At 43.3% G+C, this 60,262-nt stretch overlaps 1 protein-coding gene across 1 annotated transcript; it reads left to right on the top strand.

Moving 5' to 3' along the window:
• The first annotated feature begins 7,519 nt into the window (after nt 1–7,519).
• Nucleotides 7,520–55,602, top strand: nfatc1 (nuclear factor of activated T cells 1). Its single transcript, XM_084379617.1, has 10 exons — nt 7,520–7,861; nt 9,158–10,205; nt 10,571–10,730; nt 17,546–17,748; nt 20,056–20,228; nt 23,259–23,399; nt 32,672–32,727; nt 36,548–36,680; nt 41,159–41,743; nt 53,998–55,602. Exons 1-10 carry the CDS (start codon nt 7,843–7,845, stop codon nt 54,051–54,053), a joined length of 2,574 nt encoding a protein of 857 aa, XP_084235743.1. The 5' UTR covers nt 7,520–7,842; the 3' UTR covers nt 54,054–55,602.
• The last annotated feature ends 4,660 nt before the right edge of the window (nt 55,603–60,262 follow it).

Below are 60,262 nucleotides of genomic sequence, written 5' to 3'. Positions count from 1 at the left end.
AAATTACACTTCAGTGGCTTTAAAGTAGTTTTGTGGGCAACATTTTAATCAGAAGTGAAAAATGTGTGCCTAAATAAACAAACTCTCTTTGTTTTCATGACTGAATAAACAATCTGACCTGAAAGGACAGTTTCACACTGTTTTACTTTGTTTATATGTGGCGGACCCTGCCACTTCTCTAGCTTCACACAGTGCTCTGGGACCTTATTTTCCTCTGAGAACAGCTTGTTTATTCAACTATGGAAATAATAAATATTTCTGAGCTTGAATTATTACCTCATTAATATTGTTAATATTAAAACTCTGAGTTTGAATTTCTTCTCCAAAACTACAAAGTGCCTCTTTAATGTGGTAACAAAAGAGTTACAGCATTTCAGAGTTCAGACAGATATAAGCTGCTTGTATCAGCTCACAGTTCATGTTTTCAGTACTTGTCTAAAAGCTTAAAGAGGGCTGCCAATAATTATCCAACACTTCCAAGTGATTTCAGCTGCTTCGGCCTCTTTTCTTCATCTCAGCTGCTTTAAGTGCTTCAGCTTGAACATCAACATCTCTCTTGCAAACATTTAACATTGAATCCTCCCACTGGATGATCGATTGCAGACACATGGACGCTAAATTCTGTCTTTTGTCTCGATCTAAACACTTTCTCTTCATCTGCATCTTTTTTTTACAATCACTAAAAAGTAGATCAAAGTTTGTTTCTTCAGACCAGAATCACATAAACTTCCTCCTGTCAGCAGAAGCTTCACAGGCCTAACTCAGTGTGCACCACAAGCAACACACTGGCCTGTAGTTACCACCCTCCCCTGCAGTTACACCAGCTCCATTCTTGATTTATGGAAACGTCCTTGAGCACGTGGAGCCTGTGCAGCCGTGACCGACAGCTGAGAGATAGTAAAATGCCGTGTGTGCCTCGGGGAGCTGCTGCTCGGTGTTGTGCTCGAGCTCCAGCTTTGAGACCGTCGGGGAGAGAAAATGAGCCTCCCGGCCTCCCTCGGCTGTAACCAGGCGACGGGCCTTCACAACAGGAAACAGAGCAGGGGACTCCGTCAGAGCGGCCGAGAAAAAAGGAGAACATTGATGGGAGACAGGAAGTCTGACTGTAAGAAAGAGCGGGGCGAGGCGAGGCGTGGTGAGGGGGGTCACTGCTCCCCTGACACCAAAATATCCAACTCAGGCCACTTTTAAAGCTGCAAAAAAAGAAACATTTCCACTCCTTTACACCTCAAACAGACCTTATGTAAAGACAGTGCTGATCGATACCTGTGACTCAATGATTGTGTCATCAGGTGGTGAGATTTCTGGCCTCCAAGCCTGAACATTTCATTCTAACACGCTCACAAAGAGGCATTATTCATTTTATGTGTTACGTCTTCACCGCGTTTTCGTTTGATCTCAGCTCAAACTACCTCTCTTTTCATCTCTCGTGTCTCTCCAGGCCACCGTACGCTCTGCCAAAAGGCCTCTGAAGCTTTTTTTTTTTTTGCAGAAGGAGGTTGCAGATTACTTAACGTCCCCTGAAACCCGTCTTCTGGTCACAGTCTGAACTCGACTTGCGGTCGCGGAGGCTATTTTTGTAATGTTTTATTATTCTACATCAAGAAACACTTTATAAAATAGCCGTTATGAGCGCACATATGGTGAGAGGGGTGTGTGAGCGGGCCGCAGAAACACAAAGAAGTACAGTAATAATTTCTTCACTTTCCTCCCAGTTCATTTTTCCAAAACAAACAGGTGATTCAGCAGCGGGAACGCCAGCAGTTTTGGGGCCGGTTGTTTCTTAGTTTATGAATAACTTACAAAACTGTCCAATGTTCCGTCGTGTTTTTGTTCAGACACAAATAAAGCCAGCCGCTGGATTTTGAGGGTTAGAAACTGTGGAAAGAAAAGCGAGTTGAGGTCTTTTCCACCTCGCCGTGGCCAAACCACGTCATACCGGGCAGAGTATTCTCAGAGTTTGGCAGCGGACACGCATGGGATGATGGCAGATGACAAAAAAATGTGTGGGCTTGTGACAGTGAGACCACCCCCAACCCTGATACTTCACCCCTCCCAGACAGTGATGATAAACCGGGCAGAAGTTTGGGAAAAACGCTCCCAGCAGTGATCAGCGAGACGTTCAGATGTTTAAATGCTGCAGATGTTCTACAGTCTGATTAAATCAACATTGTGATTGTGTCAACATTCAGGATTCAGCATGTTGTTTTCTTGTTTGTGCTCCTCACAGAGCCGCCCTGTTAGCTCACAGTGAAGGTCGCTCACTGGCACAGTGTGAAGGTCTCGCTGTCTGAACCTGCAGCAGTTGTAATGTGACATCTTCACAACACAAACCATCCTAAATCTGCAGTTACACAGAAGCAGTAAAGTGTGTCACAGAGTCTGTGCTCTTGTTTCCTGGTAACGAGATGTTCCCGGAGGATCACTCCGAGCCAAATTCATCCGAGTTGCTCAACAACTGCCCTGTGTGTCACTGCCTTAAACCCTCGTTACTGTATGTGAAAGACAGTCTTTGTGTTACAGAGCAAACTCACAGAGGCTGAGACTCTGATGTTCACTGTCCCCCAGTGGTTGACGTTCTCACTGTGCTTCAGTGATGTGGACCTGTCGATAAACTGTGACATCACAGTTGGGTGTGGCTATTTTAACATGTAGCTGATGAGCTAAAAGCGTTAGCGAGCACCCCGTCTAAAGTTTAAATAACGTCTTTTCAAACCAATGTGGGATTTCAGGACTTCAGTAGACTTGAAATGAGCCAGATGAGCTGTGTGGAGCCATGTTATGATATTTCAATTGTGTTTTTCTACCTTGTAAAACAAAACTCCAGCTACTTCAGTTGTTTAGGAGATTGCTGCATCACTGTTTTGCTGTGAAGCTCCAGAAATGTTTTGTGGACTACGAGACTTAACCCAACTTTCCATCATCGTGAGGGTCTGTATTTTCATTTTTGTGTGAACTGTTCCTTTAAGCCTAAAGGACCTAAACAAACAGAGGTTTAATTGTTAAGACGATAGATTAAAAGCTCTCAGACAGTCGTGTAAAAGCACTTTGAAAAGAAAATGTTTAAATGTGTCGTTTTTTGAAAGACCTCGTTGATTTGCAGTTTGCTTATGAAGTCTTGTGAGCCGTGACTTAACTCGGACTCACAAACAGCTGCAGTATTTCATAGATTGAGCGTCTGCAGCTTGTTGATATCAAAGTGAGTCTTCTGCTCACGCTGCCATGTCTGCATCATCACCGCAGGACGCTGATGTTGTTTCTCATTATCTAATGTTCTCTTCTTCCAGTTGTGGTTCCGGACCCATCCGGTCCGCGGAGGCCTGTTCCCAAGGTGTCCACTAACCAGCACCAGGCCTGGCTGGAACAACTGCGAGCCCCTGCTCCGCCCTGACGTAGAAAGGGTCCACGAGTCAATCAGCGGCGGAGCTATTTATTAACTGCAGACGGGTGGAAGTGTTTACTGCAGCACATGTTTCAGTTACACACAACTGTGGAGAGGCACCCCCACCTCCTCTTTTGCCCCAGTTAGACCCCCCCGACTCCCACCCCCTCAGCCCCGTGAGAGATTTCCATGAGGTCAAAGAAACGAGTGGAGTTCTTCAGATGACTGGGGAGCCACCGAGCCACGTCCCCATGATGAAACAGACGGCTTGGATTTCACAAGTGCCGTCACTCCCTCAGATTCTCTGCGGGAGGGAGAGAGCGCTGCCAGCGAGAGCCCAGTGGGTGAGGAGGGAGCGTTGCTGTGGATGTGGGGCACGTTGTTGCTCAATGGAGACAAATTAGGAGCTGAGGTCTGAAACGGGAGAAACGAGGGAAAGCTGGATACCTGGTTTATAGGAGGTAGTTTGCACCTTGATGCAGACGCAGTACGGGGTCGGAAACCTGCGCGCTGTAAAAGATTCACTGCAGTGCAGTTTGCAAGAAGCATCGACGTCTGACTTTACAAAACCTGCTCTATGTTTCTTGTTTTTTGCAGATTTTCTCTTTCTCATCACTTTCCACATTATAATCCAATGAGAGGCATCGAAGCTGCCTTTTATGTTGGACACTTAGAACAGAAAGCAATTTTTATCCAATGAAATGTGTAACCCATTACATTCAGACCGATTTGGAAGCCGCTGTGGGAACGTCTGCTGGTTGATCAGTCCACTGCACTTTGCTCCAGACTTTTTTTAAACAGATATCAGTGGTGCCAAGAGGATACAGTCTACTTTATCTGTTTGTTTGTTTGTTCACCCTCTGACTTTTCTTCTAGTGCCACCATGAGGTCGAAGAGGAACGCCAGCACAATCACCCTGGAGTTCAACCCGTCTCTGGCACACCTGCTGCAAATACAGCGAGATGATGAGCGACAGCTTGCAGACAACAAGCTGGTCCCAGAGCTTCCAGTCTGAACCGCTAGCTGCACAGCTAGAGATAATGTGGTCATATTTTGCAGATCCAATCAAGTCTCTGATGGGAGGGTAAAAGGGAAGTGAACATAAATAGCTTTGTGGAGAAGTTACGTCATTGAGAAAAACGTCTATATCCATGAAATTTTGTTCACATGTTCTCGTCCCCCGAAGCATGAATTGATTTGACTTTGGTGAATCTTACTTTTCATCTACCGCCGTCTAAAGGAATCTTCTTGTCGACAGCATTTGAGCTTCATAACAAACACTGGATGTTGTCTCTTTATGCTACAGAGGAGAAACCGGTTTTATGGTGGAGAGGAGTCTCACAGCCTGAGTTAAGAAGGTGGTGAAGCAGCGGATACTTCTGTATCTTTTGCCAGACGTCAGCAGGGTGAACAGACTGTGGCTGGGGTGGTTGTCGTCTTTTACTATCCTATGCAAGCCACTTTGCAAACTGACCCAGTTTTAATCCCTGACAGAAATTTTTAAAAGCACGCCACAAAAAATAACCTCACAAGAGTGAAAATACTCCACTGCAGATATGTTTCTTCGACACTCGAGTTGTAAAACAACGAGGAATCAAAACGAGGACACGTCTGATCGCTCCCTGGCTGCGGGTGGCAGAGGCCTAACACTCCAACACCACCCACGATCACACCAACTAGGGCCACCTGATAAGATGCTGCAGCGCAGTAATGTAGCTTTCCATCTCCAGGGATAGACAGACTCTTAGAGAGCCACCATGTGACTATTGTCATCACAGAAACCGCAGGTCTGCTGCCAGCTGCTGAAAGGTCCAGACCTGCCAAAGATAGCAACAACCCTGCCTGCATGGGACGAATAAGTATACACCGACCGCAGAGGGCGGCCTATGAAAAACTCTATGAAGACTCTCAGTTCAGCGTGTCAAATGACTGGGTAGAAGACTTGATTTTTATATAGTACTTCTATGCAAGTATGGATAATTATGTGTTTTGTGCCCCGCAGACGTGCAGTCTGTCAGGAGGAAGTGGAAAAGCAATTATTTGCCTTTGCAATAACTTCAAAACCTCCTAAGACGCCCCATGCGACATCTGAGGGGAAGTTTTATGTTTTATATGAAGCAGCGCTCGAGCTCTGTGTTCTGGCTTGTTTGCCTCACCTGTCCTCGTGTCTGCTGATCCAGCTGCAATCTGAAGCACCCGGCAGCCTCTGAGCGAACATCCGTCTGCTGTAACCGGGTGATGAATGGCTCTTTCAGGGTGAAAATGGCAGCAGTTTAATGTAAAATGCTCGCGAAGATTAGTGTGCACATAAATCTTGATTTAGGAGAGCCCATGTGCAGTGTCTTGCAGCAGCACAATGATGGCTCCTTTGTAGATGATGCCAAGGAGAACAGATACTGTAAAATGGGTGGAAACTGTAGATTAGTGCTGCTCATGTTCATTAAGTCGGTCGTGCATCACGGCGACATCGTTTGAGTTACGGTTTAATTCAACATCTGTCATCTAGCAAATGTTTTATGCTGTGCTGTGTCATTTTAACTCCAGTTATTCTGCTGTTCATACTCAGGATGATGTTCAGCCTGGCTCATGTGCTACAGCAACATATGGAGGCTCAGTGCTGCCGGATGAAGAGAAAAAATGAAGATGAAAACTAAACTTGATGAAAAACATATTCCCATTGTAAATTATACATTTGAGATTTAAAAGAAGTCGAAAGTGTGACATTAAAAGTCATGATTATGAGATATGAAAGTATAAATTATGAGATTATAAAACATTAAAATGATGAGATAAAATTGATAAAGAAATTAAGACATACATTTGCACTTTTTATCTAATAACTTTTTATCTTCATCTTAATCCTGGAAATTAAACCCAAAATACATTTTAAAAACTGATTAAAAAACTACATATTACTGGATTTGAAATCTCATTGGCTACGTGATGCATCAATCATCTGAAGGGTGGCATGTGAGTGGATCAGGAGAGCAGAGAAAGAAGACGGACTCCCATTGGCTGTTCTAGGCTCTAGGGCGGGCATAGAAGCACTTATCTGCTCAGATGAGCTGTCACTCAAACGGCTGCCATCCCAGGATGCTGAGCGTGGAGGGACGATGGCGTCTGCTGTGACGTGACATCCAAGATCGCTTTACTTTATTTTAGTTTTGCCATTTTGTCACCATTTTTTGTTTTGGTCTAAATATGCTACTATAATAACACTTTATTGGTGAGCTGGAAAAACTTTGCACATGATAGTTTGTGATGTGGTTTTATCTTTAAACGACTTGAATGAATGTAACGATGTTTGGCATGATTACTACAAATTGTGGAGTTTGCTGAGCTGTGTTCAAGTTTGGCACATCTTAACAGGTCATCCCATTTTTATGACTTTTTATCTCATAATTATAGCTTTTTATCTAATGTGTACTGCTTTATATCTCACAGTTTTGACTTTTTTTATCTAAACATTATGACTTTTGTCTCATTATGTTGGCTGTTTATCAAATTTTATGGCTTTATGTCTCATTTTTATGACTTTTTATCTCATAATTATGACGATATCTCATCATTTAGACTTTATTATGGCTTAATGTCTCATAATTATGACTTGTCATCCCATTTTTTCTACTTAACATCTCATAATTTAGACTTTTTGTCTCATAATATTTTACTTTTATCTAATAATTTTGACTATCTCATAATTATGACTTTTTATCTCATAACTATGACTTTCTTTTTTTTAACTTTTCTTTCATGTTTTGTTTGTTTGTTTGTTTGTTTTTCTGTTCATCTGGCAGAAGTGAGCTTCCATACCATCATGCGCTCCCTAAGATGTTTTCTCTTTGATCACTGGAGGTTTGCGTTCATCACTCCCATGCTGGCGCTTATTTTACTCATCTCGCAGCCTTCGGGCTTCACTGCCAGCTCTGTTAATTGGCCTCCTATGCCTCTGGAAACCCCAGTGAGAGAGAGAGAGGGAGAGAGAGAGAGAGAGGATCTCCACTGGACCCATCTGGTGGTCGGCCGTGTCAGATGCGTCACAGCGCGGAGGGGCGGTGCGTCGCCACCGAGGTGATCCCCGAGTTTAAAAGCGCAGAAGTCCTGTGTGCGCCGGAGCAGTGCGTCACAGCGAGCCAGCAGCGCCAGGATCCCCCGAGTCCGGTGTCTCAACACAGCGACGAGAATAGATTTTTCTGAGACAACATCAGTCATGATCCACGTGTTTTAATCTTTCTCTCTCAGATTTTTCCACTTTGGATTCTCTTTTTTTTTTGAAGTTTCTTTTCTCTTCCACTTCTGTCACTCCTCTCTTGTTGTTTGTTTGCGGCGACGCAGCGAGAGAGGATCCGGAGCAACAGCTGGGGACTATATAAACTCCGCTATATGGATACGGAATCGCTCCCATCCGCAGCTGTACTCAGAGTTTGATCTCAGACGTTTCTCTCTGCGCAAAGAAGAAAATGAAATCTGCTGAAGAGGGTGAGTTTGACTTTTTTTATTCATTACAGAAGTGCAGTGAAGCTCTGAATGTGACATTAATTCAACTTCTCATCGCTGTTTGACACTTCACGCCCTGATGTGATACAGTATACTGTGGTCTAATATTGAATTAGGGACTTGGCTGCACTCTCCTCCCAGTTGAATGCCTGTATTCAGCCTCAGTATTAAAGCAGCCATGGAGATATTCAGTGCGCCCCTCCCTGATGATTTGGTCCTGGTGTGGGCGTGGTTCTGAAAAAGTGTTCCCAAAATAGTCAGAATTGAACCTTTTTTTTGTTTGTTTTTCGCTAATGGCTGACATGGCATTGTGGGTAATATCGTGAGTGATTCAGATCCCAGGCTCATTTGATGGCGCAGCCCCGAGGATGTCAGCTAATTCAAAGTCTAATTATAGCAAACAAACATTTCAGCGCTACTGTGTCACACACCGCAAGCAGCGTTAAATGCGAGCATCATTTTCTTTTATTACGAGGACTCATATGGTGCAGCAGTGATGTCATAGTCTTTACGGTGGGGCCCCTAATTCTCTTTAATTTACAGCAGACAGGAGCTGCGGTGACTGCAGGCTGTCTGTCTGCCGCTGCAGCCGTATCAGTGCTCTCCTCTGCGCTGTGGTTACACTCGCCCGGCCTCATGCCACCATACAACCACAACTCCCATTACCATGCTGCCCCCTCCTCTGCCCCCTGGTTGTGACCTCGGCCGTCGCCACAGACGGGGCAGAGTTTCATGTGACCCAGCGGGAGCGCTGTTGGCACGAGACCCCTGGATACAGCGTGCACCTTTACAGCATGCAAATAAACCAATCGTGTCCCTCCTGTGTTTATTTTCGATTGGCCGCTGGAACATGAAGCCGGCCAACAAAAGCATCAGTGTGTGTTTTCATAGTGTTGCAGTTTACGGGCTGCAGCGTGTGCGTTAAGTGGCATAAGTCTGGCAATCGGTGTGAAGTGGAAAAGTCCCACCTGGTGTTGCCTTTGGTTTATTTTTAGACTTGGGGTATTTTTGGCGCCGTTATTAGTGTTTCTCACCTTCGCTTTGTATAAATTGAGCCATTCAGAGAAGTATTTTTGTGTTTGGGGATCCCCTTCCCCTTCTCGAGCTTCTGCATCAGGATGTCTCCACAGCCAAATCTGGTAGGCAAGCTGTTCTTTTGCCATTATAGGTAACAGCTCTCATAAGACTCATCTTGGCTGCTGCCTCCCTCTCAGTGAGGGAGCCAGTGAATGTGTGTTTGATTATCATGGTAACAAACTCACTCTGTTTGCTTTCCAGATGCATATGGCTACACGCCAAATGTCAGTCTCTCCCTCCCACTGGGCAACCCGTGTCTTCCCTCCCAGTACCACAGCCTCCAGTCCAGCCCCACTATATCCGTCTCCGTCACCGAGCCTCAAGCTTACGACGGCCAGGATGACATGAGAGTGACCGGCTACTACTCGTCCTCGAGCGTCCGCCCAAACGGAGCCCCGACCTTGGAGAGCCCTCGTATCGAGATCACGGCCTACGGCCAGTTTCCTGAGGATGAGGTGGAGGAGAGCAGCCTTCCTGTAGCCAAGAGAGTCAACTCCATCGTGACGCTGACCCTCCCCAGTGCAGATGGTTACCGCGACCCCAGCTGCCTGAGTCCAGCCAGCAGCATCTCATCTCGCAGCTGCCACTCCGACGCCTCCTCCTACGAGTCCAGCTTCTCCTACAACTACGACAACTCGCCCCAGAACTCCCCCTGGCAGTCACCCTCTGTGTCCCCCAAGGGCTCCACCCTCACCCTGCCAGGTGATGGCTGCATCTCTGGTGGCTCCCCTCGCCACTCCCCCTCCACCTCCCCTCGCACAAGTGTCACAGATGACAACTGGATGGGTCAGCGTGGCTCCAGGCCCAACTCCCCTTGTGGTGCGAAGAGGAAGTACAGCTTCAACGGCAGTGGAGCATCACACAAGCCCTTCCAGTACACCCCCAATCACTCCCCTGGACTGTCCCCGCAGACCTCCCCTCGCCTCAGCGTCACCGAGGAGAGCTGGCTGCCAAACACTAACCAGTACACCAACTCGGCCATCTTGGCAGCCATCAACGCTTTGACCACAGATGGAGTGACTGACCTCGGGGAGGGAATCCCCATGAAGGCCCGGAAAACGAGCCAGGAGCACAACCCCACAGTCAGCCTGAAGGTGGAGCCTGGAGGGGAGGAGCTGAATCCAGGGGAGCTGTGTCTGGACGAGCACCCCTCAAACCGCCTGCCCTTAAAGAAGGAGGGCTACTGCGGAGGGTTTCTGGATGTGCCGCAACACCCGTACTCCTGGTCCAAGCCAAAACAATATGTCAGGTAAGCGAGGGATGACAGCCTGAGTTACAGCTGGAACAAAAAGTGTTGAAGGGAAAAGTTTTTTTTTATCTGCTCGAGATTTATTAAAGCGTAAAACTGCAAATAAATTTAGAAATAAAATTCAGTGTTTTAAGAAACTTAGAAGTTGTCGGTTCATGCACTTAAATTGCATGTGCCTGCTGTGAATATTTACTGACAGCAGCGAGTTTAAACACCTTCGTAAATTCACAGCAGCTTCAGCACGCGGCCTGGCACGTCGCACTGTTCACATTCTGCACATTCTACCTTGATAAGTGTCTCTAAAATAAGCCCTCCTCCCTCCTTGTTAAGCCGACATGATGGACGTGTTTTTTTGCCCCCGACAGCCCGTCCCTGCCAGCTCTCGACTGGCAGCTGCCGTCCAGCTCGGGGCCGTACAGCCTGCAGATCGAGGTGCAGCCCAAGTCCCACCACCGAGCCCACTATGAGACGGAGGGCAGCAGGGGAGCCGTGAAGGCCCTGGCAGGAGGACACCCGGTCGTCCAGGTCTGCTCAACCAACACTTCTTAACTTTGCTTGTCTTGTGTCGTTTTCAAACTTGTGAGCACTTAAGGGAGCAGTTCACCAAATATGGTGCAGCTTATCACTAGAGAAAATGCTGCCTGCTGCTAACCTTGGCTCCTGTTAGCTGTGCAGTTAGCTATCCAGACTGGGAGCTTGAAGCACTGGGAAGTGTTGTTGTTTACACCCTTAGATCACGAGCTTTGGACAGGATGGGCCGGGGCTAACTGGTTAGCATGTTAACTTCAGTAGAAATCTCTGCAACACACTACATAGACGTCATAACATCATTTATTTGCATTCTGTCAAGGATTTTTAGTAAATTCTTAAATGTTTTAACTAAAATCTTGCATATTGCACCTTTAAAAATACATTATTTACACTCGACTTGCAGTCAAGCTCATGCGGTAGTCAGCTTAGCAGCTACAGTGAAGATTTCAATTTAAAATAGTTGTAAATAACATCTTTTAAAAATCTAATTTGGATCTTTTGAATTACTCCAAACTAGAGTGAATAGATAATGACTGAGTCTTCATTTTTGGGTGAACTCTTCCTTTAAGGCAAACACTGACTCTCCCTTATTCGGATTGTTTCATGTGAATATTTTTGGCGGTAAAATAATCCAGTAATTCACAGGAAAAAAAATCCTCCTCATCATCGTCATCGTGTAGCCCTTCAGTTTTATCTCATGACCTGCCCAAGAGGCCCAGACCAGATGTTGAGAACCACTGAGCTAGACTGTTTGGTTTCCTGTGATGATTAGACGACACACGGTGCAGCCATTAGACTCATTTTCACTCCTGCTCCTTACCTCGTCACTCCTCGCCTCCACACTTTCCCTCCCTGTGTTTTACCTCATGTGTTTAAATAGATGGGGACGACATGTGTTTCATGGTCCGGCTGTTATGTTATTCAAAGATGTCACATTTCTGAATGGAATACCAAAGGTATGCTATTAGACAGACCGGTCCACTCAGTCAGTTCCTGTCCAGACGAGGGTGACTCAGACTTTTCCATTACGTTCTCGAGTGCAGCACAGACAGTTACAAAGTGATGTAGCATGGCCAGTAAGAGCTTAGTCATGAGCTTTAACCACAGTAGCTCTGGTGGTCGAGTTTGAAGAAAAAAATGTGGACAACTGCAGATATGTTTTGGTTTCAAACCCATCTGGTCCCCCCGACCATTACTCAGCACCGCTGACCTCAGTCTCTGAATAAATAAAGGGTCTGCAGCGAGGAGTCGGGCAGAGTCAGTGGTTAGCTGTGCTGTCAGTTTAATTAATACCTTTTGACTTTTTATTAATACGTCACAAGAAAACGAGAAGGTTACCAGACATTCGTCACACGTTCTGTGTTTGCCTTTCAGTTTTGATAAAATGTGTTTTTAGACGTGAGAAACCACAGAGGAGCAGTTAGCTAGTCGTGCCCTTTAGTTTGAATGGGAAATGCTAACATTGCTAAGCAGCCATTTTGCTGCTTGTATGGTTACGACATGGGAAGTCGTGCACGTGAAATACTTCACGGACAAATGGTGAAAATATTATTTGCGAGGCAACAGCGTCTAGAAGCCACTGAGGCTAACAATGTAGCAAGCTAGCAAGAAGCTCACATAATGTAAGAAATGCAAAGGCATAAAAAACACGAGGCTGTTGAAACAAAAATTACAAAGAATAATACAAGTCAAGTCAAATTTATGTATAGATGTTGACTAAAGCGCCGTCTAGACAAGTTTAGCCTCAGTAGCTAAAAACACAAATACAGGAAACATAGTCATACACATCAGAGACACAGCTTATACACAAAAATACACAACACACCACAAAAATGCTCTACGTCAAGAGGACTCAAACCCTAGAGAATTAGAGAAAGCTTTGAGTCATTATTTAAAACTGTGACTCAAATTACAATACAAGTATACTCACCAGAGTATGCTATTACTCTGCACAAAACCTAATAGAAAAAGTTAGCAGTTAGTTAGTGAACAGTGTGAAGCATTTAGCAGCTAAAGTTGGTGGAGACCAAAAATAGAGCTAAAAGAGAGTGAATATTAGAGTAAAACACCAAATGTTTTAATGTTCCCTTGTATGCTCAAATGTATAGTAAACAACTACTACTGTAACTACATGTGCATTGGGCCAATAATGTACATAGCAGAGTTAATGGCTGAAAAATGTCACTAAGTTGAGTCTAAAATAGGTCCAATAAAGTATTTTATGATTTATTATTTTGTGACGTGGGAGGTTAGTGGCGAGTTCCCGCCGTTGTGTCCAGATCAGATGGTCAGAAACTATATATATGCTCTGTTGTTGTCTTTATCGCAAGATAGGTACCACTATCTTCTGGTACTGTAAACGTAACAGGCCACACAATAGTTGGACTGTTTGTCCTCACATTAATGTCAAACTCCACCTATGGGCCAATATCAACTTTATAAGGTGATAATATGTCAATTTGTTGGTTTGAGCGTGTTGCACCAACCGAAAAGTGGCTGAAAAACATGTTGATGCAGCTGTATGACATGAGAGTTAACCAATACTGATATTTGTATATAAATATTATTTATAATCATGTTATTGAGTAAATAAAAAAGTGATAAGGAATTCTTGCTGATGCTAACATAAACACATAACATAAACAAACAGTTTTGAAAAGAATCCCTTAAATTTATTAAAAACAAGAAACGTACTGAGCGGCTTTACTGGAGAAAAATGAACTTTTCGGTGCTTCTTGGTGGACAAACTATGTAATGACAGCACTGTTTACACATTACCTCTATAATACTAATACAATATAAAGTATCTGTGGTTGCTGTGAACAGCTCTAGTGAGGACTAGGAAGGATCTCGAGTTTCAGCCTGAGAAAACGATCACTGTGTCTATCTCGAGCCAAGTGCTTTAAAGTTAAATTTAACAGTGTTGTGATGTATTTTCTATTGTTAAAACAGGATTAGAATATGGAAACAGATTCATTGTGTTCGTCTGCAGCAGTGGAGCTGAATATTTGGAAAACAAAACACGTTGTACCATCCAGCTCGTCCCAGCCTCGGCCGCACATCTGTGCGAGACGCGCGTATTTGTCCATGAGAAGGTGCTAATGATTTAATGACATGGGTCTGGGTTCACCCCGGCTCAGAAAGAGAGTGTGTGTTCTCTTTAAACCTAAACCCAAACCTCCCCCTTACTTTTCCGCCAGCTACCACCCCAACCACACAGACTTCCCTTTGTTTAGGAAAGTTCCCGTGTGTACGGCTGACATCATTGCGCGCTGCGTCCTGCGGAGGCGGCAGCGGCTAAACCACACACGTTTCTGGCAGGCCCTGATGGAGATGTTGGAGGGAGCCTCAGAAAAAAAAAAAAAGAAAAAAAAAAAAAGGCATCTGTGTGACTTCCTGATTACACGTTACACATGGCGCTGCAGCCCTCTGCTGTGGACGCTGGCTGACGAATCCTCACCCCTGCGCCTCAAACCCTGCCCAGACTCCACTGAGTTTATTCTGGATGGTGCACTTTTTTTTCTCCAGCACAGCTAAGCCAGCTATTTTCTGTTCTTTTTCAATGCCATCGCCGCTGCCTGCCTCAACCACACCCGCTCTTACACCAGCAGCACACTGAAGTATGCCCCTCTGAAGTGCTGTGTGCAGTCCTCACCGCAGTTAATGCTCAGGGTTTCATGCTGTACTTTAGTGGAGAGGAAATACCCCCCATTTCACGTCTGTGAGGTCTTCTTTTTTTTTTCTCTGTCTTGAAGTCAGCTTTTATGATCTGCTTGTGGCTCAGAAAACACATCCAAAGAGCTGTTTTGAAGTGCACTTTTGTTATAATTCGGGAGTCATGTGAGTTTTCTTAGCCTTGTGATTAAATTTAGATTGATAAGCAAAAGTTTAATTAACAAATATCATGTGAAGCAAAAAGCGTGACAGGATGAATCGCCGGTCACACTGAGATGTTGCTTCCTCGAAAAAGTGTGCGTGTGTTGGGAGGGTCAGCGACGGGAATGGAGAGGGCACCCCGGTCGTCCTCACCCCTTTCTCTTCCTCGTTGGTGCCTTGAGCAGCGGGAGGCTCAGCATTCCTCTTGTGGGTGATAATATGAAGCAGGGAGGGGTGGCTGCGTTGCCAAATGGTGGAGGAGCGCAGGGGTTTACAGAAAGTGGTATCAGAGTGAATTAATTACATCAACAAATCATAACCGCTGTCTGCTGATGCTGCGTTATAAAACAGATGTTTCACATCACAGAGCGAGAAAAGAAAAAGTTTCTTGATACTGAAATTGCCCACTTAGATAATTTAACGTCTCAAAAGAAAAATCGATGATACAGTTTTCGAATCGATCCGAAACAGCCGAAATCATTCAGCCGTTATCAAGTTTGATCGTATTCGTTTGATGCCGAAGCAGATAATCAGTAATCTGTTAGTAATTACAGTGTGAAAGTGACCCCGTGCAGCCGGCTACCTCACTTCATCACACTCCTTCCTGCTGCCTAAATAAACAGCATTGCTAGGCAGCAACCCATTTCCTTACACAAATATACAGGGCCTTTGCAGGCTCTTACCCCTGACAGGGATCCTCCTCCAAATCACATGTTGTGCCTCCCCGGTCGGAGCCTTTCACTCTTGTTGTGGCCGCCGCTCGCCTCCACTGCTCTTCGTGTGTAAGTGAAAACTGCGGGCTGCGTTTCAACATTTCCCTGCTGGTTGTTTTCAGCTGATAGTCTCAACCACAGTGGAGGATCATTAGGCGGGGTCCAGTGTTTGCTTCTGTAACTCCCTGATGTGCATATATATCGTCCATTTTTCATGCCAGTTCATACACAGAAGGTCCCAGAATCTGTATATTTGTTAAGGTTAAATATAGGAATAGTTCTCCTTAAAGGTGCATTATGTAGTTTTTTAATCAGAAGAGAAAGATCTTCATTGACTGATTTTTTTTTTATGCATAAACAAACTCTCTTTGTTTTCATGACTGAATAAACAAACTGTCCTCAAGGGAAAACACAAATTTTTATTTTACTTACTTTTTTTATTCCAGTTACTTTGTTTATATTTGCAGGACGCTTCTCAGTCTCCAGCTTTCTAGCTTCCAACACTTTTTGGGGACCTTATCCCCCTCTGAGGACAGCTTTTTTATTCAGTTATAGACAAATATCAAATAGCTGTCTCTAAGTTTAACACTCTGATTTATTTATACTAAATAATGCACTTTTAAGTTTTACAACAAAGTAAAGTTTACTTAAAAGTTATTATTGCATGAATTTGAAATGTAACTCCTCATACACTGTATGTTTACAAAGTTGACTTTACTTTAAAAATGTCAGGAAATAGATTACTGCAGTATCAGTGTTATTAAAGTAAAAAGTAAAAGTTGCTTCGTCAGATTTTACAGTGTGGAGCAGTTTCCTTCCTTTACCCAAACTTGCTCTGCTAGTTAAGAGCTGATCACTGGTGCCATTTCAAGTGCAGCATAATTGCCCGATTTCATTGAAAAGGAAAAAGTGACTTTCTTTCAAAACTTTAAAATTTTTAGCTCATACAACTTAAATTTAATAGTCTACTTTACTTGGTAATTCTGAAGTACTCAGTTTCCTGATTTTTTTAAACTACATTTATCTGATACATTTAGTTACTACAGTAGTTACTTTGCAGATTTAGAGTATTCATTGTTTATAGGCTATTAATTGTGACGTGTTACCAATTAAATATTGTTATGGCGAGACATCGTGGATGCTGCATCGGAGCCAAAGTAGCACATTTTTAAATTTGTTTATTTTATTGGCCGATAACCGGAAAAATGCTGAATATCGGCCCCCGATAATCGTCCAGCCTTCCCCCAATTAACAGTGTTTTATTGTTTTCATCTCTTCAGTAAAAACACATATTTTTCTTCACATACCTGATTGATTTATGACATTTTGACTGCAGCCCAACAAGAATGACGCATGACTTGACTAACATATATATATATAATCTACACATGTAATGCACGATAGATAGAACTTTGCACATTTCTACATTGGAACGGCTGTAATCTGTAATTGTACACATTGTTTTTCTTTCAATTGTACTGACGTCAAAATGCCAAATATCCTGCTCTAATTCCTCCCGTCACACTGTATGGATAACATACATAACTCTCAGACGGTGTGTCAGTAGTAGCCGCTGCTCTCAGGTTTCAGCCTGCGGCTTTGGGCTGCATGCCTGCAGTTTGGGTGGCTGAGGTCATCCTGGCAGGAGGCCTCCTGTCAAGCAACACCTTTGGAGGTCTGGGAGTACTTTAGAGGCTCAGAGTCGGGCCCACCAGCTCCAGAGAGAAGCACTTCTGTGCTGTCTCCAGCTCCGTCCTGCTGGGATCATTTTACTGATAAAAATCAGAGCGAGTTCACCACTGAGAGTTTTTCTTGACCCTGATTGGCTGATGGTTGGTGGGTTTGACATGACCTTGGCTTTTCTGGAACACTAGCTTAGTCTTGTCACAAAGCGAGCGCTCGCAAATCACGACGCCGCTCGCTGTAGGTGGTTTTACTGGCTGCCCCTGAGGTTCAGCTACTGTGGGATCTACATGTTGGCAAGCCTGACATGAACTCATGGAGGCAGTGTCTACAGGCCATTGGTAGTAAATTATGAAAGATGAAAAGGGTGATCACAAGATCCTAAATGGGGACTTTGTTTGAAACCCAGCACACAGAGAGCCTGACCTCTGAAAGACCTTCATTTGTTTTAACCCTAGAGTAAGAACGGGGATTTTGTAAATAAGGACACGAGGGTTTAACCACGACTGCATCCTTTCTGTCTTTCTCCCCTCGTAGCTCCACGGCTACATGGAGAGCGAGCCTCTCACCCTGCAGCTGTTCATCGGCACAGCTGACGACAGGCTGCTGAGGCCACACGCGTTCTACCAGGTCCACCGCATCACCGGGAAGACGGTGTCCACCCCGAGCCACGAGGCCCTGCACAACAACACCAAGATCCTGGAGATCCCTCTGCTGCCGGAGAACAACATGAGGGCCATGTGAGTATCAGGCTGGATTTGGTGGTGTGCAGATGTGTTCAGGTGAAAATGAAACTTTTTAGCAACTGGAGTTATGTTTCTTGTGAAGAAATATTCAAGTAATTTAAGACTTGTCTAGGGTGTCAGGTCTTCATTAGATTAAAAGTCTTTGTGGACTCGTCTTACATTAGTTGAGACTTGGACCAGAAGTTCAAGATATGAAGGTTAAAAGTTACTAAATCGACTGAAAAGTAAAACGTTTTGTACATCTCGAGTTATATTCAAGAATTTCAGGCCAAATCCAAAACAAGTAGATGTCATTGTCCTTCAAGAGAAGTCAGAGTGTCGAGCTTCGACACATTTTGAAACAAGTCCAAGTCAAACATAGAGTCATCTGAAGTGAGTCCATGTCTCAAATTATTCAAAGCAAGTCGGAGTGAAGTCTCAAGTCATTTGAAACAGGACGATGTCAAGTCTCAAATTATTTAAGTCAAAGCAATCAAATAATTCAAAGTCCAAGTCAAGAATTCAGTCATTTGAAACACGTCAAGTCCGACTCAAGTCTCAAATTACAAAACAAGTCATCTGAGAGAAATCTGTTTGGACCTGATTCGAAACCATCATACGTCTCAAGTCATTTGAGACCTTCTGGGTCTCTATGAGTATTTGCAAGTCAGTCAACAAGATTTCCATGTGTGAATACAGATCTCTCATCTTCCTCTCATCGTGTGTTTTTAACATACATATGAGTCCTCAAGTCATAACTTGACAGGTCAACATAACCTTGCTGGTCTACGGAGACTTGACAGAAAGAGTCAAAAATAACTGCTGCCACGACATCGTGAACATCTGATGCTCTACAGTTTGTCCACCACACCCAGTAAACACCAGCTGCTCTGCAAAGATGACTATCGCTGTCGTTCCATGAAAACCTAGAAGACCGACTTTAAAGAGTTTACTTTTACTGAAGGATCTTCCAGCCTTCTGTAGGATGAACTTTTGTTCCTCTTGTGCAAATGAAATCCCGACAAAATATGTCAAATCTCCGCTTTTCTGCAGCTCTGGAGATGTGAAATGTGTTCCTGATGTACAGTTTTCTGTGCGTCTCGCAGCCGTGTGCTCCTCGTGTGTGTTTTGGTCGTTAAAGTGTTACCCTCTGTACACATTTTATAACCTCAGAGATCAGATTACCGGGGAAGCTCTGGGCTGCTAACAGGGACCTGGGGTTTGTGTCTGAGCTGCAGGCAGTAGCAGCCTGCAAGCGTCAGCACTTTCTCTGGGTTTTAATGGATGTAACACATAAGCTCAGGATATGGTTTCTCTTTTCTCGTGGAGGACACGCCTCACAGTACTCACAGCGTAGGCCGGGGGATTTGTGGGAGATTTATTCGTTTTGACACGCACTCCAGTGTGACATGTACAGTAGATGTTTTATTATGTGGTACAGAATACAGGCATTATTGTATTTCTGGCACGATGATTTAAGGGGGCATGTTTTAAATTAAATCGTTAATCAACATCTGCTCTGAGTGTTTTTAGCTAATGTGAAGCCGCAAACGGCCAACGTGGTATGCCTCCAATTAACTTTTAATAAATTAAATGATTGCATGAAAGAATTCACTTCTTGCCATCGTGCTTTCTTTCCTAAACTTTGTTCTCAGGCGCTGAGCGGACGCCTCAGTATGTGGGGTTTCATGCTCAGCTTGCCTGCGTAGGCGGAGGGAGCTGAACAGCTGGGGTCCTTAGCATCAACACCTGATTACTTCGCCAGCAGAGCAGACCCTGGTGTCTGGCGAGAAGAATGTTAGGGAGTGTTCAGATGTGTGTAAAAGTTGACATTAACTAGGCTTTGAGGAATGCGGCATCAAGTAGCACGGCGATGGACGCGCCAGAAACCGTTTGGAGAGACTCGAGGTATTCAAGTATGAAAAAGCTAGAAGAGTGCAGTGCAGACAGACGAGGAGGAGGAGGAGGGGGGTTTATAAAGTGTATGATGAAGACTGCAGCACTGTAAAGAAGTGAATTACTGGTTGTAAGATTTGTGGAGGGGGAACAGTATTTCAGGAGCGTAACAGAGATGTGATGAACTTTCCCAGCCATTTGAATTTCACCCAAGAGAAGGTGCACTGAGGTGTAGGAGCTCTGTTGGAGGCTGCTGGTGTTAATCGTGTGTTGACATGACTGCAGCCTCCTTCAGGAGTGGAAATCATTGTGACTTGGCTGCAGTGCTGCATAAATCGCAGCCTGATTAACTGTGAGAGTATGTATGTCACTGATGTGGACAGGCAGACCTTTGGCAGGACTAAAACTTTTCATCTCCGCAAACAGAATCGACTGCGCCGGGATCCTGAAGCTGCGCAATTCGGACATCGAGCTGAGGAAGGGGGAGACGGACATCGGGCGGAAGAACACCCGCGTGCGGATGGTTTTCAGAGTTCACATCAACCAGGCCACAGGGAGAACCGTGTCCCTGCAGGCGGCATCCAACCCCATCGAGTGCTGTGAGTACATCACCTCGTATTTGTTTTTTCAAGCCTGACCTCCTCAGTCCCCTCACGTCTCTGAAACAGTACTTAAAGGAATACTATGCAGGATTTCTACACACCGTTCAGGCCCTCAAATACCTTCGCAAAAGCCCAGAACAGTCCAGAACAGTCCAGTAAAATCAGAAGGAAATAAGAAGATACAGGTAGAGGGCGGGGTCTCTGCTGAATCACACACTGTCCCACACTTCTAGAGTCATAAGAGATGATGAGTCCATGTGTTTCAGTCATAGATTACCTTTAAATGCATGGTCTCATTAGTCGACTTATTGACGACCAACATGTTGGTCAGGACTAGGATCAGACTGATTATTGGGGCCAATATTCAGCATTTTTCCAATTATCCATATCTGTGATTGAACTAATTTAAAAATGTGTATGTTTGCAACATCACTCACACACCGTCGCACCCACAACACTATCTGACTGGTAACACGGCACAATTAACAGCCTATAAACACTGAATAATCTGAATCTGCAAAGTAACTAGTAACTAAATGTATCAAATAAATGTTGTGGAGAGGAAGTATGAAGTAGCAGACAATGGAAATACTCAAGAGAAGTACCTGAAAACTGTATTTAAGAACAGTACTTGAGTAAGAGTAAGAGTTTAATTTTTACTGCAAATGAATATCGGTCCCAAATATCGATTTTCAGTCTCCTTGATTTCTAATAATCAGAATCGGCCCTGAAAAAGCCAAATCAGTCAAACCCGAGTCATCACCCTTCTGAAGGCAATGCAGGGTGTTTGATTTGTATGGCACCTTATCATACACAGAGGTTATTCAAAGTGCTCTACAGGCAAAATAATAATACAAAAATAAAATATAAAATCAGTGTAATAAGATAAACAAATCAGTGTAGTAAAATAAATAAAGGCACCATAAAACTGGTTAGTGAAAGTCTTTAGTTTTAAAGTTTCAGATCAAACATTATATTCTGTGGGCACGAATATTAATGACGGTTAATGGGATGCAATAAACATGTCCTGCTGCACAAAACACTACTACTATTCATTTCTTCTGATGTTTCTCTCATAATCTTGATTTGGTACAGACGTTCATGTTCCCCTCTATGAATTTTATTCACTTTGGCAATTTCTTAAATTAGATTTAGCGTCATCATCAGGTCAGAATGTTAATTTGTGCAATAAGTGAAGCTGTAACCACGTTAGTGCTAATTAGCTCATGTTGCATGCTAACACACAAAACCTAACTGGAATCTATTGTCTATCTTCTGGTGACAGTTTAGCCTCCAGGGGGAACGGCCGGTGTTTCAGGGCTTCTGGTGTAGCCAGCAGATATCCGGATGGCAGATTTGAAGGCCTTTACTTCCTTTTCTGTGCGCCGGTCATTGTTTACAGTCAGATTATCAAATTTATTCGCAAGAATGAAACGACTCTTAATTTATCTGCATCTGACTGCAGATAACAGGTTACCAGAGTCACTCCACCTCTTCTGCTCTCCACGTGGACTTCTTACCTGCATGCAATCAAAGCCTGCTCAAGCAGGATTGGTCAATAGAGTTCGGACCACAAACAGACTGCAAATGGAAAACCAGGATCTATCTGTTTACAGGGATAATAATAACAATAATGATAATAAACTTTATTTCTAGAGCGCTAATCAAACCAAAGTACAAAGTGCTTCACATAGTTAAAATTAAACAGAATGCCATAAAGATAAAACCATACAAGGAGAGCAACATTTAAATCTATTTAAAACCAATAAAATAAGCGTGCGAGTCAGGAATCAGGATGTGCTTTTCAATAAAAAGTACATTTTTAGAAGAAGAAGACACTGACTCGGACTCGTGAGGGTTTCATATCTCTGTTCTTTTGTTATTGTAAATCAAAGATTGTTCGTATTTGGGGCTGTTATTTTGACTAAACAAACAATTTGAGGTCATCGCCTTCAACTGTGGGAAATGAGACTATTATCTGAAGTTTCTAAAAGTTTATAGACTAAACAATTAATCTATTAATCACAAGATAAAGACAGTTATCATTGGATGCAGCCTCTGAAACTAGAGCCACTGCAGATCTGGTGCGTGTGACCGTGAGCTACATTCGAACTCGACAGTATCCGTCTGTGTGAAGGTTATGTAGGCCAATGCTCGATAAACTCCATTGACTCTCTGCGCCGCACTGCAGTTGACCTTTCACTGGACCCGGATAAAGTCGAGCAGATCAACCACTTCATGTGGTTCTGGCACCGAGAGCTGCCATAGAGATTAAGTCTTATGAGGTAAATGAAAGACAGTAGTTAAACCATGATCTCAGCCCCTTGAAATAGACCATTGTTAGTTTCTGAACGACTGCCACAAAGCAATTGTTTTTGACCAAAATTCACTTTGTGTGCGAGTGAGGCAGAACGACACACAGATGGACGGAGATGTGGGAAAGATTGATGCTTCCCAAAGACAGAGAATTAGACTTTTATCAAAATCAGAAAGCAGCAGCATCGAATTACTAAAAGATGACTCTCAGATGAGAAAATAAAGGTATTACTGAATCTCTATTTATGTTTCCCGGTCAATCACAATTAAATTACGGATATCTTTCAGCAGAGGGACCTCGCCAAGACATCAGCAATGCATTTAGGCTGAAAAGGGTTTTGCAAATATTTCACGGAAAGTAGTTCATCATGGATGAAAAACTGAAAGCAAGAGAGGAATGAGACGAGGAAGCCAGAAGGTGAGAGAGAGGAGTAGAGAAGACGAGGAGAGGAAACTAAATATTCGAGACAAAACATCCGCCATAATTTGAGGAAAACACAAATAAACACAACGTGGAGCTGCTCCTTACTTGCTGGCAAAGAGGCAGCGTAAATCTAACATAAAGAGGTGGAGGTTTACAGCTTCTACCGGCTGCTCTGTGAGAGCTGTCCTAGGTAGTGATTCAGCCTCAGTCTGGATGCTCAGGTCTGCATGGGGAGTGGGTGTGTATTAGCTGAACGATGAGGACGGCTCCTCTTCTCCCTCCCACAGCCCAGAGATCGGCCCAGGAGCTGCCGCTGGTGGATAAGCAGAGCCTGGAGACGTGTCCCGCCCCCGGAGGGGAGAGGATGCGCCTCGACGGACACAACTTCCAGCACGACTCCAAGGTGGTTTTCGTGGAAAAGGCACAAGGTAAAAAAAAGGAGGAGTCCTGGAAGTGAGCGCTGTGTCGTCTCAGTAGAGATGTGTGTGTGTTTGTGCGCGTGCGTGTGTGTGTGTGTCTCCCTCGTCGTTGTTGGAGAAACCCCAGGACCGCCTCCCTCCTCTCCCCCCGCCGTCAAAATATCCTCCATCCTGCCAGAGTGCCACATGTGGTGCACATTAATGCGCTGTATTTTTAACCCAGCAGATTTACATTTGCAGAAGTTTCCATTGCCTGTTCAGCAGAGGAATGGATCACAAATGCAGCATGTGTTGTGTGTGTGTGTGTGTGTGTGTGTGTGCCATGCCTCAGTATTTGTTTCTCTTTATCTTACTTGAAGCCGTTTTGGTTTGGAGCGAGAGGGGACTGCTCCCAGATGTTGATACGAGGACGTTTACAAACAGCAATTTCCTTGATTAGCTTCAGTGAAGCAACGTGAGGCTCAGTCAGGGCCGAGGCTGGGCAGCGTAAACACGTGCGATCCTATCAGCCGGTGGCTCATTCAGAAAAGAGGGAAGCCTTTTCATTGTTCCACCTGTGAAAGGAAGAATTCAAGGCCGAGAGCCCCCCTCCGCCCTCCAGCACTGTACAATGGAGTAGTGAGATTGTTTATCAAAACGAGAGGTCTTGTTTCCGTCTCCTCAACCTCTCTGATTTACCTTGATCTCTTCCTGAGAGATCAGTGTTTGAGTCGGGTAACGTCCTCAAAGGCGGAGCGACAGTAATGTCACTGTTAACAAAGAAACTGACTATGAGTTAGTCAAAAATGACAGATGGAGCTCTGCTGAAAAAGCTTAATATATGTACAGTACACAGTATATGTATGTATGGAAGTGGTTTCTGTGTTTGTTAAAGGTGCCCTGTGGAGTTTTTGACCACTTGTAGTGCTGTTGAGCAATGTTCAGCATGTGAGTGACACAATACACAATCCTGCCACTGGTTTCACATTATTCCACTGACAGTTCAACGCAATGAAACACAGCGAGGCTGTGAGCTAGCATAGATGTAGGGGTTGGGCCGATATGATATGAGGTTTGATACCAGACAGTAATATCGAATTTCACTACTAGCCGCTGCCAAGAGGAACATAACGCGAGAGCCCATTAATAGCAGCAGCACTACAGTCCATCATGTTAACTGTTATTTCTCACAACAATTCATCTTGACTTTTTTTTATTCTAAGGTTTGAATGAATAAACTTCCACGTTTAACAGTTTTATCTTCTGGTACCAGTTGCTCCAAACCTGCTCGACTTAATCCCGATAACTGTCGTTCTTTGGCTCCGTCCCCTTTTATTCTGCCTCCATGAAAAACGTGACTAAAAACCGGTCTGAAGGACAACGAATTGGACAGTTTGTTTCGCAGATATCCAACTCCACAGTTGTTGTTTTTCTCTGGTCCTGTTTGCGCTCCGAACCCAACTGTCTTTAGGGCCCTGTGCAGCCTCTGGACTGGTGCTGATGGGTGTGCTCCCTTGTTTTTGATGAGGGTTTCCCCGCGTCTGGCACCAGCATCAGATTCCTGGGCAATCCTACCATGGAAACACCCTTAAGCCAGGCTTCCACAACACTGCCCTCCCTTCTGCTCTCCCTCCATCCTTCCACCTCTCTATCCAAGCTGCCTCTGTGCCACCGGCTCTCAGTTCATTAACTCTCCCAACGGATCGGACTTGGTCTTCGTTACAGCTGCTCTCTGTATAAATAGATGCATTAGACAAGTAGAGACATCTTTGCTCTCCGGGGCTGATGATTCGTCGGTAAAATAAGACGCAGCATCATAAAGAAGACATGCAAAACACCTCATTTGAATATTTAAAAACACGCAACTCATCTCTGCATTTGGAAATTCAATATGCTTTTATTGTTTGTCTGCTCGTGCCAAAGCAGAGCTCTGAGAAACAGTTTTAACGATCGAGCTCATAAATCCGGAGCGCTGGAGTTTGTTGCCATATAGAGCTTAAGCATTTAATTTTATCGATGGACAATTTTCCTGCAAATTTTCCAATAAAGCACACTCGCAAAATGCCGTTCACAAAGCTGCGGTCACACAACATGTTGTGTGTTTGTCCTCTACTTACAGCGTGTGTGTGTGTGTGTGTGTGTGTGTGTGTGTGTGTCAGAGTTTCCCCTGTCATTATAAGCAACACGGGTCATCCCGCCTTAAGATGCAGCCAGAAAAACTAGAAGTTTCATTTGTTTTGATTTCTTTTTTACTGTCCGACGGTCTGAATGATGTTTCCACTCTGCTGACAGATGAGATTCTGGAGAAATGACACATGGTGTGTGTGTGTGTGTGTGTGTGTGTGTGTGTGTGTGTGTGTGTGTGTGTGTGTGTGTGTGTGTGTGTGTGTGTGTGTGTGTGTGTGTGTGTGTGAGTGAGAGAAAGGGAGGAAGAGGCAATGACAGCGAGCACTCACATGTTTTCATATTCATGTTTTTGAGTGTGTTTGTTGTTGCTACCCATGACTCATGCAGAAGGAAATCCCTTGTTTCCCCCTCACAGTCACCTGGTCCTCAGTCAGAGAGAACACAACATGTGAAAACAGTAACTGCACGCAGAAATAACCCAGATAACATCAGTTCGGTTGTCACTCCTGGTTACAGCCAATCAGTCATAACCGATTAAAGTGCTGCCTCGGTGCTGCAGACATCAGCCTGTAATCTGAGCCCGACTCAGTCTCACCTTGCTCTCATTCGCCCCGGCCTGCCCTGAAGATGATGCTGTCTAAGATAAGACGCAGTCACTCCATTTGGGAAATTAGGCCCCGCTGTCCTTTGTTCACCTCTTTGTTTTTGTGGTTTTCTGCTGGAGGAGTTCTCAGATATGATTTATTGTCTGTTAGTTAAGGATGAAATTGCCAAAATGCAAAACACAGGGTAGGAAAGGGAGGATAGAAAGAGTCGTATTTGTGTTTTCTCCATTCAAGTATGAATTTAATTAAACAGCTCACCCGCAGGTCATGAAGAGAGCCGAGCAGCGGCGTTGTGAGAGTAGTAATAACTGTCCTGTGAGAAGCGTCTGTCTCTGAGACATCAACATGTCCCTGTTTTCAGCCTCGTGACCACATTTATCAGATAATTGTAATGTTTGTTTCTCGGTGGGTTTAGCTGAAGGAGATGGGAGATTAAAACTCAGAACATTTCAAAATGATCATATTGAGACATTAATGTTCTTTTCATTGAACAGTCACAATTCAACTATGTTATTATACAGTACTTTGTAAAGTTTATAGCTATAGTCTCTTAAAGCAAATCATATAATACAGTAAATACAGATAAATAAAGCAGTTAGTAAACAGAAAGTAAATAAAACACATCTTAAAGTACTCAAACTCACATCTGACACATATGAATCTGTAACAAAACTTATTTTAAAGCCACTATTCAAAGCATGGATCTGACTGTTGAAGCCAAACTGAAGCATTTTCTGTCACATAAACATTATCAGACTTTACATCGTGCATTACTTTTCAAAATGGCACATCCGTCCTCCATGCTGGCTCCTCATGAGTCAAAATTTGCTAATGATTGATTAGTTAGATGTTTGTTTTTCATTTGTTGAGATGAATCAACACACGAGGACCATCGTGGCAGACATTTGAAGGGGTTAAATAAACATTTTGTAATATCTTTTGCAACACATGCTTGTACTTAAACGACTGAATGTTGGTTGCCAGCGACTCCCAGGACGATGTACACGACCACTCCCAAACCAACATAGCTGACCCTGCATGACCGTCGGAGAGCCGAGAGACGGGCGTACGAGATCTTTGTCTTCACGTTGTGAAACAGTTGCAGTTTGGTTACGTGAAATAAGTCGAGTACATTATTTAATCAAATAAGTCGATGTTTACCTCACTTCCTCCTTTGCGTCCGTCGTTGTTAGCCACAGCTACGTTTAACAAAAAACATAGGTATAAATCGTAATAAGCTGCTTACACAGATAAACTGAGGCCGGTTATGCTGAGGAGGGTTTGACCTTTGAAAGTAAGGAAGTAAGATGATTTGTGTCGTGTTAACAGCAGAAACTAGCAGCCTGATGGTGATGGTGCTTCAGTTTCGTTACATAAAGTGAATTGTTGCCTCTTTCTGCTTTCTCATTGGTTACTTTCACTGGGCTTCTTTCTGTCTCTCTTTATTAAAATGTGGTTTTCTGCTCAGTGTTTCCCCGCCGTGATTGATAATAGATCCTGAAGGAAATCCTCTCAGAGGAGGAACCCTCTGGTGAAAAGAACGCTTTCACATCTGGCCTGTCGCACTGGACAGCTGCCTGGTCTGCTGCAGTCTGTATCTCTGAATATCTGTTTCCCTCATCCATCAGACTCCTCAGCAGCTTCGGAGTAGACGTGTTGTTTGTTGAACCGTCTTCGTCACGTGGCCACCAAAAACAGACCTGGGCGAGCTTTTCATGCCTGACATGCCTAATTGTAAAATGAAAATTGAACTGTGAGAGGATTATCGAGCTGCGAGGCTGCCGTCTGGAGTTACCTGTAGAAAATCACAGATAACCATCCTGCTTTAAGCCTGTGAGAGCAGCAGTGATTTTCCAACATGCACTGTGGTAGCTGGGTTAGCTTTGAGCAGCGGTTTTGTTTTGAGGGAGGGGCGGTCGTCGTTGCATTCACAGAACAATGACTTCCACTTGAATCTGCTCGGCGGTTTGGCTGCCTCCGACACTTCTGAGAACAATGGCTGTTTTCATAAACAAATCAATTACAGTCACATAAACAGAGCGGATTATGTTTCATAAATTACAGTGTATGATTCATAAAAATCTCAGGCCCGTTTGAGAAACTCCAGAGAGTGATTGCTCGATGAAAGCGCTGCCTTGCGTCCAGATGACATTGTGCAGTGACATGTCGAGGAGTGGATGTCAAGTATCTCCTCCGTCACTGCCGCCATTTATCAGCCCCTTCCACACCGCAGTGGCTCGCAGGCGACTTCATAAAGCCACGTGTTTTTCAGGGCGGCAGGAAGGAAGAAGTTTCAGTCATCAGTCGGAGGACAAGGGAACTCTTTCAGCGTGCCACATGGGCCTGCAGAGCATGTGTTTATATTTACTGTATGAGGGCTTGGGCACATGCCACCCCGCTGTTTCACTCTGGGCACCAAAGTTTCACTCCACCCAGCTCCAATTAAGGAGCACAAGGAGCTGTTTGATTCCCTTTATAAACCCAACATGACAAATAGCTGTATTGTATATTGTTTGATCCCCCTCGGCTGCCATGACTGTGTGTAGCACACCACCGCCGCTGTGCGATTGACTGCTCTGTGTTATGTCTGCTCTGAGAAAGTAATGATTTGTATAGACCATTGCTAACGAAATGTGAATCGTAAGACTTGCGAGGCTGGGACGCAGCCAAGGCGAGCGCAGCTTGGGCGTTGTGAGAGTTGGAGAGGGGTACTGGGTTTATATGGTCGGGGTGGTTTTAGGCTGAGTTGTTTAACTTAGATAATGTTGGATGATATCCAGCACAGTGGGCCAGGGAGTAAGGAACCATATTGTGCTCGTTGAGGAGGACTGGAGGAGACGTGAGTGCTGCTGGAGTTTTTCATTGGATCGGTGCAGGCGTTGTGCAGATGTTGCCCTATAACTCTGGAACATTCTGCGGTTATCAATTACATTCTGTGGTTATCAATTACCCGGTACTCTCCTCTCAAACAAAGGCATCCCACGCGTTCAACTTTTCAAAAGCTCTTACTTTTTGAGAAGTTTCCTGGCAAAAAGGTGGCCGGGCACAGAAAACAGAGTGCTAAATTTAATTTTTCTATCTCTTGTGTTGATGTGAAAAATGATGTGAGCGTGAGTCAGAGAGAGGGAAAGAAAACAGACACGCAGAGAGAAAGAGACGTAGAGGGAGATCTGAAAAACATGTTTACCTCCTGTGGATCGACATGGGCTGCAAAGGCTTCCCTTCTGGAGGGCTTCCCAAAGTGAAGAGAGGCGGCGAGAGTCAGAGGAGGAGAGAGCGAGAGGGAGGGAAGAAAAGACGGAGACGGACTGGCAGATTGAAGTTTTAGTCAAACAAACAATTTTAAGAGGCAGATCTGCTTTCATGGAAGAAGGAATCCTCTGATTGGTCGAGTTGGAAAATCAGTGGAAATCAAAGTTTTCTAGCTAACTGACGAGTTATAAAGTCAGAATAGACTCATATAAATTGTCACGGTACACTTAAAATCTCCCTCAACAACATGAAACTAAAATATCCACGGTACACGGTGTGCCAGCCGAGATCCTGTACAACTTCCTGTACAACAGACTGTTTTCCTTTTCATACTTGTTGTTTACACACAGGTTTCCTTGCAACATGGTTCCCGAATGTTATATTTGGTTCATAGTCACACACACCGGCGTGTTTCCTTGCCTGCCAGATGTCTACACCTTGCTGTGCACCAGCCACAATTGTTACTATGGTGCCCAGACAATGCAATACCGTTGTATTCGACAAAAATGTCCACATGTTTGCTATTTTGCTGGGGATTTTTCTAATAGTTCAAGGCTGCAACATCTGTGTTAACCATGGTTTCGTGTCTTTGTTAGAAAAGGGAAAATAGTCTGGAAGTCTGTTCTCAACGAGCCAAAAATGTTACCGAAAAGTTTGGGCGCTGTGTGACGAGTAAATAAAAAAGAACGCAATGATTTGCAAACAAACTGACTTACATGTGTACTGACAACAGTTTTACACAGCGTACCAACTTTATTGGAATCGGGTCAGAGAAGCCTTTCGTTTTTTGTTTCTCTTCACTAACGTTTATTCGACGGAGATAAAAAAAATCCACTAAGCGTAATTTAGACAGACTGTTATAAAGATGTTACTGCAGGACTAATTGCTTCGTTTAGAGGAGCTGCATGTCGTGACATAAGGTTCCATTTTCAGCAGTACTCAGTAAAACCAAAACCATGTATCTGCAGTGTCGGGTTGCAGCACAACTGCGTTTTACAACTGTGTGCAGCCGCTGCAGATCACTCGGTTCTGCAACAACTCGGGCACGAGGCTGACAAAACTGGTTTGAGTAGTTAAAGGGGCACAATGTAGTTTTGAAGAAGACATTTAAACTCAGAATTTCAATATTTGCAATATTAATGAAGTAATTATGCAAACTCAGAAATATTTATTTTTTCCATAAAATGAATAAACAAGCTGTTCTCAGAGCCCAAAACTACATAATGCACCTTTAATCATAACAACCTGTATATAAAACAATGTCAGTCTGAAGCCCAAGTAAATATCTGAATACTATCTGGATGTGGATATCGTACACTGAAGCCTCTGTCTCCAGGTGCTACTTGAAATACTCAGACACAGAGGTCTGCAGAAAATCCTGCCAAACAATTATGATCCTAAAACCGTGTGTCCCAGTTTTACAAAGTAATAACCAGCAGGTGCTCTGGAAAAGTCACCAAATTATGTATACTCAAGAAGGGTCTTTATGCATGTTCAAACCTGACTGTCAGCCCAGCTGAGCCCCTCTTCCCTCAGACGTCTCCCACTTATCTCTGGTTGTTGGAGTCCTGACAGCTCGCTGCATCTCTGACCTTTTTGTACACAGATGTCGAGAGATGCTCTCATACTATTTTTCCCTTCAACATTCCCATTCGAATACTTGAACTTGTGAACCGATACTGAGAATCCTGACGTTACTTCTGTAGCTTACATTGCAAACATACATACTTGTAAGACACTCATGTGACGTTATATACAGTATCTCCTGTGCTTGTTGAACCCGACCGCCCGCCCCGTATACAGACTTTTCGCTCTTCACACTTCTTCTCCTCACTTCCTCCTTTGCAGCCGTAATAATTACTTCAGCCACCAGAGGTCGCTGCCAAGCAACAAACGTAAATATGAGTTTTAATAAGCTGCTTTCATTTACTTCCCATACGGTGTTTTTTGTGATGAGGACAGGCTCTTTTATCTGGCTGAAACTACGTAAGAGTTGTTTTTTGGCACTTTTGGCGCAGCCTTTTTTCTTCTGTACATAGTTTTTCTATCTGTAAGGTCTACAATTTGATGTATTTCTTGTATTTTTTGTTCAGTGACCTTTCTGAGTTGCATGAGTGAGAAACATCACACACTGAGTTAATAAATATTCATGTGAACACGCTTCTTTCCAACACCAAGGGTTTAGCTTTCAGAGACCTGGCTATAAAACTGGTTGTTTCTTAATTAGATTTTTCCTCTGTGGGTCGAGTGGTCACTTTCTTTTCGGTGACACACCTGATTCAACTTCCTCCTGAAGAAGCAGCTAAAACTCCCCAACAGGGAGAAAAGTAAAGGCAGAGTGAGATCAGAACAGAGGTGAACAGGTTTCCAGTGTCTTCTCCTCAGACATAATAGAAGCTGTCAGTGCCAAGCTGCACCTCCTCCATCTCTGCCACCTCACAGCTCCGGCTGCTACCCCATCAGTCTGCACCGCGCTGTCTGCTCCGTTCAAACGCTCCACTTATCAAACTGCAGACAGCCCGTTGAGCCACACAGCACATATCTCAGTTGAATTTCTTCAAGAGAGATCGGCAACAGCTGATCTTTCTTCTTCAAACTGCACTTGAGTTCCCACGTTAAGACATTTTCACAGTCATTAAATGTCTTTTTAGGGCCTTGTTAATGAGTCAGGGGTCTGAAGAAACTGCAAATGTTTCCTTCTGCGTCTAATAAATTGGCAAAAATATAGTTTTACGCACACCTCGTCGGGCAGAATGACAAATCAAACGTGCGCTCGTGTTTTCCCGACAGCTCGTATTTACTGGCTGATGGGAAGGCCTCTTTATTGTGGCGAAAAAAAAACACATTACCGGAAAAAGAGAAAATACCAATAGCATTCAACAATCATTATATGGGGATAGCAGAAGGATTCCTATGAGAACACGAGGAATAAGAAGTTGTCAGTTTCCAGTCGCTGCGTGTTAACGAGCCGACCAGCTGCTCGAGCATGTTGGGATTCCACACAGAGATGAAGTCAAGGCTTTCTCTCCTCCACCTCCGATGTCGCTCATCTCTTTGGTATGACTGTTTTTTTCTAGGATTGCATCAGATTTCTCTCCGTCTGTGCGGCTCTTTCTGTCTGTTAGACTGAGGATATGAGCTCATGAGTGTCGGGTCAGACAGTGTGACGTGTGTTTTATATATCACTGATGTAACAGATAATAATAACAACACTCGTTCCATTTCTTCATTTCTGCAGGGAGCCAAGTAGGTGGATTATTTTCTGATTTGTCATTAAAAAAGCTCTTTTTTCTCTCTTCTTCTTCTTCTCTCTTTCAGACGGTCACCACCTCTGGGAGACCGAGGCCAAGGTCGACCGAGACGCCTCAAAGTCTGTAAGTGATCCATGTGACGCTGTTATCGTGACGAATCCGGTCTGATTTCAGGATTAAAGCGCCGAGGCAGCTGGTCTCAATCATTTAACTAAGTGGCAAAGCATTTTCGATCTAGACTTTAGAAAAAAAACAAAAAAAAACAGATGTCTGAATCAAGAGAGCTGAGAATGGAGCTCATCTCGGCCCGCTGGACCACAAATCTAGACTGTGTTTACTTTAAAGGGCCAGTTCACCCGAAAATACAACAGTAAGCTAACAGAAGAACATATTGTCCCATTTATCTCGAATTGTAGCCAAACATGCAGTCATGTTTTGTCTTTATGCAAACTGATTTTGAAGTATCCACCAATGACACTTTAAAAAAATAAAAAATTTCAGCTATATGTCAAAGTAGAGCTGAGCGATACGACCTTAAAATAATATCGCGATACCTGATAAATATCTCGATATTTTGAAATCTCGTCAAAAGCACTTTAATTAGTCCTACTGACTATTGGTGCTTTCTCAAAATATTAACACAATCAGATTTCTAATAAATAATCATCAGTAATGAGGATATTTGAGGATTTGAGGATAATTGCCAGTCGACACAATGAGAAAATATGTTGTGTTGTTGTTTGGAGGAAGACAAACTGTAACAAATACTTTTTGTATGTAGTGCTCTTTCATTCTTTATATCTTCAGTCCTGAAACTTTATTAAATTCGAATAGAAAATATATATTTATGTTTGTCTCATTTCATCTAATCCCTGGACCTTTAACAGGGGTCTGCGACCTCTTGAGGTACTCAGAGTTACTGCAGCGGTGCCGCCAAATACACTACTCAAAATTAGTTAGGGATTTTAGTGTTTCACTTTATTGTTTATTCTGTGGCATTGCTGAATTTTTATTTTGTGTTTTGTGATTATTTTTGGCCCCCAATAAATATATATTTTTTAAAAATGCACATGCATATGCACTCATATCCCAATAACCCTGAATAGGGTAACAACAACAAAGTTTTTATAACACTAATGATGCAATGATGTGAGTAAGCTAATGTCACCTTACACTAAATCTCTGTGCAGCACATACAGCATCCATAACAGCAAACTAATCAGCTTCTTCCAGTTATCTCAAGGGTACGGACATACTCGTAAATCACTCTGGATCGCTTTGTAACTTATCGAGCAAGAGACTCTGACACACTCTCCACCTCAGAAACCACTGGAGATACTGCAGCGGTTGGGCTAACATGCTAACAGGCTAGCCACACTAGATGCATGTGCAGCATCCACGTGTGTCTCACGCTTTTCGTATTGGCGTATCGGCGGCCACACTGAGTCGCGTTCTCTGCAAAAATTGACCTGAAAACGACCTGCAGACAGTCATACAGACATCATACCAGCGTCACACTAATGTTTTAATGTCTGTATCTGTAGAAAATGTCACAGACATGAAGAGATTACACACAACAGGTGAAGAGCAGTTTTGTTTCTTCTCACCCTCCCTCCCTCTCTTTCCCCATCCCGCTTTCTCGCTCCTTTAAAGGGCGCAAAAGAAAATCAGGTCATCATATTTATTGATAATTATCAAAGGCAAACTCCATGTAAGCTGCTCAGTAATGCAGCTGCCACGCACTACACAAGCATCCAGTGTGACCAGCCTGTAACATTAACCATGCTACAGCTGCTGCCCGACGTGTTTATACCCGGCACTACAAGGCGGCCTTACATGTTATTGTAGGCGCACAGCAGAGTTTTATACAGTATGTGTGTAGGAGTCCCTGCCCCTTCTCTATAAAAGCAAAGGTGTCCATGGCCTGAAATCTAAAAGTTTATCTAGATCTAGATCATGAGCTCCACAACGGCTATGTTGCGAAGCTACAGGTGACGTCAGGGAGGTTTCTCCATGTTTTGTACAGTCTGTGATACGAACACGAGACACACACGCACACACACAGAAGTGGAATCTGACTGTAGATGGTAGATTTTCTCGTGCCAGAGCTGAACCCTCGCGGGGGAAACAGCAGTGTTGTGTTTGAAGCGTGTGGAAAAGGTTTTCAAAAGTTCAACCTTGAACCTGTGGGAGTTTGAGCCTGGCGGCGTGTCCTGCCTTGGCCTGTGACGGAGAGAGAGAGACACAGACACACAGAGAGAGAGAGAGAGAGAGAGAGAGATGTAGTGGTGGGAGTCTGGGAGATAGACGAGGGGATTAGAGGGTGTCTATACGTGAGGCGCTGCACCTGCTCCCTGTGTCGTCCTATTGCAAAACATACACACTCTCTCTCCCACTCACACACACATACAGTGACTTCTGGGACACATCTGTCTGCTTGAATAGACAAAGGGCCTCCCTCCCTCCCATCCTCTCTCCCCTCCTCCCTCCCCTCTCAGCCCAGTCTGCTGGATTGGTCCCATTTCAAACACTGACGCTGCCTTGGCCAGGTTTAACCCCCGCTGCTCCACCACAGACCTCAGACTCAGAATACCTCACCGCCTCCGTCACCTGCACACACACACGCTGACCTTCAGCGAGAGGGAGATGATTTAGTTTTAATTATTTACAATTAGATCCATCAGATTACTCATATAAACGGAGATAAATGGTCTTGAAGCGCTCACTTGAGGAGCCAAAAATGCTCCTTCATGCTCAATTTGTCCCGTTTTTTCCCTCCTCCCTTCCACATGAGAGAAATTAGTTTTGTCAGGTAAAAAACATCTCAGCGCTCAGGCTTTTTAGGCAAATTGACGTCCGTTCAGTCCTCAGTGGGTTGACATGATTTTACGTGCACATAAAACTCTCAAAAGGAACTGAATGATGTCACTGGCGCATGTTTTGGATTAAAAATTAAGCCTGTTTCTTCTCAGAAAGTGTAAATTGACATATTGGACGACCGGCGACACAAATGTTCCTCTGCAACCTGGACTCAATTACAGTTTTAACGCAGTGTAAATTGTGAACCCCTTCCAGAGTTTTTATCAGCTAATTCTCCGGGACAGATGGATGACGGTGAATAAGAGAAGTCGAGACGCCTCATCTGGCTTCACTTGACTTTTACGACTGTAGTGATTTAATATAACGGGTGTCAGCTCTCACCTGTACATGCCGGGGCAGACGCCCTCATAAGCTCAGCTCTGTAGACGGATGACTTCCTCCCTGGCTACTGAGCAGCACCTCAGACATGTATATTCACACATACTGTATGGGGGCTGATATGGCCACAGGTTGAACTCGTGAACCCGGTCGCTCCTGGCCTTCGCCGGTTCTCCCCAGGAGGCATTTCAGAGGAAATAAAATATCTGGACGAAACCCCGAGTTCAGCTTATTCACATCAGCTGAGTTATTCGCTGTGCAAACAACCTTCATGGTCGCTTTGTGGCTCCCTCGTTTGGGATTACTACCAGATTTTCAGATTTTATCCACCGCACAGAAAGACACACACGTCTTCAGGCTAAAGAGTCGAAAGGGATTAAGTGAGGAAACAAACGACAGAGACAAAAAAACTTTTAATTTTTCTGCATCTGAAACAGCAAAGATCGAAAAGGTTAACATGTATTTAACATTCATATTTGGCAAGTACGTGCCAAAGAAGGAGAATAAGCAATGAATAAAACATTTATATTCCTCAGTCAGTCCAGTGTGTTTGCTCATTTTCTACTCAAGGGGCAAATTAAGACAGAGACAGAGCAGACAAACAGAGCATTAAGTAAAAGAATCTGAGCTAGATGACATAACATTCGTGCAAAGTCCAAAAAGGCAATCAAAAAGTCCAAAACATGTGAGAACTTTATACAATACAAGACAATAACCTGGTCATGATCTCTTTGTTTATCTGCAGAACTCCCTCCTCGTTGAGATCCCTCCCTACAGAAACCAAAGACTCTCCACTCCGGTCCACGTCAACTTCTACGTCTGCAACGGCAAGAGGAAAAGAAGCCAGTACCAGCGCTTCACCTACGTCCCCGCCGGCGGTAAAGCTCTCCTCCTCAGATACACTTATGTGCAGGGCCGTCATGGTCCGACCAGCCGGTCTCTTAAAGATGGAGATTTGAGGAGAAAGATAATCCCTTTTAGTGATTCTGATTAAGTGTTAAAATGACACCGTTCAGACAAGACATGGAAAGTAAATAGAAATACTCTTCAGTAGAGTTTGGCTGACAGCAGAGTTATTGTAGTTTTTAATGTTTTTTTTATTTTTATTTCTTTGAAATTTGTATTTTTAGCCCAGTTTAGTTTCAGATTCGTTGGTTTGCACCTTCCATTTAAACTTTTATTGTTTAAAGATATTATATGTGTCAACGCTGCATTAAAATGTCTAAAAACGACGAGACCGTTGTTATAAGTTTTGTTGAGTTGTTTACTCTTATTATCCCAAATGTTTCTATCAATTTTCAAACCAGAGAAACTTCATAAGTTTACTCGACGGTAACGGTGCGTTTCATTAGGTCACTGTTGCTACTTCCTGGAGAGGGAAGTCGGCGAACAAGACTTTAACGAAACTTTAAACATTACCTTTTCTGTAAAACATTTGTGCCTGAGTCACGTCAGATAGATTTTTTAACGGTGTGTTCACTGCCAGTGAAGCGAGTTCGACCGCAGTGTTTATTCGCCCCAAACAGCCAGAACACTTTACTGCACGTTAGCTGTCATGGTTTGAGTTTTTGGTTTTCCCGCCCTGTTTGCTCCTCACCTGGGATCTATCAGTCAATCACACCTGGTGTGTTGAAGTCCTGGTCCTCCGCTCTGTCCTTGTCCGTTCGTCTGTTCAGTTTCTCTGAGACTCTTGTTCTGTTTTATTTTGCCCTCGTGTAACTGTGGTATGTTCCTGGCTTTTGATTCCTGGTTTGTTCTTTGCCTTTTGGTTTTTACTTTGTTTTGTTTTTGTTTCTTGGATTTCTCTGGTTTTGGTTATCTGCCTTTTGCCTGCTTTGTGTTGTTGCTTCATTTTTTTGGATTTTGACTTTTATAGACTTTGGCTTTCAGCTTTGTTTTGTACCTGCCTGCATGTGTGTCTTGCGTTTTGGGTCCAACCGCAACACATGAAATTTGTATTTCTCTGGGTTTGAACATTGTTGGAAACATTTGTGAGTCAGAGCACAACTCAACAAAAGCCTCGTCAACAAAAGTCCTAACATGGATCGGTTACATATTACATCTTCAACTCTAATGTTTTTTCACACCTAGTTTTAGTCAGTTTTGCTCGCCTTCATAATTTCATGAAGCACGTGTCACCAAACTAGGAAAATGCCTCCTGGTTACCTCCGAGCTGTCAGCACATCCTTGTTGCTTATTCTGCCTTTTCTTTCCTCTCCTGTCATCACCGCAGCACTCCACCACTCTCCGTCTGCTCTCTGCCTTTCATATCCAGACTAATTAGAAACATTTTGCCAGCATCTCACATCTGAAGACGAGAACAAACAGTTTGTTTTCCCTCTTGTCTGGTGGTTTTCAAGGGAGGAACAAAGCAACCTTATTATTCCTCCATTGTAAAAAAAAAACAAAAAAAAAACAACACAAAAATCTATAAAATCTGTTCTTTTCCGTACCTGTAGCTTCATGGCTGGATGTGAGGGGTGGGGAGAGGGCATGGGAAAAGCATGTTATTTGAATCGAGAACCTGTTGCCAAGCTAAATATAAACACTGACCCACCAACTGAAAAGTAAAAACCGCTGCTAATTGCGCTCCGGGCTCGCGGAGTGAAAATCCAGTGGGTGGTTCAAAGCTGCGATTCAAATGAAGCGGCCCTGCCCTGAACGTGGGCGACGGAGTGCCCCGCTGTCAAAGTGGAGCATTGTCCTCGAGACCCGGAGAGGGTGAGGGAGGGGAGAGACCGGGGGACAGTGAGTCTGGACAGTGTCTCCTAAAGGGGGAGAGTCTGGGAAGAGCCGGAGGAAGTACTCAGATATCTTCTACTTTTAAGAAGTAGCAGTAATAAATACTCAGTGGTGGGAAGAGTGAGAGTACAGTTACTGTACATTACTGAAATATTACTCAATTACAAGTGAAACTACTGGTATTACAAAAATACTTCAGTAAAAGTGGAAAGCTTTCCTTTCAAACATTAGTTTGTATTAATTACTGTTTATTGCATGATCAAAAACAGGCGTTCAATCAATCGTTCAATATGATTTTAAAAGTAACTAAGTGGATTACATGGTGTAAGACATACTGAAGCACCCATAATTACATTCATTCAGTCATTTGATTAGATGTAATTAGTTACTTCCACCCCTGAAAATACTCTGTTACAAGTGATGCATTTAAATGTTCACTTGTTTAAAAGTACTGTAGCATCAAAATGTATTTAAACCACAAATAACTTTACGTTCCTCCTGGTTCAGTTTTCTGTTTTATGTTGTGTCAGCGCTGTGCTTACGCTCCGGTTTGGTTCAGCCACAAACACCACTCGGTCCGGGTCAGGAGAACATTGAGTTTTGGGCTTTAAATGCCTGTTTGTGTCACCACAAGGCAGAAGATGTCCCAGCTTCTCCTCAAAAATATCAGTTTGCTGTCGGCACAAAGTCAGCTGGAAGTTCTCCCAAGGACTCCTCAAAGCAGCGATTATGTCCAAATTTGCACAACCCGGGTCTGTAACAATTTGTCAGACGTAATGTCGGTGCTGACTACAAACAGAACTCATGACATCATGACAATGTTATCTCGTCTCTTGCTCGGCAGCCGTCTCAGCTGTAACTCCAACACCATCCCATCCACCTCTGGATATGGAAGTCATAAACATGCAATGTGGACGTGATGTGACACGTTTTGCAGAAAAGTCAACACGGTCCGCAGCTTCTGACACGTACGAATGTGAACGTATCCGTGGTTTGCAGGAAAGTTATAAGTCAACATGTTATCCTGACTGACTGTGCTGCGAAATGATCTGAATCTGAATCCATTTCTGGTTTCTTTCCTCCCGTGTGACAGTAAACTGATTATCTTAGGCTTCTGGACAAAACAAGACGTTTGAGGACGTCATCTTGAGCTCTGGGAGACCCTGGTTGACATTTTTCACCATTATTTGACCAAACAAGCTGCAGCCTTTGATTGTAATTTGATTTATTTAACTAAATCTGCAAAGCAACATGTAACTGAAGTTGTCAGAGTACAAAGCACAGTAGAAATATAAAGTAGCAGAAAACTCAAGTAAAAGTGCCTCAAAATTGTACTTCAGTGCTGAGTTACTTTCCACCACGAGTGAACAATATAATCTTTTAAAAAAAAAGGAGAAAGTCAAGAGAAGTTTGTGTTGAAAAAAAGAAAAAGATAAAAGACTCAACTTTTTGGTGAGCTGCAGGTGTTCCCTCAGCTCGCACACAAACAGCAGATTTATTCTGGGAACGGCACACGCGACTGAGTTTCACACTCCGGAAACAAAGGGGTGCACTCTCCTTCTCTTTTGTGGCGACACAAACACTTCTTCTGCTGCTTCTTTCTGTGCATCTGCCCTATCCTTCACACACACGCTTCCTCCAAACGGGCCCAGAATAGGGGCGCATGTGCTATTTTAGTGCTGCGGTTGGTGTAACCATCTCATCGCAGTTCCTCTTTTACAGTTGTTGACAGTGGGAGGCTTCAGCAAGGCATGACGCGTCCTAGTTTCGCTCTTTTGAGCTCTTTATTTAGCCCGGTACACCCTCTAAGATTTTATTCGAGAGGTTTCCCTGAGCAAAAAAGCTAAATTAACAAAGTGCAGAAGAGAGAATAGAACCAGAAGTAGGAGTGATTTCAGGCTCACACTTCATATTTTAATCTAAAACAGCTTCAGCACTAAAAAGCAGCAGGATCAGATCCAGTGCGGTGACGCAGTGATGAAGCTCGGGGTCACAGCCGTGCTGTCGTTCACTTGTAACTGGACTGAAACGCTTGTTATATAAGATTGATGTCGTGTCAGGAGCCGCAGCAGATTGACGGCCCACATTTTAAAAACTCCAACATGTTCTGCGCTGGAATCTGGACGGGTGGCCGGCGACTGAGAACAAGCCTCATTTGAACTCCTCTCCACGATAACCACAATCCTCAAACATCCCGAAAGCCTCCATTTTGTCTCTTTCAGCCTTCACGTCCAGTTAAAGTCTTTGTCTCAATGAGCGAGCAGTAATTTATTTTAAATTACCGAACCCTGCTGAGTACGGAGCTGCTGTTACAGCAACATATTTCATATCGCACATTTAGTGGATATTAGCACCGGAGCAGGGTCCAAAGAAAACAGACGTTTTATTATAGAAGCAGCTGGATGTTTCTCGTGTTGATGAGTCATCCCTTTTTTCCTGCTTTTTGTGAATATTTTCGCCGGGGTGGGAGAGCTCGGGCCCAGACACAGAGCCTCATTGATGAGAGTGTTTGTTTGGCAGCGGGTTTCCTAGCCACAAACCCACTCACTCACTCACACTCGCAGGAAGAAGGTTGAATATGTGTTTACTCATTTTCTTCATCTTCTTCTTTCAGTTCCGACAATAAAGACGGAGCCACATGACGACTACGACGCCCCTCTGGTGTGCAGCCAGCGCAGTCCCAGCCTGTCCTTGCACCCAAAGCCATACTTTCCCCCTCAGGTCATGACCCCGATGATGACCTCTGACCTCAGGCCGTGTGTGGTGGGCGGGGCTTACTCTGTCGGCCAGCAGAGATTGGCAGCCAAGCCGTCCTCGTCGTCTCCGAGCACCAGCCCCAAACTACACGAGCTGTCGCCGCCGCCTTTCTCCAAGTGCCTCCCTGCCGGCCCGGCGGTCCAACAGCCTCCGATCCCCCACGTCTCCATCATCCAGGAGACGCCCGGCCGCTACCAGCCGCCCATCCTCTACCCGCCCAGCAGCGCCTCCTCCTCCCCGACCTCGCAGCCCTCCACCCCGACCGACGCCCCCTTCTCTCCGACCCACTGCATGACTCCAGCGCCGCCGGTCAGCGGCAGCACCAGCCCAGGAGCTCAGCAGCACCCCAAGGGGCCAGAGAGGGGGGATGGCAGCCCCCCGACGCTCGCCGTCAGCATCAAGCAAGAACCACAGGAGCTGGACCAGATGTACCTCGATGATGGTGAGTGAAAAGATTTTTCATTATTATTCAAAGTTATGCTCTACTTTCTAATCCAGTGCACGGAAAAAATTAGAAAGCCAACAGCCCGTCCAACCTCCTGATTAACTAAACAAAAGGGTTTTTATTGCGCTCCAACACATAATGAGCGTAATATATCCGCAGGTGCTGATGGGATATCTGATAAGTATCATGTGAGTCACCGATCACATCGCCAGGAGCTAAAAGTTTTGGCCTTTAGAAGTCAGTTAGGAGCTTTTGTTTTGGAGCAAATCTCCTTATCCAATGTCATTTCAAGGAATAGTTGAATATTTCTGAAAAAAAAACTTTCAATGCTTAAAGTTACAGAGAAGTTTGAAACCATTCGCATAACTTTACGGTATCTCTTTTTGTAGGATGGTGAAGGAATGACCCTAATAACCCTCCTCCTCCTCCTTCTTCTTCTTCTTCTTCATCTGCTTCATCTTCGTCTTCTTCTTCTTCTCCTTCTTCTTCTTCTTCTTCTTCTTCTTCTTCTTCTTCTTCTTCATCTGCTTCATCTTCGGCTTCTTCTTCTTCTTCTTCTTCTTCTTCATCTGCTTCATCTTCGGCTTCTTCTTCTTCATCTGCTTCTTCTTCTTCTTCTTCTTCTTCTTCTTCTTCTTCTTCTTCCCCAATCATCACTCCTCATGCCCAAACCTAACCAATGAGTACTAGCCAATCAGAGGCAGAGTAGGGCGTGTCATTCCTTCACCATCCCTGGACAGCCAGGAGCTGGTTGTCTTGCCTGAGCGTAAAGACTGGAAACAGGGACAAAGATTTAGCCCGTCTCTGAACAAAGGTGAGAAAGTCTGCCGACCAGCACATCTAAACCTCCTCAATATATTATATCTGTTTAACCTGTATTGAAGTGTAAAAATGACACATGCTTCACTATTTTGCGTATTTGCTAAATCTTACTGGGTGTCAAGCAATTTCTCGATGCAGGACCTACAAGATTTTAGAGATAAAAACAGTATACACACGCCTTCTTTATCTTTTTTAAACAAACAATAATCAGCTGGACTTACCACAGTGTACAATCTCTGAAGTGGCAGGGATGCAGGAAGTCAGTCACGGTTGGAGGTGCTGAGGGATCAGTCTATATGATGACGTCATCGTAAGTGGCGCACGACTTTTGTGTTTTTGTATTAATTTGAATGGCCAGGATAACTTCTATCTAGTACTTATTAACAATAATTTACAACAGTTTGAGAACATTTTGCATCATCAGACCAAAGCAGCTGCATCAACCACAGTCAACAACAGCAGGTAGATGAAGAGGGAGGGGAATTCACCAGACTCCCTTTAAAAATTGCTCAATTTTATGAGTTGTTGCATTAGGAGAAACTTTCTAAACTTGCGAAACACTGGCAATGAAAAATTCTTAGTCATTTGTGCCTTCTTGTTAATTCGGCTAATGTTATACATTAAGTTTATTCTTTTGTTGTGTATAAAACATCATGTTTAATGAGAGATGCGATCGCTAGAGGTCAGTCGAGATGCCTGTTGCCTGGTATGAACTGAAGAGGAGTTCCCTTGTGATGGGATCACCAAAAACACATGTGAATACCAGAGATAAACAGCCTCATAGTGTGGAACTGACCCACACCCATCCCCTGACCCTTGACCCTCCCAAGGAGTATTATATGGTATTGCACATAGTGTAAGTTACATACAGGATTTGATTTAGTTTAGCTTGTCAGAAGGGAGGTTAATGAGTGCCAGATCTTTGCACAGTGTTTTTTAAGAATACATCTGATTCTCTCTAAATGCAACTCAGTTAGCCAGTCAGAGGTTTACAGAAGGCATTTCCTTCTTTCTTCCAAAGTAGAAGAATGAGTGTCTTAGCAGTGAGAAGCCCATAAGATAAAAGTCTCCTGAGCCTGTCCGACTGGATCAGATTGAATCTCAACCACCAGTTTCTCTCTGCAAATTGAGACATAACTGTGTGATCAGGTTGTTTCTGTTGAGTCACATTTATTAGAGTATAGTGAGATTTTGGGGGGAATACTCTGTGTAATTGTGTCTTTGAATGGATATATCAGTGTCCTAGATATCCTCTGTTCGTTAAGTTTTATTCTTATAAAAGTATTCAGCACAGAGATAGTGAACCTCTTCAGCGGGTGTTTCTGTTGCGCAGCATGCAGACTTGTCTATATTGTGAAACTGCGATGTTTGTGTCAGTTGCAGGCCACTGAAGGAGGAGTAGGAGTGATGACTGTGTAGAAAGGTCTTACTCGAACAGAGGCTGATAAAAAACCCGCATTTCTTTAATATCTCTGTACAAATTCTTTCACTTTTCGTGCCGCCTCTGTCCATCTCTGTCAGCTTTCTTCGTCGTCTATCTTCTAAGAAACCCGGTGGTCTACCGTTTGATATACACGGTTGTAAACCCCGAACGAGACTGATGTAATGAATACAGTTTTGGTGACCCACTTTATTTATCTCAGAGAGAGCAGGGTTTTAGGAGCACAAACTTTATGATCTCACTGCTCAGGCCCTCTGCGCTCACCACTGAGGTTCAGGGCCGTGCGCTCTGAGCTTTGCGGTGATTCGAAATAAATTGGATAAATGATCTTCCTCGAGGCAAAAAGAAACAGCCCTCCACTAGATGAAGAAACACTAACCAGCAGCTATCAGTGGACGGAGCAGCGGGCTTTGATCCGTCACCAGAGACCCCGCTGGATCGTCTGGCCGAGCTTCCTGAGACGCTGTTGTTGCGCCGCAGACTGCGGGACTCAGACCGTTCCCATGCCACTTCCTCTCAACAGTCTGGGTAAATACATTAACACTTGTTAACCCTGTCTGCGGGGAGATTTGGCCGGCCGCAGCTAAAGATTTGATTTGTAATTATGCTCTCAGTGGTGCCACCGCTGCTCGTGTCTCTTTCAAACCAGGTGTAGTTAAAAGTACGCCACCGTAACCATAATGGATATTTCTGAGGAGCTGGGCCTCCAATTACACTTGTTTTCACTGGCGGATTGAAGGAGATTTTTTCGAAAGCATTCCAGACTTAATGTGGCTTCTCACTTCATTAAAACCGTTGGCAGAGTTTGATACGACTTTTCTGCTTTACGGCCTCGCTCAGGTGTGGTGTTACTGTAATTTCATGTCGGCCGAGCTCGTTAAAACACAAACGACGACATCTGAGACTTTTAGGGAGCCGAGACACTGACTGTCATTACAGGCGGTGAAGGAATGTAACTAAGTACATTAACTCATTTTGCAGGACAAATAAAGGAATTCTGACTCTGATCTGATTTTTAGGTACTTGTACTTCCACAACACTTCACTTTTACTCCTCTACATTAATTTGATGGTGATTGGTTCGCTAGTTTGCAGGTTGGTTGGTTGGTTGGTTGGTTGGTTTGTCAGCATGATTACACAAAAAATACTGAAGAGATTTCCAAGAAACTTGGACGGAGGATGGGCAGTGTGTTTCTGGGTACTGGACCTCACTGATTGCCGTACAAAAACACAAATTTATAACTTTATTCACTGATTTTTGTGAAACTGTAACAGAAACACGTTGCTGGAGTCCAAAATCAGTGACCTCTGAATGTAGACATGTCGTAAAATGGTCAGAAAGTAATTTAAATTTCAGCTTGACTTATTTAAACATGAATCTTTAACTGCACTTCTAAATGAAGCGACAGTCAGGTGTTTTTCATCTCCCAGCTGAACTGTGTTGTTGCTCTTTCATCTGTAATCAGAGCTGATATCTGTTCCCTGTTTGTTCAGCCCTCTCATATTCGTCAGGATCCCCCCGCTCTGTTACACATTTTTTCACACCGTCCCCCGAGAGGTCACAAACATGTCTGCTCACGGAAAGTCTGAATCGTGCCGTCTGGCCCCGAGCCGGAGCTCGAGGCTGCAGGGTGCACGGTTTGAACTCCACCGCTGCCGAGGCTGAGGGAGATGGAGGCCGGCCACGCTGCCATAAAACTTGCTGACTGGAGAGGTTTGCATGCTTCCCTTTGGCTCCGAGAGAGTCTGGAAGAGGTGGCCAAAGCCATACGTTATGCTGCACAGTAGTGTGCCGAAGACTTTTGTCAGCGGTGAGGTAACATGAGCAAAACATGTGCATTTTGAAGTCAGATCAGAGCCAAATAACATTACGAAATGCTTTTTTATGGCGTGTTGTGGCCTTGTTAGATGTCAGAGCAGCACAATTGACGACCAGAGACTTCAGATGATCATAGGAAAAGAATTTGAGAGTGAACTCGACTCCGTCTGATTCTAACAGTAAATCCACTTTCTGCTTCAAATCATTTGCATCCACAGTTGAAGAAAGAAGCAAAATTTATCTGTAGTTTTACAAAGAATTTTCACCTGACTGTACACGTGTCACGTTTAAGGTTCCTATGAATTATCAGCTATTAATTTCATTAATTTATGTTTACAGGAGGAATATATCTTTGGTTTATCACATATTCATCAACATCCACATCTGCTTTGTATCATTTTTCGCCAGTTACAGTTATTGGTGCATTTCTAAAGACAATGAGTGGCCGGAAAAAGAAAGGAGCAACAGTATGATGTAATGAAATGTAAGAGCCCCGCAATTAAAAATGATCTTTGCTTTCCTTCTACTCTCCTACTTGAGGTATTGGTGTGGGATTTTTTTGGCTGTGTCATAGTGGAGTCATTGCAAAATGCCTTCTTAGATTTTGATTTGATGGAGCAGAAATATTAGAATACAATACAACAACAAAAATAAAAACACAGTCTGATCAATGACCGTATAATTTCATTTAATTTATTTTACTGAGACAATAAAGATAAACACTGTAACATAAGGAGAGCAATGCAACATATATACATAGTGCACATCTACTGTAGCTAAAACACTAAACACTAAAGTTGAAAAACAAAAAAGCAGCATTTGAACAAACTCTGCTCATAAAACTGTAACAATTATTCTGTGTTTATTAAATATGAATCATGATTATTTTGCTGCATACGTTACTCGTTTGTTTAGCTATAATCTGAGAAAGCTCCTTCCCAGTTTGCCATTTTCAAAATGGAGGCCAGGGAGGGATTCACATCAAGCCATGGATGTGGGAACTAAGGGTGCTGAGCACTGCAGCACCCCCTAAAACGAGGCTGTAACATTATGCTGAATTTACAAGAAGGCCCACATAATTAAGAATTTGTCTGAAACGACACTTCATAAAGTTTATAAAGTTGCTCCTAACTCAACGAGGCACAAAATTTAACGATTTTATAAGGGAGTCTGGTAAATGTCTCTCCCTCTTCATCTCTTGCTGTTGTTGACTGTGGTTGATGTGGCTGTTTTTTGACCGATAATATGTTGATGTTCAAGTTTGCCATCTGCTGTAAAACAAACTGCAAAAAACACTCTCAGATTGTTGTAAATTATTCCAAATAACCATCAGATACACGCTATCCTGGACGTCCAAACGAACGCACCATTTACTATGACATCATTATACAGACTGACCCCTCAGTGCCTCCAGCTGAGACCAACTTTCTCCGTCCCTGCATCAAGCCCCCAGGAAGAGTGCCAGGTAGTGGTCAAACCATGTAATTAAACCTCCATGTGACGCACTGTGGCCCTTTTTTTTTTTTCCCCAGAAACGTACATTGCGAAAGAAGCGGCTATGATGATGAATGACTAATTTCACCATCAGAATTTGAGCCATTCATTCTGATAAAATTGGGAAAGTCTCGAAGAACCGCACAATGAAACATTTCATCTCCGGCTGAACCAGAACTCGAGGCAGAAGTCTCTACAGTGTGAACGGGGCTCCGTCTCTGAAGCTACATCCAGATTTCCCTCGCACTAACACGCACGTGTGGACTAACAAAAGAGCGTGCCGTCATTACTCCACCGTGTCTTCACAAAGCAAATAGTTGTTTGCCGGTATATATATATTTTTTCCATCAAGATCCATTATTATATAATTCCTATACCCTGAGAACTTAACGAAAATGTTGAAAACACCCTTTCTTGTAATGATTAAGAAAGTGAGAAGAGAAATCCTGGAATAGTTAATGAGGTCTATTCTGGGCCGAGACTCATCCAGCAAGTTTCATGGAAATCTGTTCAGTAGTTTTTGCTGACAAACCAACCAACCGACATGTACACAGTACGTCCTGCGTGTATATTTATCGTTCGTGACTGTGTATGTATACAGTTCGACTGAATAGAAAATCGATTGTTTTACCGTTCTGACGTTTCCCTTTTCATTGTTTCTCGCTGTAGAAAAGTACATTGTGGTGATATTTTGCTGACATCTTCTCTCCTTCTATTATTCTGTTTTCCTCCGGCCTACAGAGCTCTATTATCCAGACATTTTTCTTTTTAAATAATACCTGGGTTAAAAGAGAAATTGGCAGAGTCTGTGGTGAACTACAGACCCGCGCTGAGGGACTGACTTGCAGTAACCCAGTAGGAGCCTCATTATGTGGGCCAAGAACATCTCGTGGCTTGTGGCCTGGACTTGACGTGGCAGTAAACGGTGGAGGAGGGGGTGTCATTGTCTGAGCTCTGGTCCCTCAGCTGATTTATTCCCAGCGTTCGGAGAGAGGATTGTTGAATATCTCGCCGGCTGATCGTGTTATTACAGGCCGGACAATGTCGACGCGCTTCGGCCCTTAATGAGGCAAACAGGGCTGTCCTGCTAATTGTTTGGGAGTTCCTCGTCTGTTTGGGGTTTCCTGGTCGGAGAGCCGGGCTGTATCAGTCTGCTCCAGCTGCTGTGGACCTCCATGGGACAGGAAACCGGTTCCTGGATTACATCATATCCAACCACACCTTCCCTGCTGCTGAATAACTCAAGTTAACTCAATAACACTGCAGCGCGTTGTGCAATGAGGTTAATTAGAGTATGCTGTCATATATTTGACCACAAGTAATGTCTTTTCATTCGGTCTTCATTGTTTTATGAGCAAATTCTGGACCTTGGACGAAGCAGCTGAAGTCCATGTAGTGGCACGATATCAAATTTCAGTTTTTCTGAGCACTTTAAGGAATTTATGTCCAGTTCTTGACCTTGGAAACAGCAGGTAAAGAAACAGTTTCACCATTAGGTCCATTGAGTGGCTGTTCCTGAGCTGTCGATCGTATTGATAATGAACTTTGAACCTCAACTTTCGAGCCAACATGGATGAGAATGATGGCTTATTAGGGCCATTTTAGGCTACATAATAATAATAATGATAATGTAGCGGGGGTAAAATGGGAATATTTTGCAAGAAATAACTTTTCTGCTATTAAAGTGTTACATTTATGTAGAAAACTCACAGATTTGCAAGAACAAAACTCGATTATTCTCTGAGATTATGAGGTTGTAAATTGCACACAAAAAACTCACTCTTAACTTTAAACACAAATTTATGAGAAATAAAAACTTCCCCTCAATTTACGATAACAAACCTCAGGCATGTTTAGATAAAAGCCGCTGTCCGCCTGTCTGAAGCGTCTCTACCTCTCGAATCGATGTGACCGGAGAACACGCGACACAGATGTCACGCTGGTGCCGGGCCTATTTTTAGGACTTTGTTGTAAACACACTTAGTGATCAATAGATTGACTTTCTTTTTCAATTAGACCCTCCGCATCAAATGTGACGGCCCTGTGAAAAGTGGGCCATGGCAACCGGCGGATAAACAGTAAACGTTGTGGCCCTCAGCGGGGCAAAAGATAAAGTTTAACTGCCCGGCCTTCGTGTGTTTTATAACATAATAAACTACTGAATTCTGTCTTTATACACTTTTATTATTTTGTAAAAGCTATTCCACCACATGTGGCGCACGGTGATGTGTAAGGAAAAAATATCTGAACGCCGTAACTCATCCGTGATTTTTGAGAGTTGCCGGACAGGTGATGACACGATGTGGAGGTCTGACAAGGTCTTCATGTCCTAAAGTTACAGCCGGCGTCCAGAGAAGTCGGTGTAATAACTTCCTCTCGAGGCCTGAGCTCAAAGATTATATCCTTCCACCTCCAGATGTTGAGAAGGTCAAAGCCAGATCAAATAGAGGAGAGGAGGTCGGTCAGTTCAGTCTGGGCCGGGAGAGAGCGCACATGGAGACTGTAGGAGGGTGGAGATGAGGTCGGAGTGTTTATTTCTCCTGGTTCAAGTATGTCTTTTGGTAATATTCTCCCATTCACATGGCTGCTCAACATCTTGCTTGCTGTACACACAGAAAAGTAGGCCAGTGTAATCTGACTGTTACCATTACAGAGATACTAATCCTGATGAAGGTGAAGTCTGTGGAGGTTTATTTCAATCAAGTCCAGCCTCATTTGTGGAGCAGATTCCTCTTGTCTGCACTCCGGATGAATACTGAACAGGTGATTTAGCCATAATGTGTAAAGCAGCTGGAATCAAGGTCAAAACCAGCGTCATCGTTTAACCCATTACCTATAAAACACAAATACAGAGAGCACGTTTTTAGGTTTAATTTTCTACCATTCAAGCCGTCGCTGTCCAACGATCGTAAAAACTTTCATGTTGAACCACAGGAAGATCTTTAGACGTCTGTAACTGAGGTTTAAAAGATGTCTAAAAATCTCTGTTTTTGCTCAACATTTTCAACTTTGTAGCGCTGTATCTCCGTCTGCACATGGTGTTTTATTTTGAAAACCGACCGGGCTCTATGCCGTTACTGTGTCCGACTTCCTGCCTGGCTCGATCTGCTCGACGCAGCTTGACGAAGCTCCTGTCCTCCTTTGACAAACACAGACTGGGCGTGTATTGTCAGAGCAGAGCGCCGCCCCTGGGCCGTTCTGAAACACGTTTCAAGCATTGTCTAGAGCGGCCGTGATGAACTGTGAGACTGTGTCGTGTCAGGATCGCAATGCAGATGTGCCCGGTGGAGTCTGGTTACCCGATTCTGTCGCCACAAACACAGCTGGAAGTTGTCATAGCTTTTGGTTTCACAGTTACAAATGTTGAAACGTAGTCTTCACCAGGGGTCTCCGCTTTAATATATCCAGTGGTTTTGTGCTTACACATTCCTAAATGCCGTCTTGAAACCCCATCTTCTGCTTGGCAGCCGCGTCGCCTTAATTTCAGGGGCTTCAGAGCTGATGACATGCTCTGGGTCATGTGGTCAGGCTTTATAAAGCTTCACCCAGGACAATTCAAGGCGTTATACAACTGTTTTCTCAAGCTGAGTAGTCCTCCTCATGAAGCGTAAACTGACCTTAACGTGAAAATTGTCGGAGTGTCCCTTTAAGAATAAAACTTGAACGCGGCTGATGAGTTTATCCTTTTTTGGCCATCTGCTGCAGCAAGACAAAGTGATTTAGATCCCCTGAATATAAATGTCTCTGCTGTCTTGACAAGCATCTTCCGCGGTGCCAAGACGTATCGCTGTGAATCATCTCACCCTGTCCTCACGGTCACATAATAGCTTCAGTGTGTCCGTGTGTTTCTGTGACACGCTCATGCGAGATCTGCTGTTGTGTAGCTATCAAACCTCTCTGGAGATCTTCATGTTCTTTATTAATGGCAGTCAATCAGCGAGCCAAACACGCTCCCCTCACGTCTAGACGAGTAACGCTCTTTGTAATTGTAAACAGATCCAGTCAGTATTGAGGTCACTTGTTGTTGAGTTCCTCCTCAGTTGTATTTCTGCTACTTTAAGGTGATTATGACACACTTCTTTGTTTTGTTTTTTTTTTGCCATGGCAGCCTCCTGCACACTCCTGCACGTACACCCCCACGTGTGCACGTCATCTCCCTCGCGATAGGAAGTGAGCCGCATTTCTGGTAGGAAGCGACTGTGCCACCGCTGGGTCACAGAGGGAAAGGCCGCTCCGCTGCCTTCGATGAAAATAAACGATTAGACAAAAAAAAAAAAGTCATTGCATTGTGTCGAGGGGGGGATCTCAGGTTTCAAGCCTGCTTTTCCAGCATCCAGTCAGTCAAAGGGAATTCCTCCCTCGGTCCCGCTGGCTCTGTTTCTCAGGGGCTGGATCCAGGGGTGTTCCCCCTTCCCCTCGAACATTTCTCATCCCTGTGAGAGCTGAGAGAGGGGCCTGATCCTGAACCTCCTGGAGGCTGATTTAAGAAGTGAGAAGCTGATTAAATGAGTTCACAGATAAGAAGCTGATGAAAAATGAAGGGTCTCAGTCTCCCTTACTGAGTTCAGAATATGACTGATTTGTCCTTTTTCTCTGTTATCACTACTCTGGTGTCTCCATATTTTCTGTTTTAGCTTTACTCAGTCTGCTGTGTATCACCCCCCCCCACCCCTCCGTCAGCCAAAGAACACAGCTGATAAAAACAGATAAACAAGCGCACCTGGATCCTTCAGAGACAGCAGGAGGTTGCATCATCTCTCCTGATAAAGAAACAGGAGGTCTGGGGATCTCAGATCTCAGTGATTCTATTAGGTCGACTCAGAGGAAATCACAGAGAGCTCGGAGGGTTGTACTCACTGGGGACGAAGACGGCACATTAAAGCTGCACGATGCATTTGTTTAATTTAAGAATAGAAATGAAACTAAAGGTGCCACTGATGGTTCTGCAGTTTCCTCTTCCTTTTGCTATTTTTGGTTCACTCTCACTTTCATCAGCAGCTATTTTCAACCCAAAATATCTCTGATAACCTGCGAACACACGGATGACAACCAGCCAACCGGTGAACTCAGTGAAGCATTTAGCGACTAGAGGGCCAGATGTTTGTCTCAGAGAACTGAAAGGAGAGTGAATATTGGACTCTTTGTTTCTGCTCGATGTGTAAATTAGCAGCTGTTTGCTAACATTTGAAAGTGCTGTATCTACTTTGTACTGTTATGTTGTGTTCAAAGGTTGTTGCACCTTCAGAAAAATCACTTTATGCAAGTTTAAACTACTTCTACCGACTGAAAACTGGTTTTAGATGTTAGAGGAGCTCAACAATTTTTAGTAAGTTACATGCATTAATCACTTTATTGGCCATATGTGAGCGGATCTTAGGGTTGTCTGTCCGGGTTGCCTATACAAGCCAATTTGTTTGTTTAAAGCTGCTCGATTGTGGATTTCTTTGTGACGGGCTCGGGTCAGATTTTTTGCAACAGTCCAAAGGATGTGACTTTAAGCCCGTTCTCGAGTGTCTCGTCTCGGTGCCTCTCACTGCTCCGCTAACAGAGAGAAACAGTAGCTAATACTAAACACATTCTGGCTTAGCTAACAGTTACATGACGGATCAGTCGACTAAGGCCAAAGACATGCTTTCTTCTGAACTAAACATTTGCATAGACAACCAGCTGCATCGTGTTAACATACAAGACGGCACACGTTAGCTTGTTGTCCCTGCTGCTACTGACCCCTGACCCTGTCACCTCCCACATACTGACCTCCTCCCATTTACCTGCATATCTGATCTTGCGTACGCATAGCGGTAATTTCTGAGGGCGTGCACTGCTGACGACCCGGACGTACACAGGAAACGAGAGCCTGTGTACCTGAAGTGGTCGTTAAAATCATAATGTATCTTCGACCTAAAGAGATGATTGAAACAGTCACATCATCGCTCCACACAGATCTGATGTGACCTTCCTCACATGACAAAATACAACAATGTCATATTTCTGTGTTGTTTCCTACCTTGTTCTGTGCCATTTGAGGTTTGACCATAGATGTCCTACATAACTAAATACTGGACACAACGATGGCGCCTAGTCAGTTCACTGAGAATGACTCGAGAAAAGTTTTGCCAATATAAACCAACATGTGTCATAATGGACCTTTTCTGCAGCTCAAGGTGTCCTGTCACTTCTACAGATGTCTCTTTCATAGTGGTGCTCTGTGGGGAAAATGATTTTGGGGCTTTGGTTGAATTTTTTGCAGGATTGGAAGCGAGGTCGAGTGGCACTGTGGTATTATACATTCATGGGTTTGGCTGGCGCTCTCTTAATTACATCATCTCCTTGCGCCCTCCTCTGCAGTGGCATAATGTTTTTCTGGAGAATTGGCGCCACCTACTGCTTGTCTCGATCGACCAATCCCCTGATAATCGCATAACGGTCGTAGATGGAAACTTTGAGATTGAAATTTGGTTAAAGTTTGACCTGGCTAGTGTCCTGGTTGACAACTCACTGCCTTCAGAAAAATCTGAAATCTGATGTCAGAAACCAAAACTGTTCAAATGTTCATGTACGATCACTGATCACGGGATATAACTCGACACACGTGTGCATGCAGACACTCAGTACGATGGCTTATAAAATAGCGTCTGACATACTGACCGTCCTTTTCTCTCTTTTTCCTCTGCAGTCAATGAGATCATCAGGAACGACCTGTCAAGCATCTCCGTCCACAGCCATGCGTAGCTTCCCGCCAACGCCAGAACTGACACAGGAAACACAAATAAAGGGAAACACCGAACACGAAGCTGACGTTCTGCTTCACATGCTCGGACTACAGCATGCAGGAAGCAGGAAGAGGAAATGCGAGGAGAACAAGTGTAAATTTTTTGTCCAGACGACCAGGGTCCAACACGTGCCTTGTTTTTTCATATATTAAATGCCTTTACATGGAAATTATCCACGGATACATCACATGACTGACTTTTTTAACTGTAAACATGTAGCAACCAAACTTGCCGTCCCTCCCCCCAGACCCCAAAGACAAAGTATGCTTTTAGAGGACCAAAAATTGTTTTTTTTTAATATGTCTTTTTTGCTGCAGTTTGTAAATGATTCAGTGCCTATGAGTTGTGTCATTTGTATATACAGTATCTGTTCAGTTTGCATATCTGGCTTTACAGAGAGACGGTCGAGAAGAAGAAGAAGAAGAAGTGCCTTTTTTAACTGGAAACAGAAACATGCGGCTTCGAATGTTCAACCTCAAAATTCAAAATTGAGAGAGATCATGTTACTTTTGCTTGATACTGCCTATGGTCACACCAGAGCAGGTGAGGCTTTAACGACAAAAAACCTGAGTGTAATTAATCGATCAGGGACGTGTTTTGTTTTCATGAGTTCAAAATGTTTCATTTGTAATTTCTTCTGTCAAACGTTGCATAGTCTCACTTTAACTCACATTTGGTCATTATGTCTTTTTGGGGCATTTATTTGTGCAAATTAAGTTACGATTAATAAAACTTCTGTATTCACAACCCATGAATAAGCACTTAACCACTAACCCTGTGGTGTCACTTGCAGTTAACTGTAAGTTGAAGTCATGAAACGATGACTCAACTTTCCAGATGAAGATGAAGCTGCCCAAACCTCATTGGCAGTCCTGATGTATTTAAGCGCTGTCACAGTACAAAAAACTGTGTAGTTACAGATTAATGAGTCCTTTTTTAAGATAAAATAACAAAGCCTTTATACTGACTTGAAACTAACATGAACTTTGCAGTGAACTGTTGGCTGCAGGTTTGACTCTTATCAAAGAAATCATCTCAGTTTGGACAGACTTGACTTTTCCCTGGAAGCTATGCAACGTGCAGGTTCGTCTCTCGAAGAATGTAAACTGTTGAAACTGAGAACGTCTCTAATCCAAAGAAAACTTAACGACGGTGAACAGCAATACAAATATATAAAAAAAAACCTTTATTGTTTTTGTATTTTCATATTTATTCTCCTAGCATGTGCTCCGTTTATTCATGTTTATCACACAGCTTCTTTACATGCTAACCTACATACCGTGGTTTTATCTGCTCGTCTGTCCGCGCTCTTATAGCAGAACCGAACACACGTGTTCCCTCTTTTATATGTATTTATGAGTCTTAATCGTTGTAACTGAAGGGCATGAGAGAGGCCGTACTGAAATGTTTACCGAGGAGGTTTTTTCGTTAGTCTACAATTCATAATTCTGCTTTGTGACCTATTTTGTGTATTTGTCAATAAAAAGCCTTCATCTCTTTCATCTGAATGATCGTTGTCTGACTGTAGACAGGACTTGAAGTCAGTCAGTCGGTGCTGTTCGTGTCAGATTGGATTAGTGTGGACAAACAGCATCGGTAAAAACACGTTTAAGACGTTTTTCTTGTGTACGGGTTTCTTCTTGCTTTTCCCAGAACTGTTCTTCAGACAAAGTTACAGCTCCAGTTGGTGCCGATGGTTAAATATCACATACAAAGTGAGCACAAAATTCAGCTCACTGCTTTTCTTTAATACAGAAATAAATGGAAACCAACGGCTGAATGGAGCATTACTGCAGTAAAATATACTTGCCACCCAACAACCAGTGACTACTCAGAAGTGATTTCTGCACGATTACTCAGTATTTTCATCTTCGAACCTTCATTCTGATCTCAACTACACACCTTCTTTCAGTTGTGCGACTGCATCTTGCACAGCTGTGATGCTATCACGCTGACAAAATCTGTCAACAAACAGTTCTGTGGTAATTCAACATACTGTCAGTGTCTGAGATCTCGAATATACAGCAGGGCCTCACAGAAGTGAGGGGCCACCTCCCTACTTCTGGCCCCCTCGCTCAGACCACGTTCATCTTCAAACTCCCAAGAACGCTTCGATCTCAGCTAAATTAAATTCAATTCAATTTCTGTGTATTATGAAACATTAGTGAAGCTGTCAGGGCGGGAAAAAATTTATAAAATTCTTTTGATAATATTATATATATTACATTACATTTCTGCCCCTAAATCTCCCTAAATCCTGCACACTGGACCTTTAATATCATGTAAAAAGTCTGCAGATAGAGCCAAGAAACTCTGAATTAGTTTACGACAGCGATCCAAAAAAGATGCACTAAGCCAACAAACAACGACAACAAAATATCCAGTTAAATCACTAAAAGAAAAAACCTTCACTGACAAAGAATTTCACAGTTACTTTTTGAACATAAGTGAGTTTCCAATGCAGGAATCAAACTGTACACTCAACCATAACTAATACAAAGCCTCTTACTTGCTGCTGCATCCACAGAGGTCATCACCTCACTGATCTATTAGTTACTGATCACAGTAAAAAAAGAAAGAAAAATAATTTCACAGCTGAAACATTGTGACACACCTTCAGGATCAATAACTCCAGTAAGATTAAACCCTTCATTCACAAGCCTTCACTCCTAATTATGTAATACTCCTCTTTGAGGCCTCTGCTGCAGCTGTGTTACACTGACACCCTGTGGGCTGCACGATTTCTGCTGGATCTTAAACATTGATGAAAAAAGTAAAGTGTCGCTGTTGTATGTTTTTTTTTTGTACGTGATTGTGTAACAGCCTGACCCTTCACTGACACCTGAAGCTCTGCTGTTATGAAAATGAGGACATGTTGGAGTCACAGCTTGTTGTCTTTGCTCGGCTGCTCCACGCCTGTCTTACGCGTGTTAGGAAAATCAGCCGTCACTTTTACTCCGTCAGCCCATTTTTCTTCCTGTCGTTCTCAGAGCAGCAACCAAATACACCTGGTGAGTGATATATAATTATATGGTTATTGATATGTCAGGTAATTAAAAAAAAAAGTCTATCTTAAGTTAATATCTTATCTCAAAGGTGCATTGTGTAGTTTTGGAGAAAAATATTCTTTTATGGCTAAACAAACTAAATAAACAAATTAGTTTCATACTGTTTTACTTTTTTTTTTATATGTGGCGGACCCTGCCACCTTTCCAGCTTCAAACAGTGTTCTGGGGACCTTATTTTCCTCTGAGAGCAGCTTGTTTATTCATTTATGGAAAAAATAAACACAAATGTTTCTCATTAATATTGTAAATATTAAAATTCTGAGTTTGAATTTTTTCTCCAAAACTACATAGTGCCCCGTGATGTTCGATGTTTATCATGTCAGCTATTACGTCCTAAGATAATTTGACTTTAACTAATTTAACTGTGATCCTAAAAATCAGATGTTCTCAAACCAAACAAAATAATCTGCCAGGACACCGATTTATTGATACTTTTTTGACGTTATTCAACTCAATCAAGTGTTATTTTTCTTAATCATAGTGCAGTAATTCACTTTATTCCGTCTAGTTTTATGATCATGTGAACAGATTTGTCTTTTAAGAATTTTTTTGTACTGGAAAAGTTAAATTAAGATTAAATTTGAGTATTTTTTACATAGAAAACAATGTCCGAATAAAACAGTTCTGACAAAATTACACTTTTAGGCCCAAAAGAATCAGAAAATGTTGCGATTCCTACAATATGTCTCTGATGACGGACACTTTTAAACCTCCATCAGCAGCTTCTCTCTGCTCGTCTGTTTGTTTCAGCTCTGACGAGATGAAGAATTTCTTCAGCAACGTCACATCCAACTCCAGCAAACTAGAAGTCTGTGAGTTTGGACCGAACTATGTAACCATCCTCTCGATGATTGACGTCATCACTTTTGTGGTGGGACAACCGGTGGTCATCAAACTGCTGTGGATCTCCTTCACATCCAAGAAGGCGATAGATATCCTGAATTGTAATTTAGCTATCTATCACAACTTGCAGTACTTGGCCTCTATCGTGCATTTACATGTCCTGCTTCTGCAGCCAAATAGCCACATAACAGTCCTCAAGTTTCTGTTGGTGTACACAATGCTCGGAGGCCCGATGAGTTTGTCTTTTATCTGCATTGAGAGATATGTTGCTGTGATTCACCCCCTGTTTTACCCCCTGCTGAAGACGTACAGATTCAGGGAGGTTGCTGTCGTCATAGTGTGGCTCTTCTCTGTGCCCATCGCCTTGTTTGCGGTTGTAGCTGGCGACGATTTCCCCGCTTTCAGAGAGACGGTGATCAGAGATCTTCCTGTCGGTTGGTTGTTGGCCATGACTGTGATGATGGTGGACTGCAGCATCGGCATTTTGAGGACGCTGATGAAGTCCGGCCCAGGAGGAGACAAGATGTCCCCCGTCAAGAGGAGAGCCTTTAAAACTGTCTGTGCCACTTCAGTCATCACTGTGATTTGTTACAGTCCAGTTACTATCCTGCAGCAGTGCAGCTTTAATGAGATGGTATTTGACTGTTTGGTCACACCTCTGTGTATAATGTTTTTGTCCGTTGCCAGCGTTGTGCATCCACTCATTTACCTCTCCACCCAGGGGAAGCTGTTTACCTGCTTTAAGTGAGAAAAAAGCCTTTTTGTTTCGCTCCCTTCACTTGAACTCAAACTTAAAGGGTCATTTTACACATTAAAGTGTGTTTGCAGGTCTCAGGGAGTTCTGCTGCGTATGTGAAAAAAAAGAAGTATAAAGCCTTTTGTTGCTCCAGAGGAAGCTGCATTTAATCTGATAAATCGCCTCCAGTGATGTCACTCGGTGGCTTAATTGCATTGTGGGTAATGTAGGCGACAGCTTTTGAAAAGCCTTACCCTCCTGTAACGCTGTTGGACTCATTATGCACAGTTTAAATCGATACAGCAGGACCGGAGATGTCGATTTTATTCCACACCTTCTTCTTCTTTTTCAAAAGCTGCCGCCTACATTACCCACAATGCAACTGCTGTGGCAATTTATCAGATTACATGCAGCTTCCTCTGGAGCGACAAAAGTCTTCATACTACTTGTTTCTCATATACAGTTGCACTCCCGAAGTGTGCAAAATGTGTGGAGTTGCCCTTTAACTTGAAGTTCAGTGATGAGAAACACAATCAGCTGATTGAAATCTGGCGGTCCAGACTTTAGCAACCTGAAAAAACTGCAGGAAGGAGATTCAGACTGTAACAATGATTCTTTAATGGATAAATAATCTCATTGTCTCTGTTAAACCTTAATGCAGGGAGACATGGTGTGTTGGTGACTGAATGTTTGATCGATTTGTGGATTAGAAGTGGAAATTAGTATGAAAAACATATGACGAAGCACCTTTATGAACATGATATCACCCTATGAAAATGTAATGTAAATTAGATTTGTTTTTACATAGAGAGCGTTTATTTTGCACTGTATGTCTGTGGTGATGGAAATATTGAAATAATGCTTTGACTGTGTGTTGTACATTTTTGAATATGTGAACACGTGTGTTTGCAGTGTAATCATTTCACTCTTATTTCTTTTCTATATAATTTTCTTCCAGACATATTTTATTCATTTGAAGGAAGACAAACGTGGCTCATGGTGCATTATTAAAAATCAATGTAATGTATGTTATGTGTGCACCTCTATTGTCTGATTGTCCAGTTTGTGTCCGGTCATATAAAGACGACAGGTGCGTTACGTTCCTTTAGTAATGTTGGGATCATATCTTTATAGTGTATAGTATCATACAATAAACAACAAGATTTAATTTACAAATACAATCGTGTGTGTGCAGAATTATATTACAAATAATTTGTCTCATATGTATTTATCAGGAGAAAACAACCTCATTAGATTTATTAGTGTGGATCATTCTCGTCTTCCAATGTTTCAACTTGTGTAAATACATTTTTATAACAGTTCGGTAGTCGTTAGTAACAGTTATTTTTACTTTATTACATTTTATTATATTTTTTACATACACTGACCTTTGAAAGCAGTCACATATAAACAGAAAGTACAGTACATGACACTTAATATACAGGTTGAAAATAAGTCTTTACAATAAGAGTTATTTCATCACTAATAATTGCTACTCTGGCAAAGTCCAAAGTCCAAACT

The sequence above is a fragment of the Pagrus pagrus genome (genome assembly GCF_965226575.1).
Source record: "Pagrus pagrus genome assembly, chromosome: 17".
Classification (NCBI taxonomy): Eukaryota; Metazoa; Chordata; class Actinopteri; order Spariformes; family Sparidae; genus Pagrus; species Pagrus pagrus.
This window is presented reverse-complemented; position numbering and strand designations above follow the sequence as displayed.

Coding starts and splice junctions, on each gene's coding strand:
- nfatc1 (XM_084379617.1), top strand. Junction 17,749..20,055: donor GAGAACAACATGAGGGCCAT/GTGAGTATCAGG, acceptor CTCCGCAAACAG/AATCGACTGCGCCGGGATCC. Junction 41,744..53,997: donor CCAGATGTACCTCGATGATG/GTGAGTGAAAAG, acceptor TTTCCTCTGCAG/TCAATGAGATCATCAGGAAC.